Source organism: Ammospiza caudacuta, chromosome 3 (assembly GCF_027887145.1).
Source record: "Ammospiza caudacuta isolate bAmmCau1 chromosome 3, bAmmCau1.pri, whole genome shotgun sequence".
Lineage (NCBI taxonomy): Eukaryota > Metazoa > Chordata > Aves > Passeriformes > Passerellidae > Ammospiza > Ammospiza caudacuta.
In genome coordinates this window covers 115,074,647-115,145,857 of record NC_080595.1, presented here as the reverse complement: position 1 = coordinate 115,145,857, position 71,211 = coordinate 115,074,647, and the positions used below count along the sequence as shown (strand labels likewise).

Sequence of the window (71,211 nt, the reverse complement as noted above, 5' to 3'; positions counted from 1 at the left end):
AAATTTTCCCCATTTCCTCATTTCTGTTCCCCATTTCCCCATTTCCCCAATTTGTATTCCCCATTTCCCCATTTCCCCATCTCTGTTACCCATTTCCCCATTTCCCCATTTCCCCATTTCCCCATCTCTGTTCCTCTTTTCCCCATTTCTCCACCTCTGTTCCCCATTTTCTCACCTCTGTTCCCCATTTCCCCATCCCTGTTCCCCATTTTCCCATCCCTGTTCCCCATCTCCATGCCCAGCCATCCCCTCCCAGTCACAGTGGGCAGCAGGATCAGCCTGTCCATAAGGATGTCCTTCTCCATCCCCCACATGTCCAACATTCCTGTCCAAACCCAGCTCAGAACTGGAAGGGACCTGGAAGGTCACAAGTCTGATCAGCTCCTTGTGCACCTCCCTCCCCTCATTTTTGGAAGAGATGCTCCCAAGGGAAGCAGATCCATTTCCCTCCTGAGAGATGCCCCAAAAGCCAAGTCCCTAAAGGTGTTCCCTTATGCCCATAGGTGTTTCCTTCCCTTGTCTCTCTCCTGAAAGGATTATTTTTCTCAGAGCAAAGCAGCAAAAACCACATCAAGGATGTTGCAAAGGTTTGAAAATTAGTCCCGCAGCAGCCTGGCACTAGATATTCACCATTAAAAGGTTAAAAATTGGCCAAGGGAAAGACTTGCCCCAGGTGGTTGATAATTGACACCTGAAGGGAAGTTCTAACATCCCTTTGGGAGATCTCAGCCCAAAATCCCCTCTTGATTCCTGGAGAGGGACCAGAGAGTTTTAGAGTCTGAGAAATTGGAAGTAGTAGCAACAGTTGTGTCACATCAATAAACCAAACATAAAATCATGGAATCATGGAATGATTTGGATTGGAAGAGACCTTATAGATCTCCTTGTTCCAACCCCCTGCCATGGGCAGGAACATCTTCCACTATCCCAAGCTGATCCAAGCCCCATCCAACCTAACTTTGGGCATTTCCAGGGATCCAGGGGCAGCCGCAGCTTCTCTGGGCATCCTGTGCAGGGCCTCCCCACCCTCACAGGGAAGAATTTCTTCCTCATATCCAAACTAAATCTACCCTTTCTCAGCTTAAGCTATTAAACACACCCAGGACTGAGCTTTGACAGAGACACTGAGCTGCTTGAAAAGCACCCCCAGCTCTATGAAATTCTCCAAATCCCTGAGAGAAGTGGCCGCATCCAGACTCTTGTTTGGAATTGTCTGTCCTTGGCTCACTCCTAAACTGGACACTGATGTTTTAACCTCCATTATTCCCATACAAATCTCCCAGAGGTAGTTCTCATTTTATTGTCCCTTGAAAGAAGTCATTTAAGCACCTGCCCAGCTTATAGTAGCTACCTCAGAGGGTAAGAACTGAGCTAAAGTTATTTTAAAAGAATCCCAACCAGCATAAAGTTCATCCCACCCCATTTCCCATCTTACCTGGAGTGGCCAGGGAGAAGAGGAGGAAAAGAGCGAAGACAAGGTAGAGGAACTTCATGGCTGTAGTTGAGGTGGGATCTCAGCAAGGCTGGAGAGAGGAGAGCCAGAGACCTCAGAGGGAGGAGGTGATGTACAGGCAGGCTGGAGCTGCTGGGTTTTATAGGGAATCTCCCTGAGGAGCAGAGGATGCTGGGGACACGCGGGAATTCATCCGAATTGTGCTGGGCGTGCAGGGATGGCACAAGAACTCCCCAATTGTGCTGGCAGGCACCTCCTGTCTGCCCCAGATGTGGTTGTCCAACATCAGATAGTATCCCAGAACTGATGGGAACACAAAGGAATGGGGGATGTTGATATCTGGGTCCTTGGGATGGGGCTGTGGGTCAGAGGGACCTGATGGAGATCTGCGGGTGCAGCAGGGAGAGGAGAACAAGATCAATATCAATAACAGTATCACACAACTCCAGGCCTTTCCCAAGCTCTGGCAGGGATGCAGAGGGATGCAACAGGGCCACCATGCACTGATAACTCTGCCTGCATTGTCCAGGCTGATCACCATGTGGGACTGACGGCCTGGAAAGGATCCCTGCTCTCTGTGTCTGCAAAATCTCCCTGATAAATTCAGCCAATGCTCAGGGTTGCAATGCAAAATCTCCCTGATAAATTCAGCCTTGGCTGTCCCCTCTGAGGGATGGGTGGGTGGCAGCTCCAGGGAGCCTGGAGGAGACACTTTGATCATCACCTCATCCCCACAGACCCCCCAGACAATCCTGGGCTTTCCAACAAGAGCCAAACTCTGTGAGGGAACTTTTCCAGCCCCAGCTCACTGGGCTGTTTAATAATTTGATAAACAGCCAGGGAGAGAAAGAGGCTGAAAGGACAAGAAGCTGCTTTATAATTACTCAATATCATCAGACCTGAACCCTCAGAGTGCAGCAGGTGAATCTTACAACAACACAGGGCAGCAAAATGACAAATACTGAATCAGTGAAAATTTGGGAAAATCTATAACCTCTGTACAAATGGGGATCTGAACTACCTAAAGCCAATTGGGAAGGAGGTTTGGGCATCCTGCATCCCCCTGTGGGATGTCACTGCTCATCTCCCCATCCCTGATGGCCTTTGGTAGGGAAAGGAGAGGTTAAAGAAGAGGCAGAGCTGGGGACTTGTTTTCACAAAATTAAATATACTGGAACTTGTCAGCTCAGGGTAGAAACTTAGTGAAGGTGAATCACGAGCTGCAAATATTTTAGAGGCCTAAGTAGAACAGAACTGCAGTTCTGCAATTTTCTTATCTCAAGAAATAGGTGGGATATGAAGGTAAATTATGTATTTATGATAAAAATAAAAAAATAAAAGTCCTCTTTCCCACTGAGGATAGCTGAAATGAGGAACTTGAACAAGAAATGCAAGAAGTTAAAATGCACTGAAAGGACAAATGTGTCTAAAAAGCAATTTATAAATTAATGTAACAGGTGCAGATTTAAAAATTCGGTGCAGAATCTCCTTGGGGAATTTGCCAAAGTTCATGTCACTGACTTCTCATCCTGGCCACCAACAGATCCCCTTTCCTGGATCTGAGTGCTGCATGTTTTCCATGTCACATCTTTCCTGATCATAACCATTCCATTTGATTATTTTATTTTTTTTTTTTTTTCTGTCAGGACACCTCTTAACCACAGAATCCCAGAATCATTTAGGTGGGAAAAGCCCCTCTGAGATCCAGTCCAACCATCCCCCAGCACTGCCAAGGCCACCACTGACCCATGTCCCCAGGTGTCACATGCACATGGCTTTTAATGGGATGGGGTCACCACCACCACCCTGGACAGCCAATTTCAATGCCTGACCACACTTTGGGTGAACGAATTTTTCCCAATATCCAATCTAAATCTCTCTGGGGCACCTTGAGGCTGTTCCCTCTCCTCCTGTCCCTGTTCCCTGGGAGCAGAGCAGACCCCCATGGCTGTCCCCTCCTGTCAGGGAGTTGTGCAGAGCCACAAGGTCCCCCCTGAGCCTCCAGGCTGAGCCCCTTTCCCAGCTCCCTCAGCCCCTCTTGGTGCTCCAGCCCCTTCCCCAGCTCTGTTCCCTTCCCTGGACAGCTCCAGCCCCTCAATGTCCTTCTTGTCCCAGAGCTGTCCCCAGCACTGGAGGTGCCCCAGCAGTGCCAGCACAGAGGACAGCACTGCCCTGGTTCTTCTTGGTGACCCTGAGACATTTTCTGAGCCCCACTGAGCCCCTTCCCTGCTTTCCTGGAGCACACAATGGGATGGATGCCCTTCCCGAGGGCCATGGGTACAGCCTGTGTTTTCCAGAGCCAGCTCTTGTTTGCACTTGTAGGACAATTGTTGCTGCTTTCCCAACACCCTGACTCGGCTCTCTGGTGCCTGCCTGTGATTTACTGCCACACAAATGATCCCTGCAGAGCAAGGAGCCAGAAACTCCTTGTTCTGTGTTCTCCAGCTTATTATCCTTGTCTGTAAAGGCAAGGGAACTTCCACTATTACTTAATGTATTTTTAACATTATGGTTTTGGCAAGAGGAGATACACTGGGTTTCCAATCCTGTCCCTGAATGCTTTGCAGTCTTTTTCAACCTCTTATTTGTGAATTTTTGAATCATTCTTTCCAGAAAATTGTGGAAATTTTTAGGCAGGATAACCCTGGAATTACAAAAGACTTCTGATCAGATGTGGTGTGACAATTCATTCCTTAGCTTCATTTACATATTTGCCTACATCCCTTTTATTCAGCATCATGGTCCTTTTGGAAAGATTACAGAAAAAATCCTCAAAAAAGGCTTGGGCCAAATCAAAGTGATGAAATTCAGGCCAAGTGCAGGATCGTGCCATGGGCTGGGGCAATCCCTGGGGTCAATCCAGGATGGGGATGAAGAGATGGAGCAGCCCTGGGAGAAGGACTTGGTGGTGCTGGGGGTGAGAGCTGGACATGACCCAGCCCTGAAATCCCCATGCCCTGGGGTGAAACCTCAACTGGAGAGCATCCAGGGATGGGAACAGAGCTGGGGAAGGGGCTGGAGCACCAGGAGGGGCTGAGGAAGCTGGGAAAGGGGCTCAGCCTGGAGAAAAGGAGGCTCAGGGGGGACCTTGTGGCTCTGCACAACTCCTGACAGGAGGGGACAGCCAGGGGGGTCAGGCTCTGCTCCCAGGGATGAAAAGAAACAGCCTCAAGATCCCCAGGAGAGAGTAAGGTTATTTATTAGGAATAATTTCTTCCCCAAAAGGGCTGCTGAGCTCTGGCACAGCTGCCCAGGGCAGTGGTGGATTCCCCATCTCTGGAAGTGTCCCTAGGGGATGTGGATATGACATGTGGGGACGTGGTTTAGAGGTGAACACAGTGGTGCCAGCTTCACTGCTCTCAGGTATCTCAGAGTGATTTCCTCACCTTCAGGATTCTTTGATTCAGTAAGAAGGATGTGGAGATGTTGGACTGAGTGTAGGGGAAAGCCACAAAATTGATCACAGAACTGGAGCCCCTTTGCTCTGGAGCCAGGCTGGGAGAGCTGGGGGTGTTCAGCTGGAAAAAGCCCCAGGGAGAGCTCAGAGCCCCTTCCAGGGCCTAAAAGGACTCCAGGAGAGCTGGAGAGGGACTGGGGACAAGGCATGGAGGGACAGGACAAGGGGCAATGTCCTAAAGCTGAAGGAAGGAAGATTTAGATGGGATATTGGGAAGGAATTGTTCCCTGTGAGGGTGGTGAGGCCCTGGCACAGGGTGCCCAGAGAAGCTGTGGCTGCCCCTGGATCCCTGGAAGTGTCCAAGGCCAGGCTGGATGGGGCTTGGATCAACCTGGGATAGTGGAAGATGTCCCTGCCCATGGCAAGGGGTGGGACTGGATGGGCTTTAAGATCCCTTCCAACCCAAACTCTTCTGGGATTCTGTTCCATGACTCTTGGATCCTCAGTGCCAGGGCACTGGTCAGGGTTGGATGCTCCACAAAACCATTCCCCATCATGGATCTGACACCTCATTGTGTCCATTGTGTCTGTGCCTTGCAGACAGTGCGGAGAACTCATCAGGAGCCATCCCAGGCTGAATTCCAACTGCCCTGGGAGCAGCTGTGCCTTGGGCAGCCCCAAGAGCCGGATCTGGAGAGCAGGAGCAGCCCCACGTGCCCATGGAGCACAGCCTGGCTGCCAGGGGCCTTTGTGAGAGGGCCCAGTGGGGCAGGGTGACACTGCACAGCCTGCAGAGCAAACAACAGCCCTCTGCAGGTGGCTTTGTCTGCCCAAGGTTCTCCTCTGGCCGTGCTGCTGGTGGCCAGAGTCCCTCTATAAAACCTCTGCCCTCAGACACCTCGGGCACCTCAGATCCTGTGTGCCAAGGTTCCCCCTGGCCTCCAGCCATGAGGGTACTCTGTGTGGTCTTTGCTGTGCTCCTGCTTTTCTCCCTGGCCACCCCAGGTAAGAGAGGAAGGTGTGGAGGTGGAGAAACTGGGGTAAGCTGTGTCCTCTGCAGCCTCTGTGCCTCAGGGGGAGGGAGGGGATTCATCGCTGGGGTGGTGGGATCAGGGCCCTGGTGATTTATTCAGCCTGGAGTTGGGATGGGTTGGATGCCACATTGCAAATCCCATCTCCCACCCTCGTGCAGAGGGATTCAACATGAGTAGAGGGATGGTTTGTAAATCCTCCAGCTCGGTTGGGACATGAGATGCATCCTGTCCTGGGTGGGGTACCCAGAGCATCAGTACCACCCTGGAACAAGCAAGGAGAGAACTCCAGGTGCTCTGCCCTCCTACATATCTGTGAAAAACGCCAATCACTTGTTTTTAAAAGTTTAGTAGTAATAAAATGGTTATAAAAGTAGTAATACAATTAGAGTAATAATAATTTGGACAATTTGGATTAGGACAATATGAGACAATAGAAACAAAGATGTCCAGGTACCTTCTTCTGGGCAGCACGAGCCTGAAAAAGGACACACATTAACAAAGGATTAACCCTTAAAAACAACAGCCTGTTGCATATTCATACACTTCATACATGATGCATCAATTCCATTCAAACACAGGATTATGTCTGGTCATCCTCAACTTCTTCCTCTGAATCCTGACAGCGCCTTCGAGGCGGGAAGAAGTTCATTTCTTCTGATAAGAGAATTCTTTTAATTCTTTTTCTCTGAAAGATTTAGATGTCCTGTGGCTGCTATCTGCTGCGAGTCCTTTGTTTAAAAAAAATGTATCCTACATAGCATAGTTCCTATTTTAACATTTTTTATAACCTAAAACTATATTTACCACACTACTTAAGAGAATTAATACAGCATTACTTTCTAACACAACACATGTAATATTCATTTGAATATTTGCGAAAAGCCAATCACAAAATACACGCATTTTTCACAGTATCCACAATTCCCTCCATAACTCCCCATCTTTGTCTCTTCCCACCGCAGGGCAGGGACAGCCCAAGGGATTTTGTGACGGGTACTGCGCCCACGCCTGCGCTGAGACCGAGGAATGGTCCTTCAGCCCCTACTGCGAGGAGCTGCACTGCTGCATCCCTGCTCCCAAAAAGGGCAAATGACCCTGCAGGAACCCAGCCCTGCAGCCCTGGAGCTCCTGGTGATGTGCCCAGGGTGTGGCTGAGGCGGTGCTCGGTGCTTTGAAGTAAAGATGGGCAGATAAGATGGTTTATGTGTGTTGTGATAAGCTGATTTCTGTGTGCTGTGATAAAATGATTTCTGTGTGATGAGTTCTGTGTGAGGGATGGGACAGCCTGGACAGCCTGGCAGCCAGAGCTCCCTTGGAGAGTGGTCACAGACACACCCCTGGCAGCCGCAAACCTCTGACACCAAAATGCCAGCCTTAAAAAGCAAAGGTTTTGGGGTTTTCAAAGCAGAGTGGTGGTAAAGGCTGGGAGGAGGCTCATTGCTTAATCCAGTGTTTAATCCAGTGCCTCCCTCCTCCACAAGCTGAATCCCAGTTTATTTGGAGGGGGAACAACAGTTCCATTATTCCCATTCCCCATCAGAACCCTCTGCTCTGGTGTTCTCAGTCCCACTGAGAGGTGGGAATGGGACACAAACAGCATCACCTTCCCCTTGCATCCCAAAATCCCATTCCTGGGGTGCTACAGAGGAACCAATGCAGCCACTGAGGCTTTGGGGTTGTCCTGGACACCCTCACCAAGTGCCTTCTCATCAGAGTCTGTCACCAGATTATTCCATGGGGATCATTCCACATAATTCCATGGGGGTCACCAAGAACAGGAGAACAGCTGAAGATTTCCTCAGTGTCCCTTTCCCTGCCCCATCCCCTGTGGGATAACCCAATCACTCCAGATATTCTGCAAGGGGACACCAGTGTAGGGCAGCTCAGAAACCCCACAAACATTCCAGCAACACTGGACATTGGGAATGTTTGTGTCCTAAAGGGCCACTGGGCAGAAATCAGCTCTGTTTGTCTGAAACCCTGAAGAAAATAAAGGAACTTTCCAGCGCCTGGAGCCTTGCAAACACAGAAAAAGGCTTTGCATGGGTATTTGTGGGGCTGGAAGCTGCTGCAAGAGAAGAGAGGGGGTACAGACCTCTCCCTCTTGTGGGATGATTCCCAATTTCTGCAGGAGCAAGGCCTGTGTCTCCTCTCCTCAGCAGCATCCTTTGTGACCAGCAGAGATCTTGGCACATGGAGCTGGAGGTAAAAGTGGTTTCTTCCTCTGAATAATTTATATATTTGTCCAAAAATCCCATTTTCCAGGACACATGGGCATGCTGGTGTGTCTGAACATGCAACATGAGGTGCTCCAAGGGTTTTGTGACCACCCTGGTCTGAATGGTCCCTGGAAATTTTGGGGCGGGCAGGTAGAAAAATGAGAATAATAGGAAAAAAAGGACCAAGTTTATGCTCCTTTATTTATCTTTAGGATAAAGTTTTCATCCTCAGGATAACTTGATAACCTGAAACACTTTATCAGCTGAAAGACTGACCAGAGATACAGGAAACCTGATAAGGCTGGGGGATTTCTTAGGGTATGGAGAAGAGGACTGAGTCTCTTCACAGACTGGGTGAGATGCTGGGTGTGAGGGGGTTAAATTCTAGATTACAGAGGCTGAGGTCTGGCAGCAGGTAAAAATCCCATTTGATACAGGATGGCTCATCAAGAGTCACAGATTTTGTCAAGATTGACCTGAACCCAGAAAAGAAGACACAAAAGATGGAAAATTCACCTAAACCAGCCCTGAGCTGGTGACACTTCACAGACACACAAGGTTGAAAGTTTGATTAAAGGATAAAAAGTCCAGAAGGAAACATAAAAAAAATTTAAAACTTCTTTTCTGTTTCTTTCTTTTTTTTTTTTTTTTCTGGGAATTGTGAGAGGAGTGAATGAACTCCAAAATGGGGTTTGGAGCAGCCTGGGATTGTGGGAGTCATCCTTGCCCATGGCATGGGTGGGATAAAACAACCTAAAAATGTCATTTACAACCCAAACTATTCTGTGATTCCATGATATTATAAATTCCAACTATGCCAAGAAGCAGATTCATATCCTGGAAAGAACCTTTTATAGGAGAAATTAGTTGAATATCTATTTATTATACCCATGAATTACTGGGTTTATTACTGAATTTCTGAATATTTATAATATCTATTTATTATATCCATGAATTACTGGGTTTATTACTGAATTTCTGAATATACATTCTGAATTACTGAATTTCTCATATTTAGAGGAAGAAAACATCATTCACTGGGCTTGGTTCAAAGTTATCCCCTAGGAGAGCACCTGCAACTCAGATCCCACGGAATTCACATTCAATTTCATGTTTTACCACTTTTTTTTCTTTTTCAGGGCAGCAGGGGATGGAAAGGCCACTGTTTCTGCCCTCAATTTCAATAAAGAAGTGATATAAAAATGGGGGAATTGTCAAAAAGGAGGCAAAAGGTGCAGCTAAAAGAGTTAAATGCTTGCAAATAGATTCTTTGCAAGCATCTGGGGAGGTGTTTAAGGCCACTAAGAAGGAGACTCAGGGAAAATCTATGACAGATATTATAAAAAACCAAAAGGCCTGAGAAAGAGCAAAAAGGAAAAGGTCAGAGCAGAACATTGGGACGAGGGAGGTGGTTAGAAAGCAAAAGCAGAAATTGTGGCCAAACATGGAAAATAGAAAAGATAATAAACTGGGCCTGACAAAGTATAAAACACAACAAGGCAGCTCAGCAGAGAATTGCAGGAAGAGTTGAAAAAAGTGAGGAAACCTCTTCAAATCAGATTTTCTTTCTTTTTCCAAACACATAGAGAATGTGAAGCCTGACAAAGAGTGTGGTCAGGGAAATAAAGTCAATTAAAGCTCAGGCCACTCCACAGGAGCTGAATGAAATATTTACATTGGTTCTCACCTGGCCAGAAAGAAGGGAGGCCTTGATGCTGAACCCTCATTTGTGGGGACTCATCAAAGGGGAAATCCTGGCAGATCCTCATTGCCTTAAGTGTAAAAACAATGGAAGAGAATAAAAAGCAGCAACAAATCACTGGGACCCTGATCTTTTCCCTCAAAAAAAAAAAAAGAGAAATTAAAAAAAAAGTCTGAAGGGAATTCAAGCATGAAACAGCCCCTTCTGACTGCAGTGTGTGATTTCTGCAGCCTGGAGAAGAGAAGGATCCAGGGAGAGCTCAGAGCCCCTTCCTGGGCCTAAAGGGGCTCAAGGAAAGCTGGAGAGGGACTGGGGACAAGGCATGGAGGGACAGGACACAGGGAATGGCTGCACACTGCCAGAGAGCAGGGATGGATGGGATATTGGGAAGAAATTGTTCCCTGTGAGGGTGGGGAGGCCCTGGCACAGGGTGCCCAGAGAAGCTGCGGCTGCCCCTGGATCCCTGGGAGTGTCCAAGGCCAGGCTGGATGGGGCTTGGAGCAGCCTGGGATAGTGGAAGATGTCTCTGGCCATGGAAGGGGCTTGGACTAAATGTCTTATAAGGTCCCTTCCAACCCAAACCATTCTATGATTCTATAAAGAAACTTCAGTTATTAAAAGTGAGATTCAATAATAATAGAAGTGGTGATGTCTTCACTGCCTGGAGATTTTCAGCTCATGACTGGATATTCCTCACCAGGGAAAATTTTCTCCACAAATGCAGCTCCACAGCTTCTGAACTCCAGGAGTTCTGATTCCTTTTCTTCCTCTTTCTTCCTGTAATCCTGGGAGCTGCTGTGATCTGGAGCTGCCCTAGGGAGTGCCCACGTGTTCACCCCCAAGCCCAGCACCTGATGCCCTTCCAGGGTCTGAAGGGATCCTACAGGGAATGTGGAGAGGGACAATTTACAGGAGCCTGGAGTGACAGGACAAGAGGGTTTAACCTGAAAGGAAGTAGCTTTGGATTGGAAATTAGGAAAAGTTATTCCATGTAAGCCTGGTGAGGCACAGGGTGTCCAGAGAAGCTGTGGCTGCCCCTGGATCCCTGGGATTGTCCAAGGCCAGGCTGGACGGGGCTTGGAGCAACCTGGGATAGTGGAAGGTGTTCCTGCCCATGGCAGGGAGTGGCACTGGATGATCTTTAAGGTCCCTTCCAACCCAAACCATTCCATGATTCAATGATCTGTTGCTCAAGAAGGTTTTGCTGTGCAAAGATGGGACATGGTAATTTGATAAGGAAAAAAAATCTTAAAGCGTCCTATGGGATTGCAAACCAGGATTTTACCAGTTTTAAATACAATAACAAGGGGGGAAGACACAGAAAATCAGGAAAATCCTGTCCTAAAACCAAAGGACAGGGCCCAGCACTTTGGGGCTGAGCTGCAGGAGAGGGGATTAAGAGGAGATTTGTGGGGGCAATCAGCAGGAAATTTGATCATAAAACAATCTGGAAAAGGGATGGGAGGGAATGGAAAGATGCATTGTTGAGGGTGATAAAGGTGAAGGCTGAAGAAGGACCTGGCTTGGGTTTGGGGGTGTGACTCCTCCCCTGGCTGGTGAAATCCAGGTGGATGTTGTGAGGAAAAATATCACCCTGATTTTTTAAGATTTTCTGAGCCTTTGATGTTTACATTCTTGTAACGAACTTTCTCACACACTTTCTGTAAATAACTCATTGGTTTGCATTCTTTTATGGAGGAGGAGAAATCTGATGGGCTGTGATTGGCCATTAATTAAAAACAACCACATGAGACCAGTCAAAGATGCACTTGTTGCATTCCACAGCAGCAGATAATCATTATTTACATTTCATTTCTGAGGCCTCTCAGCTTCTCAGAAGAAAAATCCTAATGCAAGAATTTTTCATAAAATGTGTCCATGACAGAAAAATCCAAATTGTGAGGGAAAATCCAAGTAATTTTCCATGTGGAGGAGAAATTTGATGGACTGTGATTGGCTATTAATTAAAAACAATTACATGAGATTAATCAAAAATGCACTTGCTGCATTCCACAGCAGCAGATAATCATTGTTTATATTTCGTTTCTGGGGCCTCTCAGCTTCTCAGGAGAAAAAATCCTAATGAACGAATAAAATTTCATATTATGATTTTTCATAAAATATGTCCATGACAGAAAAATCCATGTTGTGAGGAAAAATCCAAGTCATTTTCCATGTGGAGTGAATGGCTCCATGTGGGTTATTTGATTGTAGGGACTGGGAATGGAGGAGCTGGAGAGAACAGGGAACACGAGCATCACCACACTGAGCTGTTTGCTAAACCTTGGGAATTCCAGCCACACATTTTGGGACTCTTTACATGCTCTCCTTTTTTTTTTTTTTTTTTTTTTTTAATTTTCCCTTGTGTTTGCTGTTCCCATGACAGGGAATATCCCTGTGAAAGGAGAAGGAAGAGCTGGAGGCACCTTGTGACCACTCAGGGAGTGAAACCTGGATGTGCTGAGCCTTCAGCCTCCGTCTCACCTGGAAAAAACCCTGCTGGGCCATTTGTTTTTGCTGTTTTCACTGCTCAGGAAGGTCCCAGTGTTTACAAAAAGGCAGTGCAGGCTCTGCCCTGCTGCCTGTGCCTGTGTGTGGGGGGCAGTGACAGGGAAGCAGATGGGCACATTAGCAGGAATCTCAGGGCCAGACATTCCCCTTCCTCTCTCTCTCCCAGGGCAGATGCACTGACTGTCACCACAAGGAAAGACACATCTTTAAAATGTGTAGCACCAGGCAATATGCGAACTCCAGATTTGTGGGGAAAGCAGGTTTTTTGTTTTGGTTTGGTTTGATTTTTGCTGCTCTGTGTGGCTTTTCCTTTCAAGATGTTTCTGTTGAAGTCTTATTTCACTGAGAATAAGATATAGAGGAAAACAGAGGGGGGGAAAAAAGAACCTTACAACCAGGATCCAATCAATTGTAATGAAATCCTGGAATGGTTTTGGTTGGAAGGACCCTAAAGCTCATCCCATTCCCATTCCTGCCATGGACAGGGACAACTTCCACAATCCCAGGCTGCTCCAAACCCCATCCAGCCTGGCCTTGGACACTTCCAGGGATCCAGGGACAGCCACAGCTTCTCTGTGCCATTGCCTGCAGATTCCAGAAGCAGGACTCAGCAAAGCCTCTTTCTTATGGAGCTGCAATTTCTGGGGCTGTTTAATTGATATTCATCACATCTCAGGCACCTGATGGGATTTTGGGGGTGTTTGTGCAGGGCCAGGAGTTGGACTGGGTGATTCTTGTGGGTCCCTTCCAGCCCAGGAGAACCTGTGATTTTATGAACATTTCTCAAGTTACTCTGTTTATATCAGATAGGAAAGACAAAGAAGTTTTGTTTTTGTTTTTGTTTTCCCAAATACCTGTCCTTTCCAGATGTAGAACACCATGAAACCTTAACATGAGAGGAGTGAGTAAATGGCTGATTTAAAGTGATGAAGTTTTAGCTGAAACTCCCCAGCAATTCAGGGTCACTTCATTATTTTACTCCTGCACTTGTTCCCCTGCTCTGTACAACCCCCTGACAGAAGGGGACAGCCAGGGGGGTCAGGCTCTGCTCCCAGGGAACAGGGACAGGGTGAGAGGGAACAGCCTCAAATTGTGCCAGGGGAGGTTTAAATTGGATATTGGGACACTTAAAGGGTTGTCCAGCTCTGGCACAGCTACCCAAGGCAGTGCTGGAGCCCCATCCCTGCAGGGATTTAAAAGCCATGTGGATGTGGCACTTGGGGACATGGGCCAGTGGTGGCCTTGGCAGTGCTGGGGATGCTTGGACTGGATGATCTCAGAGAACTTTTCCAACCTAAACCATTCTGTGATTCTATTGATGTCAATTAACATAAGGGTATCTCTGCTTTCTCACTGGAAATTATGGTTACTTTCCAGATTTATTTGGACCCTTATGAACCCCAAATCTTAAGGCTTTTTAATTTTAATTTTATATTTTACAACTTTTTTTTTTTTTTTAACTTGCTAAATTCAGTGGTCAAAGAAAATGCCTTAGGAGGGAAATACAAGTGATGACTGAGGGGGATCCCTCTTCTGAAATTTCTGCAGTGGCTTCACAGTACAAAGACAAAAATATCATTCAAATACATGGGCTCAAACACACCAAACCCAGCCCTGGATCAGTGGCACAGAACATCGTGAAAGGGATTGTTAACAATGTCCTAATTCTAAAATTCTGAAATTCCTCCAGGGTTGGTGAGATGGGATTTTGGCAACACCAGAGCCACGGGGAGGTCAGAGCTGCTGCCAGAGATGTGCTACATTCCCTGGATTGTCTCTTTTTTAGGAACAACCAAGTGGGAAACCCAAAGTGTGAGTTTTCAGCCCCTTTCCTCACCTCCTGTAGAGTTCTTGGTTTTATGTTTCTTCTACCTTTGCCAGCATCCATTCCCCATCCAGGACCAGCAGAGGAGCCTGGAAATTGGCTTTACTCTGGAAATTGGCTTTACTCCGTGTATTTGCTGGAGGACAAGGAGGTGGGATCTGCCCCGTGGCCAGTGAGGGTTAATTCCATTTTCAGGAGCTTCCTGAGCACCTTGTGGTCATCTCTGAGTGGTGTCTCCATGTTCCCTTTAAGGTCCCTCTATTTTCATTTTCCCTTTCACCAATCCCTGCTTTATTTCATCATGTTTCCTCACAATTCTTGGGTTTCTCCAGCCTGTGTCCAGTTTTTTCATTTTTAAATGAGGAAGATGCTGAAGAGAGTTTGAGACCTTGTCCCCATCCTTCCATCTCATTCTCCAGCCATGGCCACAACACTCCTGTCAGGATCTCCAATGAACACTGAATTTCGAGTGACCCAGGGGATTTGCTGTGAGGCTCAGTGGGGACAGGGACAGCAAAGGAGGTGCTGCTCCAAGCACACCTTTGTCACCCAGCACTGCCTGAATTCCCTGTGGGAAACAGAGGGGGAAACTCCATCTCTTTGACACTTCCACTGTGAAATTTGTGGAAAAGAACAATGAGACATTATGCCAACAGGTCTTTGTGGCTTGGGGAACTTGTCCTAATGCTTTAAATAGGATCATAACCACACAACAAATTATATCTCATTTTTTTCTTTGTTTTATTTATTAAGAGGAGGGGATGGCAATGGGGTCAGACAGTTGGGAATCTGCTCCCAAAGCCACCGTGGTGCCTCCTGTTCCCCAAGGGCTCCCTCTTCAGCTCCTATTTCCCCTTCCAGCTGGTTGGGATGCAGCAGGAGTACTTGCAGTCAGCAGAGGTGTATTTCAAATCCATCACACGACACTTTGGGGAGCAGTACCCCACAGGAGCACAGGTCTTCCTGAACTTCCCATAGCCTGGAAGGGGGGAGAGAGAGTGGTGGTTCCTCATTTCTGTTCCCCATTTCCCCATTTTCTCGTTTCCCCATTATTTCCCCATTTTTGTTCCCCGTTTCCCCATCTCCCCATTTCCAAATTTCCCCATTTTCCCATTTCCCCATCTGTATTCCCCATTTCCCCATTTTGCCATTTCCCCATCTCTGTTCCCCCTTTCTCCCTCTCTGTTCCCAATTTCCCCATTTCCCCATCTCTGTTCACCATTTCTCCATTTCCCCATTTCCCTATCTCTTTTCCTTATTTCCCCATTTCCTCATTTCTGTTCTCCATTTCTCCATCTGTATTCCCCTGTTCCCCATTTCCCCATTTCCCCATCACTGTTCCCCATTTTCCCATCTCTGTTCTCCAATTCCCCATTTCCCCATTTTCCCATCTCTGTTCCCCATTTCCCCATTTTCCCATCCCTGTTCCCCACTTCCCCATTTTCCCATCCCTGTTCCCCACTTCCATGCCCTCACATCCCCTCCCAGTCCCAGTGGGCAGCAGGATCAGACCCTGTCCATAGGGGTGTCCTGCTCAATGCCCCACATGTCCAACATTCCAAGCCCAACCCCAAAGCTGGAAGGGACCTTGAAGGACTCAGAGCAGCTCCTTGTGCACCTCCCTTCCCCCTGGTGCACTTTGGGACAGATGGGAGAGCATCCCAAAACACCCCAAAACCAAAACTCATAAAGATGTTCCTCAGGACAAGGCTCCACCAAGTGCCAGGCACAGGGTGGTGGCAGGGAGAAGCTGCTGGCCTGAAAAATCTGGGAGATGATGCCCAAAGTGAAGGAATATTGGAATGGGAACCTTCCTGAGCCCCAAATCTGCCTTTCAGTCAGTGAAGGGGAGGTGAGGACCAGAGCAGAAGGGATGTGTGAGCACTGCACATCAGAAATGTCAGGAGCTTCACCCTGAAGGTATTGCCAGACTTTGCCTGGCACAAAAGGTGGCATCAAGCAGAGGAAAGTTCCAGAAGGCTGGAGTCTCTGAAAAGGACATCCAGCACTCACTTGGTGCTTCATGATTAAAACAATTACACCAGGGCCCAGCTCACCTTAACTGAGATGTCAAAAACATCCAAAACATCTTAAACGTGCCTCTTACAGTACTTTAAAGTGATTTTTTTTACTTTTTCTGGTAAAATTTTAGATGTTTAGACAAATTTAATTTTTAATTAGATTTTAATAATAGTTTTAATAATTAATTTTAATAATTAATTATTAATTAATCTAACAACTAATTAATAATAGTTTTAATAATTAAGTTTTGATAATTAATTTAATAATAGTTTTTAATAATTATAATTTTAATAATAAAAAGCTAAACATTTTTAGGTTTTTATACAAATCTATTTGTATAAAAATAGATTCCCCACATAAGACAAGCTGGGGTAACCAAATGGTGTCACAGAATCACAGAACCCTGAAATCATAGAATCACAAAATCAGAGTAATGAAATCACAGAATCATGGAATCATTAAATCATGAAATCATAGAATCATGAAATCACAGAATCATGAAATCATAGAATCATGAAATCATAGAATCATGAAATCACAGAGTCTTTGAATGGCTTGGGTTGGTTGGAGACACAGATGCACACCCCAAGGATTTGGGACATTTCTGTGGGTGAGCATCAAAGCCACAGCTCCAAAACCATCCGGGCCCGAGTTTTCTCCAGCTGCTGCAGCCCAGACTGACCCTCCTCATCCCATTTTTCCCCTTTATCCAGCTCAGAATTCCCTCTCTTACCTGGGGCAGCCAGCGAGAGCAGGAGGAAGGCAGCAAGGACGAGGCAGAGGAACCTCATGGCTGGAGAGGAGCTGGATCTCAGCGAGGCTGGAGCAGGAGCTGGGAGCTGTGAGTGCCACTGCTGAGCATCCTCACATTTATAGGGCAGAGAGGAGGCTCTGGGGGAGGTCCTGCTGCTCATGGTGTGGCCAGCAGCCCCTCCACCCTGCTGGCAAAGCCCTGCTGTCCCCAGAGCTGGAATTAGCCCCCAGTTCAAAGGGAATCCATGGAGTGTGACAGGGAGCAGATGGAAGAGATGTCCTGGGGCAGAGGGACCTCTCAGGGAACAAGATCAGTATCACAGGCCTTTCCCAACCTTTGGCAGGGATGCAGTGGGGCTGGGATGTGGCCAGGATGCACTGACAGCTCTGCCTCTGTTGTCGAGAGCTGTCCCCACACACTGAGAGGAGCTGGTGTCCATGTGTCACCCTGGTGCAAACCCCTCTGGTAAATTCAGCAAACACCTCAATCCCTGCAGCCTGGACTGTTGGCACCTCTCACCCCTCTGAAGGGAGCTGAGAACCTTTTCCCAGGAAGATCTGACCATTTTCAGACACTTGGATCAGCCCCTCTCCTTCACAAACTCTCCAGACAGCTCTGGGGGCTCGAGTGTGTTCAGTTTTGGGGTGGACGTGGCCTGATCCAGGCTGTCAGGGGTGCTCTGGTGCCAGCAGAAGGTTATTCAGAGCAGGGAAATGAGAACTGACTGCAAGGAGTCTGGAGGCAGAAGGGTTTCAGCACTGAGTGGCAGCTTCAGCAGATGGCAAACGAGACTGGCTCGGTGATGGCAAACTGATCTTTACCTTCCAGGAATGAGACATTCCCAAAGAGCACTCAGGAAAAAAAACCCCAAAATACAGAAAACAGAAGAAGCGGGAAAACTGAGTGCTTGGGTTTGCTGGAATGGGTGCTGGTAGAAACTGGGGTGGTTTTGTGATAGTTTTGAGGGTGTTTCATGCTGCAAACTGTGCTGGTGTCCCTCTCTCTGCACGTGCAGAACAAAAAAAGAGGTACAAAGGATGGCAGGGAGGATGATGAGAGCTGAGGACTTATTCCCAAGACAGTAATTAGACTGGGACTTCCACTGCAGAGGGAGAGGAGTATGTGGGAATGTGTGACAGCACTGTCAAAAAACTGATTTTCACCTTCCAGGAAAGAAACATTCCCAAAGAGTACTCAGAAAAAGAAACTCCAGTGCCCAGAAATAGGAAAATTGAGTGCTTGGGTTGGCTGGAATGGGTTCTGATAGAAATTGGGGTGATTTTGTGATAGTTTTGAGGGTGTTCCATACTGCAAACTGTGCTGGTGTCCCCATCTCTGCACATGTCGAACAAATAAAGAGGTGCAAAGGATGGCAGGGAGGATGATAAGAGCTGGAGATTTATTCCCAAGACAGTAATTAGACTGGGAACTTCCACTGTAGAGGGAGAGGAGTATGTGGGAATGTGTGACAGCACTGTCAAAAAAGTGTCCTGAAAAAGAGACAACCCCCCCCCCCCCCCCCCCAAAATCTCTGTTTTTCTCTTTCCACAGCCAGGGAAGCAGGTGACGCTCAGGAGTCTGATGCACTGAACAAAGGAATTGTTCTTTCCCACTGCCCATGGTGGTGCAACTCACTGTGCCAGTGACAGCAGGAGAGGAAACAGCCTCAAGCTGCACCAGGGGAGGTTTAGATTGGGTATTAATAAGGATTTGTTCACTAAAATGGTGCCCAGGGCAGTGATGGATTCCCCATCCCTGGAGGGCTGAAAAGCCATGTGCATGTGGCACTTGGGGACATGGGTCAGTGGTGGCCTTGGCAGTGCTGGGGGATGGTTGGGCTTGGTGACCTCAGAGGGCTTTCCCAACCTCAATGATTCCATGGCTGCCATGGACATTGTGGAGCAGGGAGCTGTAAATGTGTCCAGAAGGTAACTGGGCAGCCAATCTGACTCTGAAGGTTGCTCTGCTCTCCTGGGCAGGCTGGACCAGGTGATTTCCACAGCTCCCTCCCACTCTGGGTTACTCTGTGCTTCCATGAAATCCCCTGAGGGGCATTCAGCACAAAAAATATTCATCCATATCCAGCTCAGCAGCCCCAGACATCAGACTGCAGGAACTGGGTGGGTTTCCAGTCTAATGCTGCTCTCTGTGACTGTGCAGCTTCAGCTCTTTGTCACTGTCACACTGAGGACACCTGGCTGGATGGGGACCTGCTACACAGACAGCAACAGAGCTGGGAAGGGTTTGGAGCACCAGGAATGGCTGAGGGAGCTGGGAAAGGGGCTCAGCCTGGAGAAAAGGAGGCTCAGGAGGGACCTTGTGGCTCTGCACAACTCCCTGACAGGAGGGGACAGCCAGGGGGGTCAGGCTCTGCTCCCAGGGAACAGGGACAGGACAAGGGGAAATGGACTCAAGTTGCTTCAGGAGAGGTTTCTGTTGGACATTGGGAACAATTTCTTCATGGAAAAGGTTGTCCAGCCCTGGTACAGCTGACCAGGGCAGTGTTAGGAGTTCCCATCCGTAGAGGAATTTAACAGCCATGAGGATGTGACACTTGGGGACATGGCTCAGTGGTGGCCTTGGCAGTGCTGGGGATGGTCGGACTTGATCTTAGTTAGAGATCTTTTCTAACCTAGATGATTCTATGATTCTGTGACTCCGTGGCATGGTTTACTCTTCTGTTACTGTTTCTTAACAAATCAGCTGTTCTGGCACAGGAGCTGCCTCTCCCTATTGATAAATTTTTATCACAACCCTGGCCAGGTTTTTTTTCCAAGGCTGCTTTACACATTTGCAAACACAATTCCCACTGCACCTCCTGTGTCTCCATGAGACAGACCTGATTGCCAATGGGACTGGGCCCTGGTCATCCTGCTTGGAGTGGAAGAGATTTAATATTGTGGATGTCAGCAGAGTGTGATCACTGACATCAGGGCCAGGGAATGGGGCATGGAACTGCTGCAGCTATGGAAATAATGTGTGCTATCAAAAATGCATGGAACCACAATGTCCAAGGAATGCCACAAAGGGGCTCCAAGGGCTGGAGCTCCTCTGCTCTGGAGCCAGGCTGGGAGAGCTGGGGGTGCTCCCCTGGGGAGGAGAAGGATTCAGGGAGAGCTCAGAGCCCCTTCCAGAGCCTAAAGGGGTTCCAGGAGAGCTGGAGAGGGACTGGGGACAAGGGATGGAGGGACAGGACACAGGGAATGGCTTAAATTGAAAGAGAGTAGGTCTAGATTAGAGATTAAGAAGGAATTTCTGGCTGTGAGGGTGGTGAGACCCTAGCACAGGGTGCATAGAGAAGCTGTGGCTGCCCCTGGATCCCTGGAAGTGTCCAAGACCAGGCTGGATGGGGCTTGGAGCACCCTGGGATGGTGGAAGCTGTCCCATGGCAGGGGGTAAGAACAGGATGAGCTTTAAGGTCCTTCCAACCCAAACCATTCTGTAATTCTGTGATCACAACCTCAACTCTTACAGATTTTTTTATAAATCATTTTCTTGGTCCTGTAACCATCTCTGCCCTGAGCTCTCTCCAGCTATTCCAGCTCACCTTGAAGCCTGGTCCTCTTGGCAGCAAACAGCACCACCTGGAATTCTAATTCAGAATAATAAATGAATTCACTGACTTGCCTGACAGGTGATAAACCTGGTGGTGATTTTTATAGGAAGAATAATCAATTCCTGCCTTTTCCAGAAGAGAGCAGGATGATGTTCTCCCAGCGTGTGCATCTTGGTGCCCACTGGAGCCCCACATCTTTCCTGCAGAATGTCACAAACATCTTTTATGAAAAGTCCTTTCTTTAGGATTTTTCCTCTTAAGAAGCTGAGAGGCCTCAAGAACAAAATGTAAACATTGATTATCTGCTGCTGTAGAATGCAACAAGTAAATCTTTGATTAACCCATGTTAGCTGTTTCTAATTAATGGCCTACCACAGTCAGGTAGCTCGGACAGAGAGTCCAAACCACAAACCTTTATTATAATTCCTTCTTATTCTATTCTTAGCCAGCCTTCTGATGAATTCCTTTCTTCTATTCTTTTAGTATAGTTTTAATGTAATATATATCATAAAATAATAAATCAAGCCTTCTGAACCATGGAGTCAGATCCTCGTCTCTTCCCTCAACCTGAGACCCCTGTGAACACCATCACAGCAGAATCCCTGAATTGCAGGTATTGCTTATTCCAGGTTCTTCACCAATTGTTTCTGTATTTTCCAAAAAAGAAAAGCCAATCCCCAGCGCCCTCTAGAACAGAGCAGCTCCTTTCAACTTATTTGCAAATTCAGAAAGGAGCTTTATTCCATTATGGAGATTTTTAATGGAGACCTTGGATAGTTCAGGACTTAGAACAGCCCTCTGAGATGTCCTACCATCACCATGGTAAGTGCAAATTTATTAACTCCTGCTCATAAACTATTTTTTCCTTCATTTCCTTTGGGCCGTGATCAATACCAGAAAAAAGAAACAAACTCAAAATTGAGACAAAACACCCAGAAAAAAAATGAATCTAATGAAGAGAATCACGTTTGGGAGAGGCCCTTGAGGGCCCTCAGTGCCAGAGCACTGGTCAGGGTTGGATGCTCCATAAAACCACTGGAGAATGAATCTGATTCCCCATTGTGTCTGTGCCTTGCAGACAGTGCCCAGAGCTTATCAGGAGCCATCCCAGGCTGAATTCCAGCTGCTCTGGGAGCAGCTGTGCCTTGGGCAGCCCCAAGAGCCAGATCTGGAGAGCAGGAGCAGCCCCACGTGCCCATGGAGCACAGCCTGGCTGCCAGGGGCCTTTGTGAGAGGGCCCAGTGGGGCAGGGTGACACTGCACAGCCTGCAGAGCAAACAACAGCCCTCTGCAGGTGGCTTTGCCTGCCCAAGGTTCTCCTCTGGCCGTGCTGCTGGTGGCCAGAGTCCCTCTATAAAACCTCTGCCCTCAGACACCTCGGGCACCTCAGATCCTGTGTGCCAAGGTCCCCTCTGGCAGAGGGTGGGACTGGATGGGCTTTAAGATCCCTTCCAACCCAAACCATTCTGGAATTCTGTTCTGTGACTCTTCAATCCTCAGTGCCAGAGCCCTGGTCAGGGTTGGATGCTCCACAAAACCATTCCCCATCATGGATCTGACACCCCATTGTGCCCACTCTGTCTGTGTCTTGCATTGCAGACAGCGCCCAGAGCTTATCAGGAGCCATCCCAAGCTGAATTCCAGCTGCCCTGGGAGCAGCTGTGCCTTGGGCAGCCCCAAGAGCCGGATCTGGAGAGCAGGAGCAGCCCCACGTGCCCATGCAGCACAGCCTGGCTGCCAGGGGCCTTTGTGAGAGGGCCCAGTGGGGCAGGGTGACACTGCACAGCCTGCAGAGCAAACAACAGCCCTCTGCAGGTGGATGGAGTCGTCTCCAGGCACAAAAGTTTCTGGATTTTGTTGTTTCATCAGCGTCGTTCTGTGCTGCCGGCACAGCAGGAGCTGCCCTGGCCTTGCAGCCATCAGGTTGGATAATGGGGGAAATTCCTTCACTGGCAGGGTGAATGGCACTGGAATGGGCTTCCCAAGGAAGTGGGGGAATCACCATCCCAGGAAGGGGTCAATAAAAAGCATCTAAAGGTGGTGCATTGTCAGAACTCAGTACATCCCTCTGGATGTCCAGAGTTGCTGGGATGCCTGCCAGGGGGCTCGGAGACCCTGGCACACAGCCCAGAACACCTGTGGGTTTGATTATGACCCCTGGAGCAAATTACCAGCTTTGTACGAAGACCTGAAAGCCACAGAAGTTAAAGTGGTGTAATAATAAAATTATCACTAGGTGAAAAAGCAGATTTTGGGGTTTTTAGCATAGGGGTTTTGGGGACAAGATGGAGGGACTTGGGCATGTCCGGCCTTTCTTCTTCTTCTTCTCTACCTCCATCTTCTGCTGTGATGGTGGCACTTTTGGATTGGTTTAGAGTAGAAGCTCACTGTCTAACATAGGTGATAGGTATTGGAAAGTGTTTGTAAACATTGTACATGTAGTTTTTAGTATCAAGAGATAACACCGCTCCAAGGGCAGGCAGAGTGCCTGGAACTGTCCTGCTGGACAGACATTGGCTGGATGGGAGAAAATAAATTTTATAGATAAGATACAATAAACAACTCTGAGACGGAGAAATGAAGAGCCCTGACTCCTTCTTCAAGCACCGGCATGGGAAAAGAGACTTTTGAACTCCTCAGGGTCACTCAGACCAGCTAGAGAACCCAACAGTGCATGGGTCAGTGGTTGCCTCAGCAGTGCTGGGGAATGGTTGGGCTGGATGGCCTCAGAGGGATTTTCCATCCTCAGTGATTCCATGAGTCTGTTTTCTACACTGTTCTGCTTTTTCCTCATTTTCCTCCATGCCTACCCAGGTAACACAGCAGCTGGAGAGGATGGAGAGACTTGGAAGGACAAAATTAGGAATTGTCATCTCCAGAGTCACCTTATTGGGACACCCTGCAGTGAGACATCCTTGAAAACAAACTTCACTGGCCAGAAACTCTCCAGGAAAATGGAGAAAATCTCCTCCCACCCTCACTCCTGTCACTCCTTTACCCCTTTTCCAGATTTCTCTGTTCCTTTTCTCCTTTTTATGCCTCCATCCAGCTATTATCCATATCCATTTATTGTAACTACATGTTCATACCCTCTCATCTTCCTTCTTCATTCTTTGCTTTTTCCTTTTTCTTTCCACTTCATCAGTTTTCCATGACCACTACAGGGAAATAACCCTGCTCATTTCTGCTGTTGGCTATTCATACCCTTTTAGAAGGAATAATTCCATTTACTGGGATTCTGAAGGAAAATAAGTCATTACGCTGATCATTACAGTGGGTATTGAGCAGTGGAGTTTTATTTCTTCTTGACAAGAAACTGGGTGGGTTTTTTTAAGATGCAGAGTTTATTTTGTAGATATTGAATGTGTTCCTACAAATGTTCAGCAGAGAATCCCTCAGTCTAGTTCTTCATGTCCAAATTCAAACAAACAGCACCAATTGTTGCTTGTGTTGCTTATTCTTTTCTGGATTCATCTTTTCTGGATGCAAAACCACCAGCTAAAATCTTCTCCTCTGAGTTAAGGCACAAGGAGCAGGAAGGATGAGTCTGGATCAGTTGAGAAAACAAAAAAAAATCCAGTGCTGGGAGATACTGAAGCCCTTTGGAGGAAGAGCAGAACTGGAGAAAATACAGCAGAGGAGAGCAAGGATCTTCTGTGCTCCTTCACAAAAATAAATTTACTGTATTTTTGAATGGGATGTAATCCAGCCTTGATGTAATTTGCATTTTTATAATCCCAGAAATTCCAGAACCTTTTATTTCCCCAGGCAGATGTGTGGCTTTGCACAGATGTTTTCGTCAGGCTCATTTCTCTTCCTGGCACACTCAGTGACCTCTGTGGTCCTTGTGTCATTGACAAGAGCTGAACCAGTAAATGAAATATTCTCAAATGTGGCAGCAAAAAATGTCTGGTCCATCCTGCTGATGTAAATCTGGGATTATTTTCCCTCATTTGTCACATTGCAATTGTGGTGCCCCAGGGACCTCCCTTTCCCACTGCTCTTGGTTTGTTCAACAGAGAAAAGGGAAAGACAAAGGGGTGAATGGCTCAGGCAGGGAACGAGCAAAGGAACTGAGATCTCTTCATTCTCTTCTGGCTTTTTCCAGTTAAAAATGTGAAGCCAAGTCCTTGGCATGTCTCTCAGGTGAGCTCTGTGCTGTGCAGCAGGGAGATGGCTCAAGCACTGCCTGCTTTGGCCATCCCCATGGGATTAAACCGCTCCCAGCTTCCAAAACAGTGGCTTTCAACCCAAATACTGTGTGTGGTCTTTGGTCTGTGGCCAGTGCAGAACTTGCACTTTGATCTGGGGAACCTGCAGGTTGTCCTGGGGCACAGCAGCTCCTGGGGCTGTGCCAACCCTTTGGGTACACAGCAAGGATTAAACCGGAGTGTGGGCACTCCCTAGGGCAGCTCCAGATCACAGCAGCTCCCAGGGTTACAGGAAAAAAGAGGAAGAAAAGGAATCAGAAATTGTGGAGCTGCATTTGTGGAGAAAATTTTCCCTGGTGAGGAATATCCAGTCATGAGCTGAAAATCTCCAGGCAGTGAAGGCATCACCTCTTCTATTATTATTGAATCTCACTTTTAAGAACTAAAGTTTGTTTATAGAATCATGGAATGGTTTGGGTTGGAAGGGATCTTGTAGGACTTTTAGTCCAAGAGCAGGGACACCTTCCACTATCCTAGGTTGCTCTAAGCCCCTGTCCAGCCTGGCCTTGGACAATCCCAGGGATCCAGGGGCAGCCACAGCTTCTCTGGACACCCTGTGCCTCACCAGGCTTACATGGAATAACTTTTCCTAATTTCCAATCCAAAGCTACTTCCTTTCAGGTTAAACCCTCTTGTCCTGTCACTCCAGGCTCCTGTAAATTGTCCCTCTCCACATTCCCTGTAGGATCCCTTCAGACCCTGGAAGGGCATCAGGTGCTGGGCTTGGGGGTGAACACGTGGGCACTCCCTAGGGCAGCTCCAGATCACAGCAGCTCCCAGGATTACAGGAAGAAAGAGGAAGAAAAGGAATCAGAACTCCTGGAGTTCAGAAGCTGTGGAGCTGCATTTGTGGAGAAAATTTTCCCTGGTGAGGAATATCCAGCCATGACCTGAAAATCTCCAGGCAGTGAAGACGTCACCACTTCTAACATTATTGAATCTCACTTGTAATAACTAAAGTTTCTTTATAGAATCATAGAATGGTTTGGGTTGGAAGGGACCTTATAGGACATTTAGTCCAAGCCCCTGCCACCACAAACCTTCCACTATCCCAGGTTGCTCCAAGCCTCGTCCAGCCTTCCAGGGATCCAGGGGCAGCCACAGCCTCTCTGCTCTCTGGACACCCTGTGCCAGGGCCTCACCATGCTCACATGGAATCTTTTTTCCTAATTTCCAATCCAAAGCTACTTCCTTTCAATTTAAACCCTCTTGTCCTGTCACTCCAGGCTCCCATAATTGTCCCTCTCCACATTCCCTGTAACATCCCTTCAGACACTGGTGCTGGGCTTGGTGGTGGACACATGGGGCTGGGTCAATGCTTAGACTCAATGATCTTAAAAAGAGCATTTTTAACCTTAAAAATTCTGTTATTCCATTAAAAATAAAAAATAAAGCCATGGCACTGCAGCAGCAGCTCTGCCTTGTGTCTGATCTTACAGGTAAAGAGACTTCCCAGCCCTGCTGCTGAGCTCCAGCACAGCTGGAGGATTTTCCAGCACTCGCTGTCTCCGTGTCCTGTTTGATTTCTGGAATGACAAGTCACGGCTCTAAATTTATCCCACGGTCTGAAACAGGGAGTGGAACAAAAGGCATTTCAGCTGGTGGGAGCATCTCTGACTCTGCTGGGCTGCCCTGGCTCTCATCTCTTTGTCACTGGTACTTTGGCCAATTGTTCTTTATTAACTGGGATCGTTAATTGGATTCTGGGAGAGAAGATTTTCAGTTCTCTGCATCCAACAGAGAGAACATTTACTCTCACACTGAGAACTCTTTTTTTCCCTCAATAACAATGGTTCATACCTCAATCTACTCAGGAGACTCAGCCTAACAAATCCTGACTCAGCCTGTTCATATTTGATCTTAAATACTCAGAACAACCTCAGCAGTCACTGCTGAATTAAAACCACCAGAGGGTGGCTCCAGCTCCATTTAAAACCCTTTTTCCTGGTTGTGAGCCCAGGCTGGACAGGGCTTGGAGCAACCTGGAATAGTGGAAGGTGTCCCTGCCCATGGCAGAGGGGTGAAACAAGAGGAGTTTAAGGGTCTTTGCAACCCAAGCCATTCTGTGATTCTGTGATTCTGTGAAGTTCAAGCCTCCCTGCTCACTAAAACAAAATTTTCTAAGCTCCATCAAATCCAGGAGAGTTTGGTTTTGAAGATTTATTGATTTATGCTCTTGAAGAGGCAATTCAAGATTCAGCTTTCTCAGGAATGATCTGGCAATTTCCAAACTGGGCCAGACCCCAAGAACTCAGTTTTGGACTTATGAGGAGTTACCCCAACATCTGCAGCTGCCAGGACAGAGAGAACCTAAGCCAGGTCTCTTGGAAAAGCAGCCCAAATGATGTTTTCAAAGCACCACATCTTCTAAATAGTAATAATAATAAATCAATTAATCAACAATTTGTCACCTCACATTACTCCCATTTCCTTTTCAGAAACAGGTCATAGAACAATCCTGAATGACAGAACCAGAGAAATATGGAATGGTTTGGGTTGGAAAGACCTTGAAGATCATCCAGTTCCAACTCCTCTGTCATGGGGTAATTATAATAATTCTTCCTTGTAGTCTCCAAAGAAATCACAGAAATGCAACCTGGAGTCACTGTATAATATCTGTTTCATTGTCTTTCAACTTAAACCCAAATGCAGGTGAAGATAATTTCATTAATGCCCCTTATTTCACACTCAGGTCCAATGAAAAGCCTTTTTAACACAGAAGTTTCCCTTCTCTGTCACCAAATTATCTTTCTTTCTATTTTTCTCCCTCCAGGGGTCTCTGAGCCCCCAAAGTCAAATCATATCCAAAGCAAAACCCTCAAAGCCACTCACCTAAAAAATCAGATCATGGCACAACAACACATAAAATATGTATCAGACCCCTGTGCAGTGGTCTGAGTGGTTTCCTCAGAATTCAATGGTTTTTGTAGCTATGAAAAGATTGGAATTTTCCCCCTGAAAATTTGAACAAGCCAAGTACAGAGATAGATATATAGATCTGAGAATATAGATCTGATATATCAGATGTGACACCCTTCATGCTCAGGGCCTGATAAAGGGAAGGTTTTGGGGACTGTTTGTACCTGGGCAATTGTTCTCACTCACTCAGAGTAACTCCAGACAGCTCTGGCACCAGGCCGGGTACTCTGTGTGCTCCAGGAGCACAGAGACCTGGAGCTTTGTCCCTGGGGTGTGCCTGAAGATTTCCATGGCAGGAGAAGATTTTCATAAAGTGAGAAGGAAGAAAAAAGAAAAAGACAAAAAGCTTAATGGAAAAATGTTAAATTTAGAATCCCAGAATGGTTTGGGTGGAAAGGAACCTTAAAGCTCATCCCATTCCCACCCCCTGACATGGGCAGGGACAACTTCCACTACTCCAGAGTGTTCCAAGCCCCATCCAGTCTGGCCTTGGACACTTCCAGTGATCCAGGGGCAGCCACAGCTTCTCTGGGCACCCTGTGCCAGGGCCTCACCACCCTCATAGGGAACAATTCCTTCCCAATATCCCTCTGGGAGGGAGCCATTCCCTGTGTCCTGTCCCTCCATCCCTTGTCCCCAGTCCCTCTCCAGCTTTCCTTGAGCCCTTTAGGCCCTGGAAGGGGCTCTGAGCTCTCCCTTGTTTCTAGTCTTCTCCAGGTGTCCAGCTCTCACCCACCAGCCCCCCAATCCCTTTTCCTCAGGAGCATTACATGGTGTGCCCTGATTTCTGATGACAAAACGGAAAAGATCCACCAGAAATTCATTATTCCCTGAAGTGAAAAAAATAAAAGAAAGAAAATCAGCTAAAAATAATTAATGATGGAATCTCAGCCCCGAGGCACACTCGTGCACGAGGTGTGGGGTCCATCTGTCTGTCTGCTTCCTCCTGCCAGCCTCCTTCCTCCTGCAGTCTCATTCAGAGCTGCCCACTCACTCTCTGCTTGCCAAATCCCTGATGTGGCTTTGCTGTGGAGTTGAGAATTCTGGTTGGGAAACTCTCCCACACCTGCAGCTCCCTCTCCCAGCTGCTGGTGGGGTTGGGTGAGGAATTGTGGATGGCAGCTCCCAGGACACGCTGTGAGCTCAGACATCATCCCTGTCGTAGACATCTTTTTGTGAAAATCCTTTCTTAGGATTTTTTTCCCTTCTGAGAAGCTGAGAGGCCTCAGAAACAAAATGTGAACAATGGTTATCTGGTGCTGTGGAATGCAGCAGGTGGATTTTGATTGGCCCATCTTAGATGTTTATAATTTATGGCAAATCAAGGCCGAGCTATCTCAGACAGAGTCCGAGAAAACTGCCTTTTGTTATCATTCTTTTCTATTCTATTCTTAGCCAGCCTTCTGAGATGAACCTCTTCCTTCTATTTCCTTTTAGTATAGTTATAATGTAATATATATATACATCATAAAATAATAAATCAAGCCTTCTGAAATATAGAGTCAGATCCACGTCTCTTCCCTCATCCTGAAAACCCCTGTGAACACAGTCACACATCCCCATGGATGTAACATGGAAAACAACATCTAAACCAGCTCCAGCTGTCTTTCCTGCTGTTTTAGCAAATTTCCTACAGACAGGAGGATTTCTCTGCTTCTCCATGGACGGGTTTTTCTCTCTGCCTCTTTCTCCTCCAGCCCCTTGGCTGGATCCACACCAATGAATGAAGCAATGCCAGGACCAGGCTCAGACATAAAATTTCCCCCAGCCCCTGGCAGATTTTGGCTCCAGGAGTCAGCACAGACACCAATCCCCACTGTGGATCCCTTTTTGGGGCAGCCAGGAGATCTCAATGTCCTGTCTGTGGTTTGGCCCTTCCAGCTGGCCTTGGGTTTATCCCTGTGGATGTGGGCACTGCACTCACAGATGATTCCCAGCAGCCACAAACCTCCCTGGCCTTGTGCTTGCTGCTCTTCCTGGGAAAACATCAGAGGGGAGTTGGGATAATGGGATCACAGTCTATTTCAGGAATGGAAACAAGCACAAAAAAGCACTTTTTTAGAGCCCTAAAAAACACCAGGGCTCATCCAAGAGGCAAATGGTCTGCAGCATATGGAGGGTGATCCTCTGCCATCCTGCAGCCACTTACTCCTTGGATTGCACAGGCAAACCCCTGCTGGTGTCAGTGCACACATGGTGGAGAAGAATCCTTCCTCTGGAAAGCCCAAAATCATGGGAATCACTCCAGATTTGGGACATGAGGCCTCAAGGGTGACTCCAGAGCAACATCTGCTCCCCAGGGTCTGCCCCACACCCTGGGGGTTTTCAGGAACAGACCCAGACAGCTCATGATCCTGCTCTCCAGGCAGCAGAGGAGGGCATGGGAAGAGCCCTGAGTCCTGCTGAGGCCAGACAAGGTTTTTTGGCAGAGCTCTCCAGCCCACATTCCTGGGCAGAGGGAAGCAGATGGCCGGGCATTTAGGGCTCTGGCAGGAGGGATCTCTGGGCCTCTGGCACAGGGCACTGATTGAGCTGCATTTCCTTCTGCCTGGACAGTTTCTGTTTGTGCTTCTCCTGCTCCTGGGGTGTCTTAGGAGGCTTTGTCAGAGCAAGGAAAAGCAGCTGGTGCCTGGAGCCACCTGCTTCCAGCAGCTGGAGAGGCCTCCTTGACCCAATATCAGTTATTATGACCCAAACCCATCCTCAGAAGTACCTGTACAACCCACAGACCACAGAATATTTAGGTTGGGAAAGGCCTCTGAGATCAATGAGTGTTGGAACACAGGAAATTCCTCTGGCTGCCCTGGAGGACTCAAGACCCTGCCTGGGGGCTCAGAGACCTTAGCACAGAGCCCAAGACACCTGTGACTTTGATTTTGACCCATGGAAAAAACAATTACCACCTTGATATGAAGAATTACATGTCAAGAGAGTTTAAGTAGAATAATAGTTAGTTTGTCACGGGGTGAAAAATAGATTTTTGGGTTTTAGAATGGGGGCTGGGGGTCCCAAGAGGGAGGAATTTGGGTGTACCCTGTCCTTCTTCCTTCTTCTTCTTGGCCTCCATGTTCTGGGTGATGTTGGCACTTTTGGATTGGTTTAGAGTAGAAGCTCACTGTCTAACATAGGTGATAGATATTGGGAAGTTATTGTAAATTATGTACACATGGTTTTTAGTATAAAAAGATAATACTGCCCTGAGGGCATCAGAGTGCCTCTGCCTTACCTGCTGAGTGGACCTCAGCAGGCCAGGAGAAAAGAATTTTATAAATAAGAAACAGTAAACAACCCTGAGAACGAGAACAGAAGAATCCTGACTCCTTCTTTGACTGCTGGGCTGGGAGAAGAGACTTTCTAACTCATCTTGGGGTCACTGTGACCAGCAGAGATTCTGAGAAATGTGTCCAGTAGTTTCTCCAGCACTGTCAACATCCCCATGTCCCCAGGTGCCACAGCCACATGGCCTTTAAACCCCTCCAGGGCTGGGGCCTCCACCACTGCCCTGTCCCAGGGCTGCACAACCCTTTCCATAAAGAAATTTTCCTTGATACCCAACTCAAACCTCCCCTGGAACAACTTGAGGCTTTTTATCCTCATAATTTTTACTTGGGAGAAGAGACCAAGCCCCCCTGGCTGTCCCCTCCTGTCAGGAGCTGTGCAAAGCCACGAGGTCCCCCCTGAGCCTCCTTTTCTCCAGGCTGAGCCCCTTTCCCAGCTCCCTCAGCCCCTCCTCATCATCCCAGTCGCGCTCCAGAGTTCTCTGCCTCATTCAGGGTGAGCCTGTACCCCAGCCTTGAGATAATCCTAAAATTGTTGGCATCACCCAGCCCATGGGTTGGCGTCACCTTAGGTCAGATGTGACATACACACACGTGATCAGGGTCCAAGAAAAATGTTTTTTTATTCTGCATGTTCTCCAGTCTATATACTCTTAATAAAGCATGATCTTAAGTCATTAACTACATCACTAAATAATATAATAATATTATAATATATATAATAACTATAATAATAACTTATTATATTAATTGGTGCAGAGCAATTAAGGTCAATATAATTGGCAAAAGTTTTACAGCAATTTAATAAGGCACATTTAACACATCTACTTATGCACATAGCCTAGCTGACAAAAATTTTCATGTATTTTTCTAATCTGTTTCCCTGCTGATGGCCTTGCCTTCTCCCTTGCTATGGATACTGTCACAGGCATCTTTTATGAAAAATCCTTTCCTTAGGACTTTTCCTCCTGAGAAGCTGGAGGCCTCAGGAACAAAATGTAAGCATTGATTACCTGCTGCTGTGGAATGCAACAGGTGCGTCTGTGATTGGTCTCATGTGGTTGTTTCTAATTAATGGCCAATCACAGCCCAGCTGTCCAGACTGTCTCGGTCAGTCACAAGCCTTTGTTATTCATTCTTTGCTATTCTATTCTTAGCCAGCCTTCTGATGAAATCCTTTCTTCTATTCTTTTAGTATAGTTTTAATAGAATACATATCACAAAATAATAAATCAAGCCTTCTGAAACATGGAGTCAGATCCTCGTCTCTTCCCTCATCCTCACACCCCTGTGAACACCATCACATGGATACACTTGAAAATCACCAAGTATTTCTTCCATTTCCTCAGCTTTGCTTGCAGGCCAGCTGTCAAGCCCCTCCATGGGTTGGGACCTCTGCCATGGAGGGGAATGCAGGACAGGATGACACATTCAGCACCCAGAGATAGATAAGGCTGCACTCAGAGATAAGGCTGCACCCAGAGATAAGGCTGGCCAGTGGTTTATTGCACAAGAGATGTGCTGGGCTGTGCTGTTCCCTCCCTGTGTCCAGTACATCCCTCATTGTTCCCTGGATCAGGACAATGTTTGCTGACTGATATCAGTGCAGAGCTCTGCCAGGCAGTGCCACAACCCCAAATGTTGATTTTACAGGACTGAAACCAAGACAGGATGGGTCTCCCTGCAGTGTTCATGGATTCCTCAGGGAGAGGTGACACCCAAACTGAAATTCTTGAGTACATGATGAGTACATGTATATTGGTGCAGCAGCTGAATTGCTGCTGGCATAATCCAGGATAAAGAAGCAAAAAAAAAAAAAATTATTATATAAAAAATAAATAATACCCACAGATATTTTATTCAGATATTCCCAGCACCCTCACACAGAGGGGCTGAATTTGGGTCTGTCAAGGGGCCTGGGCTGACCCTGGTCTTGGGCAGTACAAGGATGAGGCCAGTCAAGGAATAGGGAGGAGAGGCTCAGGGACACAGGAACAGACACAGGAACAGGGGAAAGAGCCAATGGGGTCTAACAGCTTTTTGAGGGAAGATTCTTGTGTCTCCCTAGACCAGGGAATGCCCCCCAGGGTCTCCACAATTCCTTGTTTTTTATATCATTAAGAAAGCTTCTCTGAACCCAGCACCCACAGCCAGATATTGGAATAAATCACACAAAACTCTGGTTTTCTCATGATGAAAAAGCCCGTTCTTTATTCACATAACTCCCTTTTATACAGTTTTACAGACCTGTGTGTGACTCCAATTGGTCAGTAGTTTCTTGCCTATTACTCTATTGGTTGTTAACAAGTTGTTATTCTGTATTGATTGCTCACTCAAACCACTGGTGTGTAAGTGCAGGAAAAGTTGTTTGTGAGAGATAATTTTCTTTTTTCTATCTTACAGATAGAAACAGTTAAATAGATAGAACAGTGTAAAAACAATTCATACAGGTGCTGGCTGTTTTTCACCCAGGAATAGATGGTTATGTTAGCAAACTGCTCACACCAAGATGAATTTGCAAAGTGCTAGCTTCCCTTAGAAGAAATAACAGAGCAGGTCTGATTTTATGAGGCCTTTATGATTTTTTTTTTACCTTAGTGCAACACACGTACATGTACAAATGAGTACAAACTTCATTTTCCCTACAGCACAAGGCAAGACAAAAAAAGGCAGGCAGTTAATTCCATGTCAGTGCAAGCCACTCCTCTTCTCAGGCACGTTCCTAGTTAATGTCGCAAACATGTTTTATAGAAAATACTTTCCTTAGGATTTTTTCCTCCTGAGAAGCTTAGGGGCCTCAGGAACAAAATGTAAACATTGATTATCTGCTGCTGTGGAATGCAACAGGTGCATCTGTGATTGGTCTCATGTGGTTGTTTCTAATTAATGGCCAATCACAGTCAGCTGGCTCAGATGGAGAGCTGAGCCACAAGCCCTTGTTATCATTCCTTCCTATTCTATTCTTAGCCAGCCTTCTGATGAAATCCTTTCTTCTATTCTTTTAGTATAGTTTTAATGTAATATATATAATAAAATAATAAATCAAGCCTTCTGAAACGTGGAGTCAGATCCTCGTCTCTTCCCTCATCCAAGAACCCCTGTGACACCTAGTGCACCTCTAACTCCTTTTTCCCTGTGTAATATCAGATATACCCCTGACTTGAGGGCTGTGTGTGTTGGATTTTTCTCTGAGCTTTGTGATGATTCCTCCCCACACATCCCCTGGGGATTGCAGAGCTGTTAGGACCAACACTGGGGTAACAATCAGCCCCTCCACTGCCCAAATTTGCCTTTTCCCTCCTTCACAGAGGCAGCAGTGCTGTTTCCCCGCTGAAACAGCACTAAAATCCTCAGTTTTCCTTTTCAGCCATTCCAGCTGTGCCTTCCCCATCCCTGGAAGTGTCCAAGGCCAGGCTGGACAGGGCTTGGAGCAGCCTGGGATAGTGGAAGGTGTCCCTGCCATGGCAGGGGTGGAACTGGATGAGCTTTAGGGCCTCTTCCAACTCAAACCATCAAGATACACCCAGAGACACCCCTCCTCTCTCTGATGATGTGGATCAATGTAAACTCCCGTAAGAGGAGAATTAATCGTCCTTATTACCAATCTCTGTATTGATAGATATTAAAATTTATTTTACTAAAATTTATTTACAAGATTAAAATTCCATTAATTAGACTTTCAGTTCATTCCCAGTCACTGGAATCACCAGAACTGCCAGCATTAATGGGGCACAGGGGCAGCAAACCAGACAAACTCAGGCTGAACTCAGCACCAGGATAAAAATCCAGGTCACCAAACCCAAACACTTCTGCAATCCTTGTCAGGACAGCTGCCCAGAACAGGCTGTCACCCCCTGGCATCCACCCAGCCAGGCTGATCCCATCGAGCAGGGGCTGAGCAGCCTCGGAGCTGAGGCACCAGGAGCCATCGATCCCCTCCAGAGGGAGCCCCAGCAGCGGCTGATGGCTCGAATTCCTCAATTTGGATTTGCTCTTCCCCAGGGATAAAGCATGCGGAGGCTGAGGAGATGGAGCCTGACTGAGTGAGTGAAATTTGTAAGAAAAAATCTGGATTTTTTTTTTTTTTTTGTCTTGAAAATCTGGAGGGTCCTTCATCTTTTTCCCACTCCTTAGAACCTCATTTTTCCTGGTTTGTGGCCAGCCCTTCTCACTCTCACAGATATTTTTGGGGTAAATGCTGGATATCAGCGTCACCAGCCTTGAATTTGGTTTGGAATCATGGCATAATTTGGGTTGGAAAGGACCTTAAAGCTCATCCCATTCCACCCCCTGCCATGGGCAGGGACACCTTCCACTACCCCATCTTGATCCAAACCCCATCCAACCTGGCGTTGGACACCTCCAGGGATCCACATTCCTGCTCACACCTCTGCTAATAAATTTAGTGGTAAGGTTTAGGTTTTAGCTGTGCCCAAGCTCTTCCTGACAGGGCTGAACATTACAGGAATAAACCATGGAAAAGCACTCGAGCTTCTGCACCCCTGACCCTGCAGCCTCACCATAGCTTCCAGGGCCTAAAGGGGCTCCAGGAGAGCTGGAGAGGGACTGGGGACAAGGGATGGAGGGACAGGACACAGGGAATGGCTGCACACTGCCAGAGGGCAGGGATGGATGGATATTGGGAAGGAATTGTTCCCTGTGAGGGTGGTGAGGCCCTGGCACAGGGTGCCCAGAGAAGCTGTGGCTGCCCCTGGACCCCTGGAAGTGTCACAGGCCAGGCTGGATGGGGCTTGGAGCAGCCTGGGAAGGTGGAAGGTGTCCCTGCCCATGGCAGGGGTGGGAATGAGATGAGCTTTAAGCCAAACCATTCCATGATCCCATGATGGAAACACAAATCCAGTGCAGGAGGGGCTCTGCTGCCACAGCTGGGTGGCTTTGGGGAAGAGCCTGAGGGGGATTTCAGAAAACACCACGTGTGGTGTGGCCAGGCTGAATTTTTGGACTTTTCCCCATTTTTTGCAGGAGTGGGACGGGCTGGGGTCAGCAGGGACCAGTCGGTGTGCACCCAATTCCCGCGGGTTTGTACCCAAACTGCGGCTGCCGATGACCCCGGAGGGGATCGAGCCCAGCCCTGCCCGGGGCTGCGGCTCCGGCATCCTCCTGCTCCTGTTCCATTCCCCATCCCTGTCTGTTCCCTTCCTGCTCCATTTCTGACCCTGCTCCTGATCCATTCCTGATCCTGTTCCATTCCCCTTGCATTCCCAATCCCTGCCTATTCCTGCTCCATTCACAATCCCTGCCGGCTCCGTTCCCCCTCCATTCCCAATCCCTGCCCGTTCCCTTCCCAACCGTTGCCCGCTCCACTCTCTCTCTACCGGCTCCATTCCCTCTCTGTTCCCATTTGCCCTCCATCCCCAATCCCTGTCCACTCCCATTCCCGTTCCCATTCCCAATCCCTGCCTGTTCCCGTTTCCATTCCCGTGCCATTCCTGTTCCCATTCCCAATGTCTGCCCACTCCCATTCCCGCTCCATTCCCAATCCCTGGCTGCTTCCATTCCCATTCCCATTCCCCCTCCATTCCCAATGTCTGCCAAATCCCATTCCCGTTCTCAATCCCTACCTGTTCCATTCCCGTTCCCATTCCCAATCCCTGCCTGTTCCCATTCCCGCTCCCATTCCTGTTCCCATTCCCTCTCCATTCCCAATCCCTGCCTGTTCCCGTTCCTGTTCCCATTCCCACCCCATTGGCAATCCCTGCCTGTTCCCATTCCCGCTCCATTCCCCCTCCCATTCCCAGTCTCTGCCCGCTCCCATTCCTGTTCCCATTCCCGCTCCATTTCGGCTCCATTCCTAATCTCTGACTGTTCCCTTTCCTGTTCCTGCTCCCGTTCCTGCTCCATTCCCAGTCCCTGCCTGTTCCCGTTCCCATTCCCGCTGCATTCTCAATCCCTGTCTGTTCCCGTTCCCATTCCTGCTCCATTCCCGTTCCCGTTCCCATTCCCGTTCCCATTCCCGCCCGCTTTCCCCAAGCCCCGCCCATGGCCCCGCCCCTTCCCCGTTGGGCCCTCCCCGTCCCCGCCCATCCATCAATTCCCGCGGAACGTTTGTGCCGGGGCCGTGCCGCGCGCCCGGACCCTTTCCGCGCCTCGCCGCCTCCGTGAGGATCCCGAGCGCGGATTGGTCCCGGTGCGCGTCACGTGACGCGGGAGGCGCTTCCGGCCCATCCCGCTCATCCCGCTCCGCCGGCGGCTCCCGGGAATCTCGGGGGGCCCGCGGCTCCCTGACCCTCCCCGAGCAGCACCGAGCCTCTGCCCGTGTCCTCCCCTCCGTACCGCCCACTCCACAGCCCCGGTACGGCCCTGCGGGATTACGGCGGGCCCGGTGCGGTTCCCTCCCGGTGCCCGCGGAGCCGCCGCCGCCACCGCGGGTGATGCCCCCACCTGCCCGGGTGGCCCCGCGCACGCCCTCCGCGGCTTTCCCGGCCTCCTGCCGGTGTTGCCGAAGCTCCCCCCGTTTCCCCGGTGAATTTTCCCAGTGAGTTGAGTTTCCCCCGCCGTCCCCGGCCGGGATGGAGTTCGCCGAGCTGATCAAGACGCCCCGGGCGGATAACGTGGTGCTGCACCGCCCGTTCCACCCGGCCGTGGAGGGCACGCTGTGCCTGACCGGGCACCACCTCATCTTCTCGTCACGGCGGCGCGACAACGCCGAGGAGCTGTGGCTGCTGCACTCCAACATCGACTCCATCGAGAAAAGGTGGGAGACGCTTCCCTGCTGGGAATCCTCAAAATCAGAGGGGTTTGTGTGAAAAATGCCTATTTTATTATTGGCTTTTCGCAAATATTCAAATGAATGTTAGATGTGTTGTGTTAGAAAGGAATGCTGTATTAATTCTCTTAAGTAGTGCGGTAAATAGAGTTTTAGGTTATAACAAAATGTTAAAATAGAAACTATGCTATGTAGGATAGTTTTTTTTAAAGAAAAGACTTGCAGCGAGATAGCAGCCACAGGACACCTGAATCTTTCAGAGAAAAAGAATTTATTGCCCTCCTATCAGAAGAAATGAACTTCTTCCTGCCTCGAAGGTGCTGTCAGGATTCAAAAGAAGAAGTTGAGGATGACCAGACAGAATCCTGTGTTTGAATGGAATTGATGCATCATGGATGAGGTGTATGAATATGCAACAGGCTGTTGTATTTAATCCTCTGTTAATGTGTGTCCTTTTTCAGGCTTGTGCTGCCCAGAAGAAAGTACCTGGACATTCAGAACTCTTTGTTTCTATTGTCTCATATTGTCCTAATTCAATTTGTCCAAATTTTTATTACTCTAATTGTATTAAACTTTTAAAATTTAAAAAACAAGTGATTAGCGTTTTTCACATTTGGGAAAGCTGCAAAAAACAGCCTCAGAGACAGCAGAACTGTGATTAGAGCTAAGTAGCAGCCATGAGATAAATCAGCAGAAAAATTATGTAAGAAGTAGAAAAGTAAGGACAAATAGAGCAATAATCTCTGTATTAATGCTTGGCTTAAATAACTCCCTAGTCTGCAGGAAAGTTTATCTAGCAAGATATTAGGAAGTTCTAAGCTTAATAATGGAGCTTTGTGCATTGTGTTTTAAGGATTACAAGCAGTTATTGTATTCAAAATAAGCAAAATAATTCATTGTTTTAACCAAAGGTGCCTGTGCTGATAGTGGTTGGGTAGAACTACTGTCAATGTGCTTTTGCTTTGTGTGATTGCTCAAAAAACTTTTAAAGTAAGTTGTAATATTAAATTCTTTGTCTGCTGCCTAAGGTGTGAAGTGATGGCATCTTCATATTGTCATAACCATGGAATGAGACTGATGCTGGAAAATAAAATGGCTCAAGGAGTGGGAATCCATAAAATCAGAGGGATTTGGCAAAGCTGCAGAAGGCAGCTCAGAGACAGCAGAACTGTGATCAGAGCTGAGCAGTAGCCATGAGATTGGTCAGCAGAAAAATTCTGTAAGAAGTAGAAAAGTAAAACTAATAGAATAATGGCCTGTGTATTAACACTTGTCTAAAATAACTCCTTAACCGAGAAAAGTTTATTTAGGAAGTTTTAAGCTTAATAGTGGAGTTCTGTGCACTGTGTTTTAAGGATTACAAGCAGGAATTGTTTCAAAATAAGCAAGCCCTGTTTAACCAAAGGTGAAACAATGGGTAGAACTACTGTCAATGTGCTTTTGCTTTGTGGGATTGGTCAAAAAAACTTTTAAATTAGGTTGTAACATTAAATTTTTGTCTGCTGCCTGGGATGTGAGCTGCTGGCATCTTCCCACTGTCATAACCACAGAATGGGAGTGATGCTGAAAAATCAAACAGCTCAAGGCACGTTCCTAACAGCCCCATCCCGTTTGTGATTTGTGCACAGCCCCTGGCTGGGGATATCCCTTCTCCCACCCCTCGTGGTTGGGAAGGGCTGGCTGGCACCTCAGCTGTCCCAAATCCTGGTGTGGAGAGCAGGGAGGATGCTCTGGGCACAGACTTTGCCTTCAGCTGTGCCAGGGGAGGTTCAGGTTGGGCATCATGAGGAATTTCTCCACAGAAAGGGAAATTAAACCCTTGGAATACCCAGGGAGGGTTGGAGTGCCCATCCCTGGAGGTGTCCCAGGAAGGGCTGGATGTGGCACTCAGAGCTCTGGGCTGGTGACAAGGTTGGACTCTGTTGGAATCCAAAATGCAGGGAATTCTCAGAACTTTAAGTCTGTAAGTCAAAGCTTGGAGTTAAACCCAGGATTTGATCTGAGACCTTGGGAAAGGCTCCGAAAATGAGGTGCTGGAAGCAAGAATGTGGATTTACAGTTTAAAGCAGAGACATGTTAAGCTAAGAAGAAGAAATTTTAAAATTTTAGAGTTTAAGACATAGAAAAGTAAAAGTAGTTACTGAGGTAAACAAGGAGTTTAAAAAGCAGCACTGTAGGTTTGTAAGTCAGAACATGATTGGCTAAGAAAACTTCCACTGTAGCATGAGTCCATAAGATGAAATATTTAAGGATTGGGTCAAAACCATAAATATCCTTCTTGGCAGTGTTTTATTGGTCAATAAATCCTTAAAAGGTCTTGTAACTAAGAGTCTTGTTCTGAACCATGCAGTGAAGATGTGAGCTGAGCTCACCCTTTGTAGAAGATGAGAACAATAAAATCACATCATCAAAAACAACCCAGAGGTCCCATCTTTAACTCATTCAAAATTCCTTCCAAAAATCCCCATAGACTCAATGATCCTTTTCCAGCCTGAGTGATCCTCTTGGGGCCCAGGGTTCCCTTTCTGTTTGGACATTCATGTTTGATGTTGCATCCCAAAGATTGTTTTTTTTGGTCCTGTAGAGAGTCAGAATTTTTGTGTTTAGCCTTTTTTGCTCTGTGTTCATTGCTCAGTGGATTCATCCACCCTTGAAGCACTTTATAAAGATGCACTGTGCACAGAGAGGGATGTCAGAGCACTGCTGGAGGGCTTTGCCTTGTGTCACCCTCCAAAACTGGTGGCAGAATTGGGCTCTGACTTGCTCAGCCCCAGATCTTCTCCTGCTGCTCAGCAGCATCATCCCTTACTCTTCCAGCTGATTATGGGAATCAATAACCCTTTAGCAATGTGCTTTTTGTGCTACAGCTCAGCTCTAGCTGCAGAGCTCCAGATTTTTTTCTTGCCCATCCCCTTTAAACTACAGAGTTCAGAAATTTCTCTTTCCCCCTCATTTCTGCTTTACCTGCACCATTGCCCCTCACTGAGTGTCTGCCCCATCTCACCTGGTCATTGTCTTCTGCTCCCTCACCTTGGTCCTTTTTGATGATAATACTTCATTTTTATATTAATTACAAAATCTTTCCCCTGTTTTTAAAGGTTTTTAAGAAAGTCTGGTATAACAGAGTTCCTTTCTACCAGCAAGAAATCAGTGATTTAAAAAAGCACAGAGCCTGGGATGATGGGGGAGTTGCTGGGTGCTGATGAAGTTTGTTGCTGATTAAATTTGTTCCTGATTTCCTTCTTTATTTCTGAGAGAGGAAAGGAGCAGAGAGGTGGAAAACTCAGGGAATTTCTTCCCATGCTCAGTCCCCACCCTGGCCTTGGGCACTTGCAGGGATCCAGGGGATGCCACAGCTTCTCTGGCACCCTGTGCCAGGGTCTCCCCCCTGCTCCCAGCAGTGTGATATTTGTGATGTAACACCTCCACTCCCTGCCACAGCAAAATGGTGGAATACAAGAAAATAAAATCAACCTTGCAAACAGCAAATAACAAGTTGTGTTTGTTTCTTTATTTCCCTGAAAGGTTCCCCTGCAGACAAATTGCCCCTCATGGAGATTTGCCTCGTGGGAATAGCTGTGCCACCTCTCCTGCCTTAGAGGATCCTGTTTTTTATGGGAGTCTTTTTTCCTGTCTTGCTGTAGGTTCGTGGGCTCCTTGGGCACCATTGTGATAAAATGCAAAGACCTGAGGATTATCCAGCTGGACATCCCAGGGATGGAGGAGTGTCTGAACATTGCCAGCTCCATTGAGGTGAGCAGCTACCATCACCCAGAAAACCTGCAGGTCTTGAGCTCACCTCAGCCTTAAGAGCTATATTTTTTCCAGTTAGGTTTTCATGTTTTGAAAAGCAAAGAAGAATCTGGAATATTTCACATACTGGGGGGTTGTGGGGTGTTTCCCAGAGGTTTTGGACTGTCCATCCCTGGAAGTTTTCAAAGCCAGGCTGGATGGGGTTTGGAGCAGCCTGGGGTAGTGAAAGGTGTCCCTACCCATGGCAGGGGTGGAATGGGATGAGCTTTAAGGTTCCTTCCACCCCCACCTGTGATTCCATGATTTCTCTTGTCCCCACAGGCACTTTCCACACTGGACTCAGTCACCCTCATGTATCCCTTCTTCTACCGGCCCATGTTCGAGGTCCTGGAGGATGGATGGTCCTCCTTTCTGCTGGAACAGGAGTTTGAGCACCTCAGCTCAGTGGTGAGTGGGATTTGAGGGATTTCCCAGGCACATTCTCTGAACTGTTTCACCCAGTAGTGACTGGACTGGAAATCCCAGATGGTTAAAAATCCATTTGGTGCCTGGGTGAGAAGTGAGTGTTGTTGAAATATTCCCTCTGTAACATCAGACATTTGTTTGCTCCTTCTTCTTGTACAAGTGGATGTTTGAGGCCTTTTTCAAGGAAATCACAAAGGTAGGAAATGTTTTTGGCCTTTGGGGATGGTTCTCTAATTGGAAGAACAAATTGAAATCCTTTGTCCTGGCTTTGTTGTTCTTAATTTTGATCTGGAGTAGAATGAGATGAATCTTTGTCAGACCCTTCATTGAAATTATATTGGTTTTAAAAAATTGCTCTTTAGGAGGATGACAATGAAGATGCCCAGTTTGAAACATTTTTTCCTTTAATTGATGCTGGAGAAATATTCTTGAGGTTCAAAAAGCAGGAAACTTCCAGTTCTCTTTTTCCAGGTGCTGCTGAGCACATTGATTTTGTTTTGGGTAGGAATTGTTCTTGTGGCATTGCCTGTTGTTTTTCTTACTCAAATTTCCTTTTAGGATGCTGAATTTGCTAGAGTGGGAACTATCTTGGGTGCAGGAACCTGTTTTAATAATTCCTTGGGTTTGCATCTCTGTGTTCCAGGTCTTTGTTTCACATCCAGTCTGTGCTCTTGCTCCAGCAGCTCAGGTTTCTGAGCCCACATCCATTAGTGCAGCATCCAAGAGCATTGATTTTATTTATTTTTTTTTTCCCCTCTCTGCAGCCCAGCTTGTCTGCAGCCTGTGTCATTTCCTGGCTGTGAGTAACAACTGAATAATATGACCAGCTTGACCAAATTCAGTTGATGAAATCACCAGAAAATTAAAGAACATTAAAGGGGTTCAGAGGCCTTGCTATTTTTGTCTCATAATTAGAGCACTCTCATGTGTCTTATCTTCCTCTGCCATCCAAAGGCAGACCAACTGTTATCATATCCAGCACATGGATCCATTGATGTGCTCTTTTTCCTTGTTTTTTTCAGGGATTTAAATCTTCATTTGTCAAACTCTTGCCTTTCTGAACATATTCTCTGTGTAAGAATTACATTTAAAAACCTCATTACTGTTTAGCACCACATTTCCAGGGCAATCATTCATTCCTTTAAAATCTCCATGTCTGACAGATGTTGATTAATTAATTCTTGGCTTTTAACCCAAAACTTCAGATTTTGAATAGAATGGTGTCAAAAGCCACCTTCCAATGATTTACATCTCCTGAACAACAGATAAATGTCTCACTGACCAAATAATTCTTGTTCTGGAAAGACACTGCTTTATGCGACAGGCTGGAGCAAGGACATGGCTGATTTAAATCTTTCTCCCAGAAGTCAGATGAGAAGAATTCCAAAGGTTCCTGCCTCTGCTAAATCATCCATCTGGATCTGTACCTTTGCCAGTAGGATAACAAGTCAAAAACTATTTCATTCACCCTACAGCTCTGTGTAATTTATTAATTTCTAGTAATTTATTAATTCCACGTTTATCTGGTACAGGAGAGTTGTTTTCAACGCTCTCTAATAGCAAAGTGCAGTGTAACAGTTAATACTGTTTTTAAAAGTTAGGTAAATATTAAATATTTAGATTATATAGCACGGGTTTTGTGTTCTTCCTGCACAGTGAGGGGTGAATGGAATTCAGAGTATGTGCAGGGGTTCAGATTTCCTCTGAGCACTCAGAGGAGAGCCAAAAGGTTTCTCTTCTGCCAAATTCCAGAGCTGCACAATGCTGCAGACTAACTCTGGAAATTCAAAAATTTTTCTTCCAAATTTAGTTTTCTGAAATGAAGTGAAGAGGCTGAGAAGTTTCTACACTGCCAGTATAATTAACATAAAGGTATTTTATTGCCAAGAAAATCCCTTGCTTCATTCTTCTATTCTTTACCCCTTTTTCCCTTTTATTTTTTCCTCTTTTCTTTTCCTCCTTTGTTTTTTTTCATTACCTCTTACTCTCGTTTTTCTTTTCCCCCTTTTTTCTATTTTCTTTCCTCTTTTCCTGTTTTTTTTTACTTTCCCCCCTTTTTCTCCATTTTTTACTTCACCTCCTTTTTCTCTTTCTTTCCCTGTCTTTTTCTCTCTTTTCTTTCCTTTTCCCCTCCCTTTTTTCTCTCTGTTCTTTTAGAAGGAAAGATCTCAGGATTCTGAACAACTCAGTTGTGCTTCATCTTCATGTCAGAGCTCCTTTTAGAAATCAGAATTTTCTGGGTTTGGGCTCAGGTCAAATGGTAATTGTGAGCCATATTTTGCTCTTCTCAGGCAAGCATCAATCTTTACATTTGTTCTGCTCCTTGTCCATGTACAATCTGATCCCAGCAGGGCTTGTTCCTTGGGAAAGGCCTCTGGCTTTGCTGCTTTGCAGGGTCTCCCAAGATCCATGCTGGGTTCTTGACTTTTTTTTAAGGCCTTTTGATAGAGCTTGACTTGTTTCCCAATGTTTTGTGGAAAACGACCTCTCCTGGCAATTTTCAGTTTAGGAGGAATGATAGCTTGGACTTTTGGGAATCAATGTCTCTATAAACAAGTATTCGGACAAGAAAAGTAGGAATCCAAGAGTTGATCCTGCACTAGGTTTAAAAATTGCTGCTTTCTTGTTTTCCTCTGAAATTCTCTCTCCTTTCTGTTCAGCCCTCATCTTTTTGCTGCTTTTATCCTTAACTTTTCTTGATTCCTAAAAGCTCAGATGTCTTTCTGGGGAAATTAAGGGTTCGCTTTGCACTCCCTGAGTTTCACACAGCACAATTACCTGGTTGAAAGTGAGCTCATCCCTTTCCCTGCAGTCCTTCTGCTTCCTCTGCTACTGCCTCACTCTTCCAGTTACTGATGACCCTTTTTCCTTCCAAATTCCAGCCAGGCCAAAGCTAAAGGAGTTGATTTGGGCAATCTGGACTGGCAGTACAGAGGTTAATGGGATCTCTGCAGCAGGAGCTGTTGGAGGGAAGACAAATGGTGCCAAGTGCTGCCAGGCTCCTCCTCCTTGTCGTGGAAATTACACCAGGATGACATAACAGGATCTCTGTGTCTGCTGTAAATGGGGGGGAGAGCAGGGTTAAATTACCAGAGTGGGGGATAAATCAGGTGCTGCTCCTCCATTCCTTTCCATACTGGTGGTGCCAGGGACAGCCAGTTTCCCACAAGTTCCCCAGAGTTTTGGTTTTGCCTTCTCAACATCCTGTGTCATGGTGAGGTTTTTATCAATTTGATATTCCTGATCCATGCATGTTTTGTTTCATGGTAATCAAACTGCACACCCAACAGACACCTCAAAAACCCTGTTAAAAATCCCATTGCTGGTGCATTAAAAGCTGGAGCTGTGACCAGCCCCATCCTTTTGTGTCTCAGAAGTTTTCATCTCTGCTCATAACATGATGGCCAGAGGCAATTTGACTTTGCATCTGGGAGAAGCTCTGCTTTTTATAAAATGGAGCTGTTCAGAGGAGCTGTTTTGAGGCTAATGAATAATGAAATAAGGTTATAGCATGGATGATGCAAAACTGTCCAGCTGGACTACTGCAAAAAGGCAGCAATTACTGCTCTTGATGCTGATATTTATTTTTTCTCAGCAGCTTTTTTAGGCTGCCACCAAAAAGGACAATTTTCCTGTCTCCTAAGGCACACATCCCATGCCTTGGAGCTGCTTCTGCTGAAATAGTGTTGTGAGATAGATCAGCTTGTTCAGCTGATGGAAAGGCTTCGTTGCCAGAAGACATTCCTGAATTGATCCCCATTTTCCACTGGACCAGTGAGCCCGTCAGGTGCATTTTTATAAGCAGGTAGCAATCAGGTGGCAAGGGGTAGTAAGGATCTGGAAGAAAGGAGTTCTGATCAGAGATGTGCAGTTTATTCATGTTAAATCAGCAGACCTGAATTGATGTGGATTTTGTGTGTTTTCTCACAGCCTAATTTAGCTGTTTTGCTCTTCTCTCACTTTGTCCTGCCTGCCTTATCCCTCTGCATTTTTGTCTGCCTCAAACTTTCCTTGAACTCCTATGAGCAGAGGTTTGATGGATCTCTGAGGTCTCTCCCTGCTGCAGAAGCTCCTCATTGACCTTTTTCCCTGAGCTGGAGCCAAGGCCTGTGGGTGACCCTGGGTATCAGGTAGCTGGAATTCTCATGCCAAGTGCCTGTGAGGTGCACACTCAGCACTTCTTTCCCAGGATTTGGAGCAGTTACATCACAGAGCTCCTGATGTGCTCTCAGTGCTTGGCTGCTGGGCCCCTTCCAGAAGGTGCTTTAGGAGGAAGAACTGTAGCTGAAACCACAGAAAAGCTGGAGATGTTTAAATTGAATTTTTAACCTTCAGCATCTGGAGTGGGTGGAGGTTCTTTGCCTTTCTTGGCCACCTTTGTCTTGTGAGCTCTTCTTTCAGCACAGATGGAGGGTTGGGCCCATATTGCCTGTATCTAAATGAACTTTTTTCCCACTCTTGTAGGAATACATTTCTCTGTGGGGTCTCCCATTGCTGTCTGCTGTGCCTATGAAACAATTTAAAGCCACAATCATCCATATCTGCCCACATGGGCTTATTTTGTGCTGTTTCAGGATGTGATAAACCAAAGAGGGGAACTTGTTCATTCTTCCATTGCTTCCAAGCTTTATCTGCTCTCTGGGGAATGAGCTTCTTGGAGCTGCTGCAAGGAGATGATTGCAGGGAGCACCAAGGGATGTGCTGGAAAAATTATTGGTACAACTTGTGGTGTAAATGGAACAGATCACAAACACGACTCTGTCTGTGTGCTTCATCCTGTGCATGGAAGTCTTTCTTTCCTGTTACCTCTCCCATATAATGCCTTTTCTGACCCAAAGCTGTTCTGGTGTTTTTCAGACCAATGAATGGCGTCTGAGCTGTGTGAACAAGGACTTCTCTGTGTGTCCCTCCTACCCTCCAGTTGTCATTGTCCCCAAATCCATCGATGACGAAGCGCTCCGCAAAGTCGCCCTGTTCCGCTACGGTGGGCGCTTCCCGGTGCTGAGCTACTACCACAAGAAAAACGGGATGGTGAGCTGGGTTTGAGGGGTGCTTCTGCCTGCAGGAAGTGTGGGAATCTGTTGGTTTCATGCTGTGGAAGTAACAGAGCTGCTGGTTTATTTGCTGGCTTCCTCAGGGAATGTTGGGGTTTTTTCCCTGGTCTCTTGCTGGTGTGACAATGAAAACACAACATCTGGGCTCACAGGTGCCTTCAGGGGTTCAGGTTAAACCAGTTCTGCCCCAGTTTCTGTAGTCCAGATCTTCTGAGGGCACATATTTCACTGAAATATTTTTGTGGAAGTTGTTTCCTTTGGCCACCTGGAATCAGAAAGGCTGTGTGGAGGTGGGTGCTTCCCTGGAATTAGTTATAAAAACATAAATATTTTCTGTGGGACAAGCAGAACACAGATGTGACAAATCCATGAGAATGAAAGAGGGACCAGCAGGTCAAGGGAGGGCAATTTGCTCCTGTGATGTCCTGCCTGGGATCCCCAAGATGGAGCTCCTGGAGAGAGTCCAGAGGAGACCAAGGAGATGCTCCAAGGGCTGGAGCCCCTCTGCTTTGGAGCCAGGCTGGGAGAGCTGGGGGTGTTCACCTGTTGAAGAGAAGGCTCCAGGAAAACCTCAGAGCCCCTTCCAGCGCCTAAAGGGATCCAGGAGAGCTGGAGAGGGACTTGAGACAAGGCATGGAGGGACAGGACACAGGGAATGGCTTCCCACTGCCAGAGGGCAGGGATGGATGGGATATTGGAATCCTTCCCTGTGAGGGTGGGGAGGCCCTGGCACAGGGTGCCCAGAGCAGCTGTGGCTGCCCCTGGATCCTGGTTCTGGGTGATGGAATGAGTGATCTCCGTCCTGGAAATATCCATTAATCTGCTTGCTTGGGAATGTGCATGGCAGCAGTTTGCTTACAGCAGTAAGAACAAGATGAGCCTTGTAAAGCCACTGCTGGCACCCTGGCTGGCTGTGTCTGCCAAGAGTTTTCATGGCAAGGATGGCAGGAGCCACATTGTCCTGTCTGTGAGCACTGGGCCCTCGTCACAGTGGTGACAGCAGAGCCAAGGCTGCTTCTGCTGTGTGACTGTGCAAGGAGGATCAGAATAATCTGTTCTCTGAGCCTGGCAGGGTAACTCAGGAGCAGCGAATTCTTGGTATTGCACAGACTTCAACAAGCCAGAATCTAATGGAGTGACTGATACATTGTGATTAAGAAATGCACTGTATGAAAGTGTTGGGTAATTGCGTCTCTTGCTGATGTAACCGGTTCTGAGGGTGCTGGGATGTCCAACCTGCAGTTTTTAAACTTGATACAGTCTCCTGAAATGCTCCAATGCCTTCTCACCTCCTGTGGCCAAGATTTGTAAGCCTTCAATTTGAAGCTGTCTAGTCTGACTCAGGAATACTTTGGGATTTTCTTTGCTTTAAAAGCAGCCAGCCACCTACTCCACATGAGCTGTGCTTTTTGCCTTTTCTCAGCTCAACTGAAAACCATTGAAAGAAGATTTTTGCTCAGTTATCTCTCAACATTGTGCATGTTTCATGTGAGGAGTACAACAGTGTTTGGCTGAGTGTTGCAGTTGTGACAGTAATGCTGTCACTCTCTTTGCCCTCCTGGCTCTGAGCTCTCAGCTGTTGCTGGGGTTGCTGACAGGCTGCCCTCACATTTTCATTGTGATTTGAGCTGCTGTGTTGCTTCTGAATTGAAAGGCATTTGCTAAAGAGAAATCTCTGCTCAGCAGTCTGTGGACTTGAGGTTGATCACTCCATCCATGGGGTAAAAATGTCACCTTGAACACATGAGCAATTTGAGTGTTTTAAGAACAGAGTTGGGAATAGACCTTGAAAATTAAAATCCTGAAAAAGCTACTTGCATAGAATCACAGGATGGTTTTGGTCAGGAGGATCCTTAGGGGACCATCTAGTTCCAAACCCCTGCCATGGGCAGGGATTCCTCTCACCAGGCCAGGCTGCTCAGGGCCTCATCCAGCCTGGCTGTGACACTTCCAGGGATTTATAGCACTGCCAGGGTTTGTAAAGGAGCCATCAGCAGAAAGGCAGATCAGTAGTTCACAAAGATGGTCCTTGAGGCATAACTGGAGGGATACAGCCTCTAAGATGATGCCTGGCATTTAAATCTTGCCCAGCCAAATGAGTGCTGGATTCAAGAATTTCTAATTCACTTTTAAATCCTTGAGAGTGATAGAACTTTGTGGTGGATTCACAGGGGTCCCAGGATGAGGGAAGAGACAAGAATGTTGACTCCGTGTTTCAGAAAGCTAATTTATTATTTTATGATATATATATTATATTAAAAGAGAATGATATATTAAAACTATACTAAAAGATTAGAAGAAAGGATTTCATCAGAAGGCTAGCAAGCAAAGGAAAAAGGAAAGGAATGATAATAAAATCTTGTGACTGACTAGCGAGTCCAAAACAGCCAGACTGTGATTGGCCATTAATTAGAAAAAACCACATGAGACCAATCAAAGATGCACCTGTTGCATTCCACAGCAGCAGATAACCGTTGTTTACATTTTGTTCCTGAGGCCTCCCAGCTTCTCAGGAGGAAATGGGTGAGATGAGGAAAAAGGTTGCAGTTTTCCTCTCAGCTTCTCAGGAGGAAACAGGTGAGGTGAGGAAAATGGTTGCAGTTATTATAGCGTATTGGTTAGAAGTTGAGGATGATGAGTTTAGGGTTGTGGATGATAATGATTGCTATTCAGCCTAGGTGGGAGATGGAAGAAAAGGCTAGGATTTTTTGGATTTGTCTTTGGTTGAGTCCTACTCATCCTCCCAGGGCTGCTGAGAGGATAGCCAGGATAGTTAGGAGAAAAAGTCCTAACAAAAAGATTTTTCATAAAATATGTCTGTGACAGAACTTGAAAGAACTGAAGGATTCAGGGCAAGGCTTGGAGCTCAGTGGTGCCTTTCAGTCAGAACTCTCTCCACAGTACCTCAGGCATGGTTCTGTGTCTCCCCAGGCGATGCTGAGGAGCAGCCAGCCCCTGACGGGCACCAACGGGCGGCGCTGCAAGGAGGACGAGAAGCTGATCAACGCCACGCTGCGCTCCGGCCGCCGCGGCTTCGTCATCGACACGCGGCCCCTGAACGTGGCCCAGCAGGCCCGGGCCAAGGGAGGCGGCTTTGAGCAGGAGGTGCACTACCCCCAGTGGAGGAGGATCCACAAATACATCGAGAGGTGGGTTGGTGTGGTGCTGAGGGGTTTAGGACGAGGTGAGAGATGAGAATTGACTCCAAGTTCTCAGAAGGCTGATTTATTATTTTATGATATGATACTTGATGTTTGATATATGACATTTAACATATGACATTTGATATATGACATATTATATGACATGATGTGACATATATGACATGACGTGACATATATGACATGACATATTATATTACATGATACTTGATATGACATGGCATGATATGACATGACATGATATTATATGACATGATACTTGATATGACATGGCATGATATGACATGACATGATATTTGACATGAAATGACATGATATTTGACATGACATGAAATGATATTATATGACATGGTATTTGATATGATATGATATGGAATGATATTTGACATGATATTTAATATGACATGACATGATATTATATGACATGATATTTGACATGACATGACATACTTGACATGTCATTCTATTATATGACATGATATTTGATATGACATGATACTTGATATGACATGGCATGATATTATATGACATGGCATGATATTATATGACATGACATGATATTTGACATGACATGACATGATATTATATGGCATGATATTTGACATGACATGATATTTGACATTTTATGATGTGACATGATATTATATGACATGACATGATATTTGACACAACATGACATGATATTTGGCATGACATAATATTCGACACGACATGATATTTGACATGATATGATATTTTATATTATATTTTATATTATATTTCATATGATATTATTTTTTATTAAAAATGTTATACTAAAACTATACTTAAAAGCACAGAGAAAAGATACATCAGGAGGCTAGAAAAGAATGATATTAAAAACCTCTGACAGACTCAGAGAGTCCAACACAGCTGGCTGTGATTGGCCATTAATTAAAAACAATTCACATGCTAGGTAAACAATTCTTTAAATTACATTCCAAAGCAATAAAAGATGGAGAAGCTGAGGCTTCTTATCTTGCCAGGAGAAGAAATCCTGGCAAAGGGATTTTTCAAAAAATATCACAATAACAGTGGGTGAAATCAGGCTTTCCCCTGGGCTTGGCTGCATGAGGTCATCAGAGCAGTGATGCCTCCACAAAGGATTTGCTCCTGTAAGAAGAGTTGTGTACCCTGGCTCCTTGCAACAGGGTCATGTTCCTTCTGTAGCAAATCCAGAATATGTGCATGATAAGGGGATTTTTGGTTTGGTTCCTTGTTGTGAGCAACCTGCTGCAGGTTTCAGCCATCAGGCATCTCCCTGTGCTGTTTCTTTTCCTGGCCATCTTCAGCCACACTCAGCCTTCCTGTGTTCTCCTTGGCACAGGAAGGAATATGTACCTTGCCAGAAAACTTCTGCAGGAGAGGGTTTGTTCTGTGTCTGTCACACTCCTGTTATCCAGAGGATTTGTCCAGAGAAGCTGTGGCTGCTCCATCCCTGGAAGTGTCCAAGGCCAGGTTGGATGGAGCTTGGAGCAACCTGGGACAGTGGAAGTGTCCCTGCCCATGGTGGGGGGTCGGAATGAGATGAGCTTTAAGTTTCCTTCCAACCCAAACCATTCCATGATTCTGTGATCCAGTGCTTTTCTCTGGACATCTGATATTGTTCAGTCATTTGGAGACAAGTTGTTAAATAAACAGACTTTTAGTCTGGTGTTCAACTTCTCTTAAAGCCTTAATTTTGGGGAATCCTTCTACACAGACATGAAGTAATGTTACTGGAGCTGTAGGCCAGCTCTTGAGCAGTCAAATAAGGAATTTCCTGGCAAATATTTGAAGTGTTTGGTTTTGTTTCAAAAGATTTTATGTGAACTTACATTTGTTGCTGATTATTTACAGCATCAGAGAGAGAGGGGAATGAATAAACTCAATGTACAAACACTAAATAATCCATGTCCTCATTCCTATGTTATTTCTTGTGCTTTCAACAATGTTTTCCTTTTTCCACAGGTTTCATATCCTGCAGGAGAGCTTCATCAAGCTGGTGGAGGCTTGCAATGACCAGTCACACAACATGGACCGCTGGCTCAGTAAACTGGAAGCTTCCAACTGGCTCACTCACATCAAGGAGCTGCTGACTGCAGCCTGTCTGGCTGCTCAGTGCATTGACAGGTAAATCTCCTGCAGAAAGTCTTGGGTTGCTCATTCACTGGTTACAGATTGCTCACTAAATACCTCTGCAGTGTCAATAACTGCCCACCGTGGTCTGGCTCACTTGTACCCATGGAGGATTCTGTTTCCTTATGGTGGAGGAATGTTCCTCCAATAAATCAGGAGGAGAGAGAAAATCTGGGCTAAGAAATGGTTTTGGATCATGTGATTAAGGTAAATTCCTGTGTCTGTTGCAGCCAAGCTAATTTAGAGAGTTTTATTGAAGGTTTGGGTTAAAATGGGTCTAAGGAAAAGGGGACACAGAGATGCCTTTTTCTTTTTTAGCAAATCTTTTTTTCTTTTCAGCTGCAAATTTCCAATACCACACCTCATTTCCAGAGGTTAAAACAATGTAATCTCCTTGTTTTCCCCAGGAATTGGTCCAGTGCTTTTCCCCTCTTATATTTTTATCCCCACAGCCCTATCCAGGCAATCCTGCTCATCCCTTCTAAGTGCTTGTGACCTCTTTTAACCTGACATTTCTTTCACAAATGCTGCTGACTCAGCTGACTCATGCTCACACCTCTGGCTGCAGAGCCAATGCTTGCTCTCAGCTGCCAGGTTTGTAAGGCCAGATGCAGGAATCTAAATTGGTTTTATCTGTGACTCTGGGTGGGAAAAACCCACCCAAAATTTAGGGAAAACCTGGCTTTTCATAGGAGCTTGGGGTTGTATTCTGCAGGCACACAAGCAGCTGAAATGCAGGCTCAGTGGTGAGACAGCAGTGCTGCATTAAAGTGGGAGCTCTGTGCTTTTTAAAAGCTCTGACAGTGCTGGTTTCATTACTGGCTGTGCCAGGAAAGGATTGCTCTGGATCAATAGTTTTATCTGAAATTCTTTCCTGCAAGCATGTAATGGGAAAGATCAGTGATGAAACCCTCCTGGCTTGTTGGGACAGTGGCTGATTTCATAATTTTTAACCTCAGCTTTGCTCTTTGTGTTTACCATGTGGAGCCATGGCAAATCAGCTCCAGGTGCCTGACCTGTCTCACTCAAAGCCTGGAGGTCAGAGCTGGGCTGACAAGGAGAGTTCTGTTGTATTTTCCATGGAGAGGGAATGACTGGGACAGATCTTCCAACATCTTAAAGGATAAAAGGGGAAAATAGTGTTAGAAAGTAAGTGTAGAGATAGGTGAAGATGAGGTAGGGAAGGAAGGTTTAGATTAAATATTAGGGAGAAACTCTGTAAGATAGCAGTGGTGAGGCCCTGGCAGTCAGTGCCCAGAGAAGCTATGTCTGCTTCTGAATCCCTGGAAGTATCCAATGTCAGATTGGATGGGGCTTGGAGCAATCTGGGATAGTGGAAAGTGTCCCTGCCATGGCAGGGGTAGAATGGGATGAGTTGCACTTCCAAGCTGTAACTCAAATGGATGCTAATCCCAAAGAGTGAGAGCCCCAAGGGAATTCTCACTGTGCACCTTCTGTCAGTGTGGGAAAGGATCTGGAGTTCCAGACTGCTCAGCAAGACATGGAGCTTTTAGTGATGCAGAGCTCAGGTCGCTGTGGATGAGGATCCAGGTGGGATCCATGTGGGATCCATGTGGAATGCAGGTGGGATCCGTGTGGGATGGGGCTGCAGTGGTGATAAGGAGCCAGAAAATCCTCAACCCTGGTGTCCATGGGATGTTTTGCCATCCACTGGGATGGGTTCTGCTCATTCATACTCTTATCCCTTCCCACCTTTTCCTTTCCCAGGGAAGGTGCTTCAGTGTTAGTGCATGGCAGTGAAGGAACTGATTCCACACTCCAGGTCACTTCCCTGGCACAGATCATCCTGGACCCAAGGTGCAGGACCATCCGTGGCTTCGAGGCTCTTGTAGTGAGGGAGTGGCTGCAGGTAAGGAACAACAGAACAACAGTTCCCTGGACAGAACAACAGCCAGTTCCACACACACTGGGGTTGGGAAATAGCCTGAGAGGCAGCCAGCAGGCTGGGCCTTGTTGCAGCCCTGATGAGTGTGAGTGTCCTTTGTCCTAAAGAGCAGCATCATTACCTGAGTCATTTGTCCTCTGGCACTGCTGGGGCCTCTGCTTCTCATGGCAGGTTTTTGATTTTGGGAACTGTCTGTTCTGTGTGCTAAGGGTGAACATCTCTTACCGAGAATGGTTTGGGTTGGATGGGACCTTAAAGCTCCTCTCATTCCAACCTCCTGCCATGGGCAGGGACACTTTCCACTGGAGCAGGCTGCACCTCTTCCATCTTATTAGAGAAAACATATCATAGAAAACTGTTCAGACCAAACCACAAAACCTGAGCTGTACTCTTTGTACCTTGGCAGTCTGGTCCTCCAGTCCACCCACCTCAGCTTGTTCCTGCTCACATTCTCTGATCAAACACAGCCTGAGAAAGGCAGGGAAATCACTCAGAGAATCACAGAACCATTTAGGCTGGAAAATACCTTTTAAGATTGTCAAGTCCAACTGTCCCCCAGCACTGCCAAGGCCACCACTCATCCATGTCCCCAAGTGCCACATCCACATGGCTTTTTAATCCCTCCAGGGATGGGGACTCCCTGATTGCCCGAGGCTGAACAACCCTTTTCTATGAAGAAATTTTCTCTATTATCCCATCTAAACCTCCCCTAGTACAGCTTGAGACTGTTCCCTCTCATCCTGTCCCTGTTCCCTGTGAGCAGAGCCTGACCCTCTTGGCTGTCCCCTCCTGTCAGGAGTTGTGCAGAGCCACAAGGTCCCCCTGAGCCTCCTTTTCTCCAGGATGAGCCCCTTTCCAGCTCCCTCAGCCCCTCCTGGTGCTCCAGCCCCTTCCCCAGCTCCATTCCCTTCTCTGGACACTCTCCAGCCCCTCAATGTCTTTCTTGTCAGGAGGAGCCCAAAACTGAATCCCAGATTTGAGGTGTCCCAGCAGCAGAGGGATAATGCTTTCTAACAGCTTGGTCCTGAGCAGTTGCATGGACAGAACTCACTCTGAAGTGTTTTTTCCACATGTCCTCCCATCTCATTCCTTGTGTGTGATGATTCCCTGATTCCCTGCAGGCTGGCCACCCTTTCCAGCAGCGCTGTGCCCAGTCAGCCTATTCCAACAGCAAGCAGAAGTGGGAGGCCCCAGTGTTCCTGCTCTTTCTGGAATGTGTGTGGCAGATCCACCGGCAGTTCCCCTGCTCCTTCGAGTTCAACGAGCACTTCCTCATCCTGCTCTTTGAGCACGCCTACGCCTCCCAGTTTGGGACCTTCCTGGGGAACAATGAAAGTGAAAGGTCGGTAAGGATGCTTGACTTGAATCCTTTAAATATCAGGCTGAATTTGACTAAAAGAAAGTCTCAGAATCATAGAATGGTTTGGGTTGGAAGAAACCTTAAAGATCGTTTTGTTCCAACCCTTTGCCATGGGCTTCCATTTGACATAACTTCCACTATCCCAGGCTGCTCCAAACCCCGTCCAACCTGGCCAAAAATCTCCACCCATCAGTTTATTTAATTTCTCACCCAGAAACTCTTCCATGAAAGCATAACCAGCTGGAGTTTGGTATGAGTCACAGCTGTGGGAAGCAGGCTTGTCCCTGCAGGCCTGGAGGCCTGGAGGAGGAGGAGGAGGCTGAGGCAGGGAAAGGCCACAGCTGACAATTCTGTCCCTCACCAGGAAGAAAATGTGAACTGTGAGGGAGGAATGTCACTCTGTAGCCTGGTGGTCCTGAGACACCCCTGGGAGTAGAAACAGGGTGAAGGACTGGAGCTGCCCACAGCTGCCAGGGAGGTTTGAATTCCTGTTTGGAGCTTGGCAATTCTGCCCTCAGGACTCCTGGCTCCAGTAAGGCCATGGCTGAGGGACTCCTGCTGGACTGGACAGGAAGGGAAAAACAAAAATGATCCTTCAGAGAAGGAAGGCAATTTAAAGCTTCCTGTAAACCTCTCTGTCCTTAAAGTAATCTGGGCTAAAGTAGAAGAGACTCTGCTGCCTTCTGCAGGGCTGCTGAACCAGTCATCTGCAAAACCAAGTTAGACTTGAAGGCAATGAGCTGAAATTTGGAGGAGTATTGGATGTTATGTGTAATAACCTGCCTGTCACATCTGAGCACGTCAGCCTGGGAGCACAGACAGGGGTTAAGGCTGATGTTAAGCTTGTGCTGTCTGAAGCATTCACAGGAGTGCTGAATCTCCTGCCTGGCTGGCAGTGCAATTTACCAGTGCAGGCAGAATGAGATTTGCTGGAATCTGAGGCATAGGGATCCCTGGAACTGCTGGGCCCAGGAAAACAGCACTGCTTGCTCTGTGTGCTCAGTTCCTTCCTGCCACCAGAGGGACCTGTCAGACGTGCCCATTCCAGCAGTGAAATTGCTTTCATGTGCTCAAGATTTCCATTTCCATCCTTCCCTGATGCAGCCCTGCCCCACCTTCCAGCTCCATCTTAACACAAGAGCCTGATCCCTTTCCAAACCTGACACTCAAACCACAGTGGGAGGTGACTGATTTTTCACCTGGACAGCAGGCAGCCATCTTACAAGGGTTATTTCCCCATCTTTTACTCAGAACTATTTGTAATCAGCCATGCTGAGTAAATTGCTTTATGTGTACACCCTGTGCCATGTTGATGAAGGGATTAACTTGAATTATCTGGGGGAGTAGCACATGGAAAAACTTGTGGCCTTGTCTGTGTGCTTCTAACAAGAACCTTACAGATCCAAGTGTATAAAACTGATTTGTTCCTGTGGGTTTCTTAGGGCTAAACTGAAGCTGCCTCAGAAGACCATGTCCCTCTGGTCCTGGGTGAACAGGCCTGAAGAGCTGAGCAGGTTCCAGAACCCTATTTATGAGGCCAACAGCCTTGTCATCTGGCCCTCTGTGGCCCCACAGAGCCTGCAGCTCTGGGAAGGTGAGCCAGATTTGCTTTCCCTGTTACATACAATGTCTCTTTTGTGATTTTTTTTTGTCAGACTTCATTGCTGACAATTCTGGAGAATCCATGTGCAGTGAGTTCCCTGCTGCAGAAACTTTCCCCATGCCATGGATGCTGAAGAGTTCATGATACAAGCAGGCTGTCATGGCAGGGTGGAGACTGAAAATGGAGTGGTCTGAGGAAAAAAAAGGAATGAACCCTCCTCATTTTTCTTTTATTAACCTTGTGTAACAGGATGGTGAGCTTGGAGAGGAGGGGGGGAAGCCCTTTAGAGGGGGAGAGAAAGGGAAGAAAATGTGACTTGAGAGCTGCTGGAATGTGAACAACCTTCCTGAACTCCCCCTTGTTTCAAGAACCCCTTGTGACCTGGGTGTCTGTGGGCTTCCAGGTATCTTCCTACGCTGGAACAGACCTTCCAGATTCCTGGAGGAGGCTGAGGAAGAAAGGATCAACATCATCAAGTACAACAAGGAGCTGCAGGCCAAGGTGAACATGCTGAGGCGGCAGCTGGCGGAGATGGAGGCAGATGGGGAGGTGCAGGAGGGGGAGGAGCCCTGAGCTGGGCTTTGTCTCTCAGACCTTTTCTTTCAGGAACCATGGAAAGTGCATGTTCTGCTGAGCCCTTGGGTACAGCTGACCCTCCCACTGCTGAACCCCTCACTCCATGAACCTCCCTGCTTTTTGGGGAGGGGTTTTTGTTTTGTTTACAGAAGACACAGCTGGGCACAATGTCCCCTCTTGGCAGCTGTTCTGTCTCAGAATTGGGTACAGTGTCAGCAGAAGCTGGAGCTCTTTACCTCCAACTGTGTGGATGACCAGGATGGGCCAAGAGACAGGATGTCTCCACTTTATTTTAGACTTTTTCTGGTTTTGTTGAACACTCACAGGATTGAAATACAGAGTTCTATAGAGATAGGTAAAGGCATTTTGTCTGGAAGCACCTTTTCTCTCAAAGAGTAAGTAAGGCAGCTTAGTTCTTTTAATTTCCTAGGAAATCTAGAAATGGTTCAAATCAAATTACAGGTTCTGCCAGTCTACACAATACTCTCAGTAGCCTTCACATCTCACACTTGGGTTTTTGTGTTCAGCATTGGCTCGGGAGCAGGAAGTTGAATACCAAACCAGAGCAAGACATTTCGGTGCAATACAGAATTGATGGAGGGATTCTGCTGCTAATGTTTAAGCCATGACCTTCAGGTGGGATTGTCCCTCGTGGACAATGATCTCCTAAGGAGGAACAAACTTTTTTTTTATTCTACCTGGAGAACAAAAAGGTTTAGTAGTTGGTGGGGTGTCCACTTGCAGAACAGGGGTCAGAGCTGTCCTTTAAATCAGAGCCAAGCTGCCTTCTTGGAAATTCCAACCCCCCTGGCTGGGTTTGGACACCTGGCCAGGTTCACAGCATTGCCAGGGTGCAAGAGCAACACTTTATTTACAATTCAACAAAACACTTCTGTTGCACCTGATGTGCTTTTCCTTCTTGTGCTCTTATGCCCATCTCGTGAAACCTCAAAAGCAGAAGCTGGATGTTCAGGTGACCTCACAGATCTGCTGCAGATGAAGGGGCCATCACACTACAAAAAAAAATACTAAGAGTTTAGATGATTTGTAGCTGCTAAAACTGCTTAAAGACTTTAGGGATAAGCTCTTTCTCATTTAACTTTGTAATTTGTAGCTGCTCTTTCCATTTCTGTGGCTTCAATCTGCTTTTTATAAAATCAGAGTTCTCTTTTGTGATTTTTTTTCCCTCCTTTAAAAAGACAGGTAGGGGTAGGTCTGAAATACTCCCTGAGGCATTTTTTTAGCTTGATTCCCTGGGTAGCTCCACAGGACTGGGAAAAGTTGAATTAACAGCAGCACATGTGGCTGGGATTATCCAGAAAAGAGCTTCGTGTTAGCCTGGTTCTGCTGGAGTGAACAGAGCTGCAGTAGGTCAGTGGTGGGATGCCTCTGGAAACTGCTGAGCTTCCAAGTTTATGGAATGAAGCTGCCTTTATTTAAAAGCCACTTCATATAGATAGGTGTGAAAATGCAGGATCTGTACTTGTAGAAGTAGCTGGGCAGGAACCTGCAAAAATCATGTAGCCACTAAATGCAGTCTAAGAAAATTCTATAAGCAAGGAAATTATATAAAATTATGTGATAATGGTCAAGTGCTACCTTAATGCCTTTTGTTCAGTCTTTATTTCCTTAATGATTTCCTTCTTGCCTAAGCTCAACTTATCCCTGAAGTCCTCTGACTTAAAAAATAAGATCCCTTTTAAAACACTCCCCACTTAAGGCAGAAGAGTGATTTCCCCTGCTTGCAATGCCAATTTCTTTTTAGGTTTGGAGCTTTGTTCCCTGGATCCAGTCTGACACAGGGAATGCTGCTCAGGGTGGCTGGGGATCTGTTCTGCAGCCCAGGGGAGGCAGAATTGGGCTGTTCCCTCCTCCAAACCTGGTGATTCCTCTGGGTATGTTGCTCAGATAATCCCTTAAAATGATTGTACACCCCCTGGAATGATGTCTTTGGGATCTGCACCTGCCTGGGTGGTGTTTCCCAACCCCATTCAGAATTTCTCCATCTGAAATCCATTATCCCCAGCCAGATGGGAAGGATTCAGAAGGCACTATTTTCCCTGTAATAGACTATACATAAAACACTCCTAAAGGTTATGCAATTCCCTAACACAGTAATTATAGATTGAGCTAAATAATAGAGAAGCAGAGAGGGGTTTTTTTTTTTGGATTTAATTGCCTGGCTGCTCCAGCCTCTCCTGCAAACTGCAGGCTTCTGAGGAAATTGGGAAACCAGCTGTGACAGCCAACAAAAGGCAGCACATTCCCTCTGAGCTGGCATCAATTTCAGTCTCCACTTGTGTTGAATGCACACCCAAGCATTCTGTGTGTGTGCCTTGGGAACGTGGATCCTGGGAATGAATCCTTGGGGCAGCGCTGGTGTCCTTCTGAGCAGCCCCTGCAGGTTATTTATTCCACATTTCCTGGGCCCTGCAGCACCTTGTCCCTGCACAGGCTCTGTGTCACAGGCCTGGGAGGGCTGGCAGGAGATGCAGTGGGGCCAGAATGTGAGGTGGTGCAGGTTCTCCAGGGACAGGACAATCCCAGAGCTGTCCTGCCACGCTGCTGCCACATTCCCTTGGAGCTTTTCCACTCCAGTGCCTGCCAGCCTCCAGATTCACAGCAGCTCTCTCCTGTTCTCTGCTTTGCTGCTTGCCTCCCTTGTCAAATCACATATTTAATGCCAGGGATGGGTTTGCTCCCTCAGAGGGGGATTCCTGCCCCAGTTTGCAGATTCCCTGTGAATTCCTGAGCTGGGGCAGTGCCCAGCTCTGGCTCATCCCTGTGCCACTGCCTTACGCCCTCGCTGCCACCATGCTCCTGCTCTTTTGCACACACCCTTTGTGGAACAAGCTGGACACGGAGAGAAAGCCCCATCTCCAAATTTTAGGGGTCAATCCACAGAATTTGGGGAGGACACTCTGCCATTCACCAAAAAAAAGAAGGGAAAAGGAACTAACTTGCACAGTTTTCATAAGGGAAATATGTACCTTCAATATTTTGATTGTATCGATTAAGTCTTGAATGTGGCGCTGGTTTTGACGTGCACTATTGTCCCTGTTGCATAGGATCTCATTTAAAATTGCACTGTACAGCATTTTTGGTGTCTCATTGTGCTTTGCTAAAGCCTTGGGCAGTGCTGTGCTTGTGTGAGGGGTGAGGTTTGTGCCAGCACTGCCTGTGTTTTGTCACAGCTGCACTGTGTGAGCTGTGTCTGTTCACTACTGCCTGTTCAAGTGATGAGTGCACTGCTGGCCCAGCATCTGGAACTGCTATTTGGACTTGGCTGCTGCATCAGTCTTGGGTTTTGTTCTTTTTTTTTGTTATTTTATTTTATTTTTCCTGTACAATTTGAAATGCCAGGGCTGGGAGTCGTGTGCTGGTGTTAGGTATTTGCTGTGTGTGTACAGAATCCCAGCTGCTGCAGTGTGGAATTTACTGCAACAACGACAAAGTAACAAATCTGAGAAAAAAAGAAGATGATGGCTCGAGGTTCAGCCATTTGGGGAGAACAAAACAGATACAAAGTGGCTGTAAACTTTGCTGTAGATATGTTGAGAGCTTAGTAGATGTGTCTGTTTAAATTAAAACCGTGAAGACTAAAAAAGTTCTTTAATTACACTTCTTAATCTTCTTTATTACTGTGTCCTTTGCTTCCCACAGGAGGGATGTGGGTGGGTGTGACTTGGATTAAGCTTTTGCTTGAAATTTTAGCTCTTTTCAGCTAGATTATGTTTTATTTTACAGCTGAACAGGCCCTGTGGTGGTAGAAGGGGGATGAAAGGAGAAGGGTGAGCCCCTGGGGCTGTGAGGGGCTTGCAGAGCTCTGCTCCAATGGGTTTGGGCCTTGGACAGCAGCTCTGCTTGTGATGGATAAACAGTTTGATTAGCCAAGGTTTTATACTGATATTGATCCTTTTATCCTGGTATTGATCTCTCCAAGGGAAGAAGGGCAGGGGTTTCACAGGGAGAGGGGTTTGGAGCAAAGCAAAGCCTTGCAAGGAGGTGGATGGACAAGGGGGAGTGGTTTAAACAAAACCAGGACAGATGTAGATGAGATGCTAAGAATAAATTCTCCCCTGTGAGGGTGGGAGGCCCTGGCACAGGGTGCCCAGAGAAGCTGTGGCTGCCCCTGGATCCCTGGAAGTGTCCAAGGCCAGGCTGGACAGGGCTTGGAGCAGCCTGGGATAGTGAAAGGTGTCCCTTCCCATGGCAGGAAGGTGGAATGGGATGATCTTCAAGGTCCCTTCCAACCCATCCTGTGACTCTGAAGTCCATCAGGGACTGGGGTCACAGTTACCTGCTGGTTTTAAGGCAGGGGACACAAAAAGGACAAACAGCTCATGGGAAATGGAGGCTGGGAACTGTATGAACTCCTGGATCTCTCCTGGCTGGTGAGTCAGGAGGCTGGGAACTGCTGGCCTATTTTCCTTGATGAGTTTTTGTGGTTTTGGGGTTGGAGCAGATGGGGGCTGGGGGTCTTTGTGCTGCCCTGCAGCCTCTGCAGCCCATGAGATAACACAGGGATGGGTGCTGAAGGTTTTGATTTTGAAAGATTGACATTCAGGCACTATTTATGCCAAAAGTCCCAGCTGGAGCAGAGTAGGTCTGTTTTAAAATATTTTCAGCAGTGATCAGGCAGTCTGACTTGGGTTAAATTTGATTTTTGGTGGGTGGGGGAAGAAAATAACTAAAGAATCCCAGAATGGTTTGGTTTGGAAGGGACCTTAAAGCTCATCCAGTTCCACCCCCTGCCATGGGCAGGGACACCTTCCAATATCCCAGGCTGCTCCAATCCTATCCAGCCTGACCTTGGACACTTCCAGGGATGGAGAATCCAACTGAACAAGTGTTGAAATTTTTCTTTAACCTTTTCTTGAGTCTGTTGAATTTTTTTCTTGGAAATCCCAAGTGGTTTTGCCCAGTGCCATTATAGGAGTCTCTTCCCTGCTGCCCATTTTTCCTCCAAGCAGTGAGAGGGGAAACAATGAGGAGGAATTCCCATTGCAGTGGATGGAGCTTGGGATGCTGGGCTGGGCTGGTCAGAGCTCCCCCTGCCCTGGAAATGTCACCACAAGCCCTGGCGTTTGTCTTTCAGAGCTGAGCTGCTGATCCTCTGATGTTCTCTTGGGAGGGTGTTGCTGATGGGTTTTGATGCTTTTTCTGATGCTGCAGGTCAGATCATGAAGGGTTTGCTCTTAAAGCTCCAAATCTGCTCCCTCAGGATCTTAAAATGCTGGCAGACAACCTGGGCACTGCACAGATGTAGTTACACCACTAAAACCCACAGTGTAGTCACTAAAATAATGTTTTTTATAGCTTGGGAAGTGGTTTTAGCCATTTACATGACCAGTTTGCACATCCCAGCTGGTACTGGTTCTGTCTGGGGGGTGGTTTCAGGTTTGAAAAGTGGAGCCTGAGGTCACTGTGTGAAGGAAAAAGGCTCTGTTGGCAAGGGCCTCATTCAAAGGTACAAGAGATAAAGGACATCAGAGAAAATCTGCTTCCTGCTGTTCTTTCCTGACATGGAAAACATTTGTTGGGATGTCCCAGCAAGGTAAGTGCAGCATTTCTACAGGGAATTTTCTGGGTTTGGCTTGTAGGTACCTGGTGGAACAAAATAAAACCTTTATGGCAGGAACAAAAGTTGTTCCAGAGTTCGAGTTGGTTCATTTTTTGTTTTGTTGGGTTTTTTAACAGAGAACTACCTCGTTTCTTTGTACTATGCTCCATTTTTTGGGGTCCAGCTTGAACACTTCCAGGGATGGGGCAGACACATCCATCAGTTGTTTTGGGGACAAAGCAGGACTTTGTAATACAGTGGGGTAAATGTAGGGCTCTGGATTCTACCCTTCCTTCAGGGAATAAAAACAAAAAACCCACAAACCTGTGCCTTTCTGAGAAAAATATTTCCTTCCAGAGATCCCTATAGGACACTTGTGCAACAAGAAGCGCATGGAGTGTCCTGGCTGTGCTGCCAGCAGTTGGCAATGCTGTCATTTCACAATGGGGAAGGCTGTGGCAATCCTGAATTAAAATTCTGTCCTGCCCTCCCCCGCCTCTTTATCCACCTCACTTGTGCTGGGCCGGCTGTTTGAGATTCCACGTGGCACATGGGATTGGAGAAATGCATGGAAAAGTGACAGAGCCTGGAGGGAAGAGCCCTGCAGGCTGAGTCAGCAGCTGGGCTGTTAAACGTGGCATCGATGCTTGGAGTAAATGATGAAGTCACAGAGAGGGGTTGTAAAGTGAAAATCCACATGGAGCAGCTGGGGAGAGTCCAGAGGAGGCCATGGAGATGCTCCAAGGGCTGGAGCCAGGCTGGGAGAGCTGGGAGTGCTCATCTGGAGAAGAGAAGGGTCCAGGGAGAGCTCAGAGCCTAAAGGGGCTCCAGGAGAGCTGGAGAGGGACTGGGGACAAGGGATGGAGGGACAGGACACAGGGAATGTCTTCCCACTGCCAGAGGGCAGGGATGAATGGCATATTGGGAAGGAATTCTTCCCTGGCACAGGGTGCCCAGAGAAGCTGTGGCTGCTCCTGGATCCCTGGAAGTGTCCAAGGCCAGGCTGGACAGGGCTTGGAGCACCCTGGGACAGTGGAAGGTGTCCCTGCCCATGGCAGGGGTGGCACTGGAGGAGATTTAAGGTCATTTCCAACCCAAACCATTCCATGGGTCTGTGAAACTCCCTCAAGGAACACTTGCAGGGAGGATATTTCAATTCAGGGTGAGAATCTGAATAACCTCAATGGAGCTTTGGAGCTCCACCAGTTCACTCAGCTTGAGCTCTGGGTGCAGCAGCACTGGTGAGATTCCCACTCCAGAGGGATAAGGATGAGGTGAACACAAATATTTGGGGATCCTTTTGGGAATTTGGGAAGGAATTGTTGCCTGTGAGGGTGGGGATGTGTCCTGGTTTAGGACAAATTAGGGGAAATCTCCAAAAGGGAGCCCCCCAAAACAAAACAAACCTCCAACCACCCCTCCCCCAATACTGGGTTCGGGAAGGAATTTCTCGGAGGAGCAAAGTGGAAAACAAACCTATTTATTTACAAGTAACAAAAGAACACTCCCCAACACAAGAAAAGAAAAGAAAACAAAAAACAGACTGTTGAGAGGGCGCCACTCTTCTTTGCAAGCTTCGGGTGTCCTGGAGCTCTCAGGTCAGGTCCGGAGCCGGTCCAGTATCTTCAGGGGAGGGTAAGAAAGAGGGAACAAGAGAAAAGAAAAAAAAACAGCGCAAAAAGCAGAAAGCAAGCAAGCAAAGCGGCTAGCCAAGCCAAGCAGCAAAAGCAAAAAGCCAAAGAGGCCTGGTCAAACCCTCCCTCCTCTCTTCCCCGCCCCGCCGCGGCAAGACGGCCGCGGGGGGGAGGGGGAAGAGAGAAAAGGCACAGCTGCCAGACACAACACACGATATTGGGATAAAGGCTGTCAACCCTCGACAGGATGCCCTGGCACAGGGTGCCCAGAGAAGCTGTGAGCTGAAAGGAGAGTAGACACACCTTGATCCTTTCCCCAGTGCCACATTCCAGGAACCTGCACTGAGCACCTCTGGGATTGTCAGAGACACTAAAGGCAGCTGTGGGCAGAGCCTTGTCCCCTGCAGAGCAGGGAACCAAAGGGACAGTGTCAGGACCCAGGACACCCCTCTGGCTGTCCTGAGTAGCCCAGACCCCTGCCAGGGGTCTCAGAGACCCTGGCACAGAGCCCAAAAATGCCTCTGGTTTTGATTATGACCCATGGGGCAAGTTACCAACCTTAGATGAAGATCAGCAGGCCACAACAGTTTAGGTAGAATATTAGTGAAGTTATCATGGGGTGGAAAAGTAGATTTTGGGGCTTTTAGAATGGGGGTTCAGGGGGCAAGATGGAGGGATCTGGGCATATCCAGCCTTTCTCCTTCTTCTTCTTAGCCTCCATCTTCTGCTGCGATGTTGGCACTTTTGGATTGGTTTAGAGTTGAAGCTCACTGTCTAACATAGGTGAAGGTGATAGGTATTGGAAAGTGATTGTAAACATTGTATATGTAGTTTTTAGTATAAAGACATAACACCAACCCAGGGGTGGGCAGAGTGCCTGGACTGTCTTGCTGAGCAGACCTCGGCAGGACAGGAGAAAATTTTTTACAGATAAGATACAATAAACAACCTTGAGACCAAGAAATTAAGAGCCCTGACTCCTTCTTCAAGCACCAGGCTGGGAAAAGAGACTTTCGAACTCTTCTCGGGGTCACTCTGACCAGCTAGAGATCCTGAAAGGACAGCACATCTCTGATGTGTCCCCACGTGTCCTCAGCTCCTCGCCCTGAGCTCTCCAGGCACCGTGGGTGGGGAGGGTTTGCAGGTTCAGCAGGGCAGAGGGCAGAGCAGAGACCACAAAACCCCCGTGTGTGGGACGGGGTGCCAGGGAGTCCAAGCCCCAGGCTCTGGGAGAGGCTGCTGCAGAAAGCTTGGAAGGAGCAGCACTTCGGGATGTGGATCCATGGCCAGGGAGAGAAAGAAGAGAGTGGTGGAGGGTGGGGAGAGTGACAAGAACACTCATGGAGCCCCTGGAGTGATGGCACCATGCTGCCTCTGAGAGGAAGGATATTGGAATATCTCCTGCTTTCTTCCCCTTGATTTGTGTTTCCAATATTCCCCCATTATCCTGTTCCTGAACCTCAGGCTGGCTTTCCATGTTTGCAGTCCTTTGGACATGAATTTATATTTAAAAATACCCCAAATCAGGCAAAATACTCAAAATCAGGCACTAAACCATCCCATCAAAACCTTAAAATCCAGATAACATGAAAAATATAGAACATACAAACCTCTCAGTAGCCTGTGACCCTCCCTCTCTCCCTGGAGCAATTTTGGGGGCTTCTGTTGACACTCATGGAGATTCTGTCAGCAGGATTGGAACAGGCTGCCCAAGGGAGCAGTGGAATTATTCCCCTTGGAAGTATCCCAAAGGTGTGTGGATGTGACACTTGGGGATGTATTACCGCACCTGAGTGGGCGCAGCTGGTGAGAGAGAGACGGTGAATCTTGTTTCTTGAATCAGAAGGCTTGATTTATTAATATAAGATATAATACATTATAGTTATACTAAAAAGAATAAGGAGAGAGGTTTGCAGAGCAGCTAGGCTAGCTAGGAAGAGATAGAAAAGAATCCACAACAAAGCTGTGGCCAAGGACTCAGTCCCCTGGCTTGCACTGGTGATTGGCCCTTAATTATAAACATAAAACATGAACCAATCACCAATCAAAATAGGTGCCCCTGTTGCATTCCCCAGCAGCTGATAATAATTGTTTACCTTGTCTTCGGAGGCCTCTGGCCTCCCGAAGACACAGAAATCCGAAAGAAAGGATTTCTGTGGAGAAATGTCTGCGACAGGGATGTGGTTTAGTGGTGGATTTGGCAGTGCTGGGGAATGGTTGGACTTGATCATCTTAAAGAGCTTTTCCAATTTAAATAATCTGAGGACACACACAGGTGAGGACACACAGAATCACAGAATGGTTTGGGCAGGAAGGGACAATGAAGCTCATCTGATTCCACCCCCTGCCATGGACAGGAACACCTCCCCCTGTCCCAGATTGCTCCAAGCCCTGTCCAACCCGGCCTAGTGAGCTGCAAGTCCGTGCTGCCCATAGAGAAGGACACCCAAGGTGCTGCCCACAGGGGGCTTCATCAGGTGGGAGTGTTGGCCTCAGCTGATGTTGGAATGGACCCTCCACACTGCTCAGATGCCATCATCCAACTGGGGTGGAGTTTTCTCCCCTTTTGGATTTTCTGCCTTCCCACGTTGATGTTTTTCCTCTTGTCCCGTTGAGCTGCTGCCTGATCTTGGCAATCCAGCCTCTGACCTCGGTTTTACCTTCCTTATCTCAAGGGCTCTGTGCTCTTTCTCACAAGCTGGCAGCCTCCTGGGCTCAGGGAGGAGGGTTCTCCAGCTGGGCTCTATCTGGGAGGCCTTGGGCTGCAGCTGAACCTGGAGGATCAGGCAGTTCAGGGCCAGCTTTGCTGAAGGCTCCATTTTTTTGCTGATTTTAAAAAAATAATCCATAATTTTGCTGATTTTGTGCCAGTTTAGTGCTGCAGGTGCTTGGCTCAGTGCTGGAGGAGGGAACTGGTTTATGGAATCAGTCCTGCTTCCCTGTCAGTCTGGGGGCTCTGCCATCCTGGAGTGATCTGAGAGAAGCTTTACTTTGTGTCCAGGGAAGGGAACAGAGCTGGGGAAGGGGCTGGAGCATCAGGAGGGGCTGAGGGAGCTGGGAAAGGGGCTCAGCCTGGAGAAAAGGAGGCTCAGGGGGAACCTTGTGACTCTGCACAACTCCCTGACAGGAGGGGACAGCCAGGGGGGTCAGGCTCTGCTCCAGGGAACAGGGACAGGAGGAGAGGAAATGGCCCCAAATTGTGCCAGGGGAGGTTCAGGTTGGACATCAGGAGGAATTTCTGCATGGAAAGGGTGGTCAGGCATTGGAAGGGGCTGCTCAGGGAGATTTGGAGTCCCCATCCCTGGAGGTGTCCAAGGGGTGACTGCATGTGGCACTCAGTGCTCTGAGCTGGTGACAAGGTGGGGATGGGTCACAGGTTGGACTCGATGATCCTGGATGTCTTTTCCAGCCTAAATAAATCTGTGATTTACATTGAGCTAAGTGATCAGATCCAGTGAAACCACCAGTGCTCCATGGACTCTCCTTCCTGAGCAGAACAATCCCTTTTTCTCAACTGCTCATCTATGTCAGGGCTCTGGGAACAACAGAGCTCTCTCATTCCCTCTGCAGAATTCCAGGTAAGCTCTGTCTGCCCTCCCTACAAGGCTGGATCCACAGTGCCCTTGTGAGAGCAGCCATGGAGCCCTGCTGGAGGCTCTGAATTTCCTTCCATTCAGGCTCTGAATTTCCTTCCATGGATTTCCTTCCTTCAGACAGGAGCAGGGATTGCTGAGGTCATGCAATAGTTCAGGTCTAAGGTACCCTGGCATGGAATCACAGGATAGGTAAGGTGTGAAAGGACACAGAAATCATTTCACTGTGAGAAATTCTTCCCTCTGAGGGTGGGGAGGTTGCGCAGAGAAGCTGGGGCTGCTCCTGCATCCCTGGAAGTTTCCAAGGCCAGGTTGGACGGGGCTTGGAGCAACCTGGGATAGTGGAAGGTGTCCCTGCCCATGGCAGGAGGTGGAATGGGATCTTCATTTTCCCTTCCAACCCAAACCCTTCCATGAATTCCATGTTGTCCAACTTGGCTGCTGGTGGCTTTGAGATACCCCACAGGATTCACTGACCCTTTAATTTGACCCTTTAATTTGGAAGCTTCTTCCCAGTCTGTAGCAGGTGGCTCAATTCTGCTGACGCTCCCACATCTTGGCCTCCCCGGGGACTTTAAATGGATTTTTTTCCAGGCTCTGCAGTGGAACAAGAGGGTTCTTTGTGTTTCTTTTCCTCCTGAAGCTTTCCCTCTTTTCAAGAGAGACATCTGCTCTGGTCAATGGTACTTACAGGCCTTTCAAACTCAATTAGGCACTCAAGAGCTGGGAGTGCTCAGCTTCCCCAGCCAGCAAAGGATTTTCCCCTCTGCAGCTCCTGTAAGAACAAGTTTTCCAAGATTTTTTTAATAACTGACCATTTGTTAGTGTCTGGAATGTTTGGAAATAACAGCTATTCCTGCTCTGTTTGCTCTCTGAACAATTTCATTCAGCAGCTTTTAAGAGGGAGAAAAATAAAACTAAAAAAAAGAAATAATCAGTCTCTGTCTGCCCCAACCCTGAACTGACTGTAATCTTAGATCCATAACAAATACCAGGGATTTCTCTCTTTTTTTGGGCTTTTTTTGTGTTTTTGTTTATTTGTTTGTTTGCTTTTTAGGGTTTGCTCTTTTTTTTTTGTGTTTTTATTTTTTTGTTGTTGCAGTTTTTTTTTTTTTGTTTTTGTTTTGGTGGATTTGGTTTTTGGTTTTCTCAGTTTTGGGTTTTTTTGGGGTTTTTTGGGGTTTTATTTTATTTTTTTAGGCTTGACAGTGAAACCATTCCTGCATTTGAAATGGTGAAACCCAAGTGTGTTTCCCCTTTGTGGAGGTGCATGTGGGGGCACAGGGGTTTTTGTAGGGTCTCCTCATGCCCAGCCAGGCAGGAGGGGTGGGATTAATCACTGTCAGATGTGGTTGGCTCTGCCTCTGATCTCAGGGCTGGGGATGTCTCTGTGTGTGCACAGCAGTTGGATTTTCCTTAGCAGAGCTCTGGGAAAGGTTTTCCCCTCTCAGGAAATTGCTTTAATGTTCATCTTTGTCCTGAATGAAAATGATGACCTAAATACATCTATTTTTTTTATATGACTTTTTTTTTTTCCTCCTTGATTTAGTTAAGCTCCTCTGAGTGTTTCCTGTGCCTTTAACAAAAGCATTTTAATATTTCAGGATTCCTTTTTGGGCTGCTGAGCTAAAGGTTCCAGCTCACTGAGCTGTGTGCTCACAGGGGCCAGGGATATTTTAAATGTCACATTTTCATGCTCTGGGCTCCTTCTCAAGAGCTTCCAGGGGACACTGAGCTGAGGTGGCTCCATGCAGGGGTATAAGGAGGAGCAGGCAAAGGCACCAACACCTCCATGCTTGGTCTCCACCATTCATAATCCATGGATATTAAACCAGAACATGTCTGGAATGGGACCAGAGCAGCCTGGTCTGATGGGAGGTGTCCCTGCCCATGGCAAGGGGTGGAATGAGGTGAGATTTAAGGTCCTTCCCAAGCCAAACTATTCCAGGGATTTCCCAGACTCCAGCAATTTCTGATTTTGATGTAAGACAGAATTATTTAAGCAAAACCCCCTTTTTGTCCCCAAGGACAATTTTTTTTCTTTGCTGAGCTTGCTCTTTTTGCAGATGGAAAATTCCCAGCCCGTGTGAGTTGGCAAGCTCTGGTTTTCAGCTCAAGCAGATGCTGATGTATGTTTATATCCTGCTCCAACCAAAACTGTGAATAAACTGGGAGCTGAAGGCAGGAGACATTTCCCTTCCCCATTCCAACAGTGCTCATGTTGCCAGTGGGGGGTTGGTGGGTGAAAAAATGTCAATTACAGTTCAGTCTGCAGGAATATGACAGCAAAATTTAATAAAATATAATTCCAGCTCTCTCACCTGTCCTACAGGGCACTCCCCTGTAAATTCAGGAAGAATTTTTTCATGGAAAGAGTGGTCAGGCACTGGAAGGGGCTGCCCAGGGATGTGGTGGAGTCATCATCTATGGAGGTGCCCAAGGAATGACTGGAGGTGGCCCTCAGTGCCCTGGGCTGGTGACAAGGTGGGGATTGGTCACAGGTTGGACTCAGTGGTCTCAGAGGCCTTTTCCAACCTAAATGATTCTATGAAATGAAGAAAGATCCAGAAAAGTTGACCTGCAGCACCCACTGCCTGAGAAACGTCATGTGAGAAGGAGAAACAACCTGCCTTTATTTCAAGCAGACAACTCCTAAACTTAAAGAACAAAGTCTGTAGCCTCACCGCACTAAATTACAGTGATTATCTAATAATACCAGGTGGAAAATGGAATTCTCCAAAGCCTTTTTCTCTCCCTGGCTCGTAACATGATGCCTTATTCCCTCCAGCAAAGGCAAGG

General features: G+C 47.1%; 1 protein-coding gene across 1 annotated transcript; it reads left to right on the top strand.

The window, feature by feature from the left end:
• Positions 1-37,182: 37,182 nt before the first annotated feature.
• Positions 37,183-61,209, top strand: MTMR9 (myotubularin related protein 9). The gene is made up of 10 exons (XM_058801708.1): positions 37,183-37,596; positions 41,253-41,361; positions 41,683-41,808; positions 46,684-46,857; positions 49,812-50,029; positions 52,010-52,171; positions 53,906-54,047; positions 55,205-55,425; positions 56,886-57,037; positions 57,450-61,209. The coding sequence occupies exons 1-10, from the start codon at positions 37,412-37,414 to the stop codon at positions 57,617-57,619; spliced, it is 1,659 nt and encodes a 552-aa protein (XP_058657691.1). The 5' UTR covers positions 37,183-37,411; the 3' UTR covers positions 57,620-61,209.
• The last annotated feature ends 10,002 nt before the right edge of the window (positions 61,210-71,211 follow it).

Bases quoted from the DNA above. Each gene is read 5' to 3' on its own strand.
- MTMR9 (XM_058801708.1), top strand. From the start codon at position 37,412: ATGGAGTTCGCCGAGCTGATCAAGACGCCCCGGGCGGATAACGTGGTG. The intron at 37,597-41,252 runs GTGGGAGACGCT...GTCTTGCTGTAG, and splicing joins ATCGACTCCATCGAGAAAAG to GTTCGTGGGCTCCTTGGGCA. The intron at 52,172-53,905 runs GTAAATCTCCTG...TTCCTTTCCCAG, and splicing joins GCTGCTCAGTGCATTGACAG to GGAAGGTGCTTCAGTGTTAG.